Source organism: Amblyomma americanum, chromosome 7, assembly GCF_052857255.1.
Source record: "Amblyomma americanum isolate KBUSLIRL-KWMA chromosome 7, ASM5285725v1, whole genome shotgun sequence".
In the NCBI taxonomy this organism is placed as follows: Eukaryota; Metazoa; Arthropoda; class Arachnida; order Ixodida; family Ixodidae; genus Amblyomma; species Amblyomma americanum.
In genome coordinates, this window is record NC_135503.1 from 79,501,301 (window position 1) to 79,562,248 (window position 60,948).

Below are 60,948 nucleotides of genomic sequence, written 5' to 3' on the forward strand. Positions count from 1 at the left end.
TCTCGATAACATATATTCGCTTCTTTAAAAACAACAAAAACTGATGTTCAAGTTGGTTAGTCGTGCCAAGACGCAACAGCGCGCTAGCACAAGAACGAGGGAAGAACAGGCAAGATTTTTCACTGAATTAAAACCGATATAACTTTCCAGAATGCCAGCGTTAAAGTGTACTTCGGCATCACCAAAAAATATAACAACGAATGCGAACAGCCCTGGTACAAGAAGGCAAAGCATACTGCGCATTTAGTGATTAACGCAATCAGAATATGGGGTTAATAAAAAGCTAAATATTCATGCTCTTAATTGAGACAGCAACGAACCTCGCACCAATCTGATATTCTCATAGGCCTCAATAATGCCCCTTGCAAGGGTATCGTTGTTGTTGGCCATAACACAGCCGTTTTCAAAGAATGAATGGCACGAGCAGTCACGGCAGTGAATTCGTGTTCCGGGTGGCGTTCGTGACAATACTATACTGTTGCCCAAGACTGTCGTAAAGACGGCTAGGTTCTGACTGCACGAAGTCTTAAAAAAGGTCTTTGCGCAGCTTGTGTTATTGCACCGAAAACCCACCAGCACCGTTATATAGATAAATGTCAGCAGATTAACCAACTTACTCCTTTGCTTTGTTAAGGAGTGGCAGTTCCGGTGCCGCCGCGGTGGCTCACAGGTTACGGCACTCGGCTGCTGACCCGAAAGACGTGGGTCCGATACCGGCCCCGGGGGGGATATAATTTCTATGGAGGCAAAATGCTAGATGCCCGTGTACAGTGCGATGTCAATGCACGTTAAAGAGCCCCAGGTGGTCGAAATTTCCGCAGCCCTTCACTACAGCGTTCCTCATAGCCAGAGTCTGTTTGGGGCGTTATACCGCCAGAGACATTAAATCAAACCAGTTCTTTGAGGTTGCCGACAGCGAAGATTCGGGCATTCGACAGGCTTGAAGTTGTTGCATCCGTGCATATTTATTATAGATTGCGTTTGATCGCACCGCTAATCATTACTAAACATCAGCATTGCGTCATTGAAGAAGACGGTGTTTTCTTTGCTTCTGAACCTTACTGCTGGGATCATGTCTGCCTCTCGTCGTTGATGCCTAGTAGCTCGACATCGACGCAATAAACAGCTACAGGGAAAGGAAAGTTAAACGAAAGACGAAGCTAGTCCTACCGTGACGCTGTCTTAGCTTTTAAAGTGCGCTGTTAACTTTTTTATTTATGTAGGTTTCAGTTACTGAACATCTGGAAGCACGAAAGTAAAGAAATGTATATTTCCTTTATCTAGATGTGTTGGTTATGGTGTTCAACGAATCAATGGGTACCAATAGAGAAAATTTCGCATCTGGATACGAGACGATGATCTAACCAATAACGCCGCAGATTCCCAAGCTATAGTACCTTTAAGCGACAAAAATATAAAGGCGAAGAAATGGCTGTAGTAATGCGGTATTTGCATTTCTCAATACTCCTTCGCGCATAAACTGCAGACTAAATCCAGTCACAAGCGAAAGAAACTAGCTACTAGTTAAAGGGACTAGCGGAGTCTTAGGGGTAATTCTGCGCTGTAGACAAGTAACGCTCTTCTACAATGTCATGGGCGCACCTCCTTATATCTCCCTTCTTTTCACAAACTTCATCGTTCCGCGTAGTGAGTCGACGAGCATACACCACGACTCCCGTTCGCTACACGGCAGTCTGAAGGAGGTCGCCTCTGGCATGACATCCATGTCCAGCCCGTACACCGCGAGGCCGATTGGCCTATCTGCATCGAGAAATTTTTGCATCATGGAGATCGTCTTCGAGTCAACCTGGTACACGCTCTCGAACGTGACAAAGCCCCCGGGGACGTCACCGTAGGCGGCCCGTACCCCGAACTCCACTCGGACGCGGCTCTCGTTGCACAGCGTGTTGAGATCCGTGAAGTGCCACGAACCGCACTTGTCACCAGGCCGAAGTAGCTGTTGGGACGACGTGTTGTCCGCACGGAAGACAATCGCTCCAGCGAACACCGAGAAGCAGCGAGTGAGGCGGCCCGCTTGCACCAGCGTGAACGCGCGGTGAGAGAGCAACGACGAGGCGCCATGAAGTGTGAGCCGTGGAACTTCGTCGTATGGCTCCATGGGTGTCACGTATCCAGTTACACAGATGCTTCCTGGGGTCGGGATGTGCGTCTCAAGTACGAAGAGTCTCAGCGGAGTGACCATGGCGTCCAGCGTCTCCGCAGGAATCAATGTCGCGGAATTGATGTCAGTCATTCCTTCGAAGGAAGCGCCCAGGGCAAGGAACATGCCCGGGTTGACGCGATGCAGAAGGAAGAGCGCCGACGTCACAGCGTGGAGGCCGTCTACCTGAAGACGCACGCCGAGCAGCGCCAATCCCAGCATGTTGGCCTGCACTAGAGTGGCGTTGACCTCGCGGGCTCGACGTGCGGTCAGGGTGGACAGGAAAGGTCTCCACTCAAAGGAAGGCATGAAGAAGGTGTCGTTGTACAGGAGCGCACGCCTCTGGAAGATCCGCCAACTCTTCTTCGCAGTGGTGCCGCTTACGGCTGGAACGATGGAGCTTGCCACATGGTCGTAGTGCACGTGGGTGAAGACTATCACGCTGCACACGCCGTCAGCCGGGTAGGCTTGCCGCTGCAGCGCGTAAGGCCCGATCGTGCACACGAGCGTTCGTTCTGGTGCAACGCCAAAGTGGCTCTTGCGGCGCTGCTGGGGGCACTCGCTAGCGTTGAGGTGGCACCGGTGAGACAGTTCCCAGTACGGGTCGCGATGCATGGCGAAGTGGACGGAAAGGCACGCGAAGAAAAATGTGAGGAACGCCGCTGCCGCCATGGTTCCCATGGCGAAGCAACTGTACGCGATTGCCAAAACGAAGGACTTGCCATTGTTTCCGGGAAGCCCTGCCTCGACGCTTGAAGGGTCGTCTCCGTTCACTGAAGGGCTTTCTGTGCGATGCTCGCACAAACTCATCGATATTTCTACAGATCGGCCTACGGGAGCGGGTTGGGCAGTGGCTTCCTGTGCTGTTGTTTCTTCTTCTTCTGCTGCAAAGACATTCTTGGCAGCTGGCGATGATTGTAGCAACAGTTATCGACACGAGGCGCAAAAACATATTGTGGCGTTGTTAAAGCGGCGGAGGCGAAAGAGAAGTACCAATTTATTGTGCGGAATATCAAAAAAGAAACGGAAGGAAACGGATGATTCACGATAATAAGACACACTTACATTGATTAGATTGGGCGAATAATGAATCAATAAATAATCATAACCATATATGGAAGTAACGAGGCCCAAAGGGATGCCCCCGCGATTAAGTGATTGGTGGCTGATACCTATGCGTAGAGAATACGTTGTGGACAGAATAGAAAACTTTTGTAAGGCGATGACTAACCAGCGTAGATAAACCACAACTGAATACATGTGCAGGTTGTGCTACCGCTGCTGCCAATGAGTCGCAGTCGTGAGGGTCAGTGACTTAATAATGAAGCTCAGAGATGGTGGTGGCGGCTAGCTGTGGAAATCTTTGGTCCCGGGGTCTAAAGATACGGTCGAAAAATCGCCACGTGCAGATGACACGCGGCTTGATGCAGCCTGGTAAATAGACGATCCGCTTCAGGTTACCGCAAAGAAGAGAGCGGCCGACGAGAATTCTGCGTATGTAGACGACAACTGAATAGATGTGCCAGTTGTGCTACCGCTGCTGTCAATGTCAGTTTGTATAAGTCCTGGTGTCTGTACTAAAATCCAAGCAGCGTTGTGGTTTAAGCTGGGAATACGTAGAACTAGACTATGAATTTGCGGTTAAAGCCATGCATTGCCTCCTCTTCAAACCCAATAGAACATACTCTCAAGTGCCATGCTCGGAAACAGTCCTAATTAAAGGCCGGCCTTCTTGATTTGTTTTTGGTAAAGTGACTAAATTAAATGAAGTTTTCTTTACCCTTCTCCCAGTACGAGCAAGGCAAATAATATTCATTTTGTTAACTGAGAAGAATGGTCTAACTTTCAGATTAGTATTAAAACAGGTGCATAAGTGCGTCACACCGTTGCCTTCTTATTACTTTCCGCAAACCAATATAAAATACGACACTCTTGGTTGACCACAACACATGTAGAGAATTTCAACCAAATTAAGAAAATGCGCGTGCTTATGGGGCAAAGTGGTTGTTTTTTAACTGGCAATTATTCTTTTGGAAAGGACCCCTGATGTGCTCCAGACATCAGTGCAAAAATATTTACGGAAATGCGATATTGGAAACGTAAGTTTGCCCATTTAATAAGTCAAAAGTAATATGCCGGACGGGATCAGATTTCGCGCGCCCATATCACTCGCCTTGTGCTGAGACTGGCCGATAACAATAAAATACCCGACTTGCACACACGTGGGAGAAGCCTGTAAGCAATAGAGTTGCTTCTATTAGTGTGCTCCTCTAGCGGCCACAAGTCTCAATCAAAGGTTTTCCTGGCGAGTGCCTGTACAAAGGGCACCTGGGTTTAATTTAGGGCCAAGTTAGGAACAGTGGCCATTTTTTTCCCAGAGCAGGTGTGCATGACCAATTCCTTGACACGCATTGGGAGCAGTAAGTTCTGAGTGCTGCAATTTAGCAAATCAATATCTTACTCAAGGTCCGTTGGGAACCAAGCGGCGTGTTTTTCCCGGCAGTCCTTGCATGCGAGGGCGACGCGCGCATCCTCGAGTGCGTTGAAGAGCCGAGGACTGTAGCTAATTATTGCCTTGCTTGTCTTCGCGTCGTTGGCACAGGAGAAACTTTTTTTGTAAAATAACGCTGGCGTAACGAAATCGTCAGCCATTTGGGAGAGCGTTCCCTGAAATAACGATGGCGAGGAGCTTATGCGCGTGTGCCCAGGACACTACTGGAAAAATGGCCCATTGGTGCCATGCCGGGGCATCCCGTAGACGGGCTTATCCGAAGTCTTTATTTGGCAGGGGTCAGTTTTCGTCATTTAACACGTGGAGATAGTGGACACCAGCTTGTAATCGTTTTTGAAGTGTGGAGGGTTGGTTCGTGCCCCCCCCCCCCGCTTTGCCCTCAAGGGTCCTGTTCCTGTCTCTTCACATACTAGACCAAGGTAGACCATTTTTCTTGATACTAATTTTGTTTCCTGCGTGATAAACTTACAGTTATCAGACGCATTATGTTCTGTATCGATTTCACATGAGGCTATTGTTTTTGGGAACCAATGTCTATAGGTGTTGTTCCATATGCTTCACAGAAGTACCTGGCAAAATATCACCTGCTAGGCTTATGAATAAATGGGAACTGGCAAGAAATCTTTAACTGGATGTTTGAAATTGCCCCAGAAACATATATCAATAAGGTATAATCGGTGTGCTAGCAATCCGTAATGACGTCATCTGATAGAAAGTTTTGGTGTGCTATCGATGCGTGATGAAAAAACTGGATTGAGTGTTTTGTGTCGAGGGTAAGCGCCGCGTAATGTTCGAGTGCACTCGCATAGAATAAAAGAACATCTGCTCATTTGTGTCGGATCCAATGCGGTCGCGGGGTCATTGTTCCTGGGTTGGCTGCTAGAGAGAGGTGATCAGGAAGCGTGCAGCATTCTTGTTTTATGTTCCCGATGGAGCCAACGAAACGCATAACGAGGAAGAGCAATGGAAGTGAGAACTTGGCAGCCATGAATTCGTCTGTAATAGGCTGCAAGCACTTCACGCGTGAGAGCTAAAAAGGGGACAGGAGCCTGTACTGTTAGTTCGACATCCCTATTAAAAAGACAGATTTGAACCGACGCGCCTCCTATTGGGATGGCACATCGACTGATTCTGCATGTGACGCGTCGCAGCAGTTTCAAAACACGTCAAAGGATAGAGTCAAGCGCCCTTTTTTCATCGAGAGCGATGTAATTTTTCACTGTGTAGCCACTTCCAATTCATTTTATATAAATTCCGCTTGATAAAGGACTGCACTGCCTCGCGTCTGCTCCGAAGAATAAACATCAGTAGGAATTACAGTGGCCGGTACAGTGGCCGGTTTATTGGTAACTAGGGTGCCTCGATCCAGCTTCGCAACCATACCTCAAGCGCCATCTCACGAACATCCAGCAAATCACACGGAACAGCCGGAACTTTGAGCCAATAACTTATATTACAATTTGTGTGAATGAACTCTGGTACAAGATCTAACGCTGACGCATTACCATTGAGTAATGGTAATTAAGTCATGTTGAAATGCTTGGGCCAACTTTATCGAAAATCACGGAACAGTTACCAATAAAGTGCGCCTATGTCAGCAGTTATTGGCCTACACGTACCTGAAACTGTGTTGAGCATGCGATGCACTAGAAGGCTTTAAATTTTCCAGGAAACGGCATGTATGAAATTGATCGCAAGTCACAAGACGTATATAGCCATCTCTATCGAGATGATATCCGCAATGGAGAATAAATCTCAAGTGGTATAAATTGTGCTGGAATAAATACTCAGCATTTAAAGTCTTCATTTATAGGGTCGTCCCCAGTATTAAAAACTTCTCCTAAGCTGTTCGCAACTGCTAATGTTTACGCACCCTGAACTTAGGCGACCAAAGCTTCTTCCGCCAAAGCCAATGTCACTGTGAAAAAATCGGATAAAAATTTAAAGTAAGACTTAAATACGTCAGGTGTTGGCCATGCGTGACCGTCAGCATCAGTTTCCGCATTCACAGCAAGAAATGCTACTTCAAATCTGCTGCCGTCACTTCCCTCAAGTCAGTGGGAAAAATCCCGTCTTGTGACATGACTTCCCTTCAAATGAATTGGTTTTCAAGAAAATGACGCAGTATCTGTCTCACATCTCGGCGGACATCTGAACCGCGCCGTAAAGGAAGGCAAAAAGGAAGGAGCGAAATAAGAAAGGACGAGATGCCCTAGTGGAGGTCTCCAGAATAATTTCGACCGCCTGGGGATCTCTAACGTGCATTGATATGGCAGAATAATGATCCCCGGTGGTCCAGGTTATTCCGGAGACCTCCACTTAAGCCAATTGGCGAATTTTTTGACCGACGACTCATCTTGGCCCCATGAGGCTTTATTGTGTTTTCCGGTGCTTGGGCACACATCGCGGTGAAGATATCTGACACACAGTGCGAAAGCGATTGAGAGTTTAAGACGTAAAAATTCACTGTTATAACGCCCAACATCTCCAAGGTTACATTTAGTCTAGAGAAAGCGTTTTATGGAGTGTAGATATCACCTGAATACTGAAAGCACTGGAATCTGCAGATATTCTAGGAAACGGGCATTGTGAGGATGATGCCAGCCTTATCTTATATTTTCAAAATCGTTCTGACGGGGCTGTGCCATTGTTATACTTACTTGGGAAATAATTGAAGTTCTAAATATTCGCCTCCCTCTCTCTCTGCTTATTTTTGTACATCCATCCGCCCTCTCCCGTAGAAAACTCTATCAATAAATAACATGTTCGAAAGGCAAAAGTGTGTGTAGGATGAGAACCGTGCGGTTCAAAGAAGCGCAACCGAAACCATGCTTTGCTGATGCCCCTCACTGCTCAGCTACCACGGCTAAGCTCTCGCTGATGTTTCTAGTTTGTTTACACTTACTTACGTCTGCTCAACTGCACACGTTCTACATGCAATTAAGAACAGCCCATCATTCTAATTATAATGCCGGCCCCTTGAACACGTTTTTAGATATAACAAGAAGCGTTCGTTCCACATAATCTAAGAGCTTTAAGCATCTGTTACTAGACGGTATGGCTCTAAGCTTAATAGCGACTTTACGTCACCACTGTAAAAAGAAGAGAACAGTCGAAAACGCAAACAAGACAAACGACATATATGAGCGCTGGCTGTCACCTAAGTTTTCAATCCCCATTAGTGTCTGTTCTTTTCCTTCTCGGCGTCGCTTCGATATTTTTCAGTTGTAAGCGCGCACGACGATAAGAAACGCGAAGTGTGGGTTGGTAAGTTTGGAGGTGCAGTTTAACACCCCAGACGTGCTGAAGGGCTGGGAAGAATAATTTCGGTCATCTGGAGTTCATTAATACCGCGGAATATATTGGCGTGTTTAAATTGAACTTTTTCAAAAAAACAACCACCATAAATTAGGGGGAGGGGGGGGGGGGGGGTCTACCTATGCGTGTTTACGGTAGTTTCGAATGAACGGTAGGTAGTACACACTAAACAGGAACATGCCGAAAATATGCACAGACGGCCACAAATTAACTTGCCCCTGGCGCATTCCCAGATGGGAAAGCGCTTTATTTTATCAAAAGAGAATAAAGAATTTATTCCCGACCTGTGAAGTTTTCAGGAAAGCATGCTGCCGGCCTAGATGCTTACACGGAGGTTTTAAAGGTAGAACTTCGGAATTATTTTCCCATTATTTAACTCTTATGGAGTAAAATAAAAATGTTTGTTACTTTTTCAGAAGGTATATTTCTCGGTCGTCTGATCTTGGACCTTTTCGTTAATCTGCTGCAGTCTGGGAGCCTTTGAGGAAGAGCCAAATTGTTAATATGCTAATATTTTATTACAGCATGATGCATTGTACAGTAGCTACATGACACACCACAGTAATATAGAACCGTAATACAGTTCAGGCGGTCAGGTGTTGAGGCTGGAGGATGAATTACTTATTCTGCTTTATAATTACCTATCTTTTAGCAATAAGATGTGCTGTTATCATCCCATTGATTAAGCGTCAAAATATAAAATAAGAGAAAACATTCCCCTATGTTTCTTGGTTTCGGTGGCATCTTTCAGACAGGTTACTTTGATAACGGTCTCAAACAGCGCATGCTTATATGTAGAAACAAAGTGCTGGCTATGATTTTAAGAATGGCTGAGGTAATGTCGTTTTTCAAAAGATATGTATAACTTCACTGAGGCATTTCATACCTTGAATATATCGCATGGTATGGCTTGGTTGACGGGGGTTTAACGTCCCAAAGCCACTCAGGCTATGAGGGACGCCGTAGTGAACAGCTCCGCAAATTTCGACCACCTGGGGCTCTTTACGTGCACTGACATCGCGCAGTACACGGACCGCTACAATTTCGCTTTCATTGAAATTCGATCTCCGCGGCCAGGATCGACCTTGCGTCTTTCAGGTCAGCAGCCGAGCGTCATAACCACTGAGCTACCACGGCGGTTCTAATATATCGCATGTTTTACCACTAATGGAAAAAGCAATTAACCTATATGATACGCACCGCTAGATAACCTAGGGCACGTGTACAGTCGGGCTCAAACTACAACACTATCATTATGTACACGTAGATAAATTCAAAGTACATAACTAATTGAGGGCAAATTGGCACTAAAAGAACAAGCGCGAAAAGAGAGGACAGAGACGGACAAAATTGTGGGCACAAGGAACGATCGCTAAAAGAAACGACACAACGAGAACAACTTAGAGGTTCCGGAAAAACTCCCAACCTGGCAGTTCTCAACTGAGAGCCGAGTTCGCCTTCCTGCCTCCTAATTCATGTTTTTACTGTGCACGCAGAATGGGAAACATCCAGAGAAATAGGAAAGAGTTTAGTATACTTTAAATCGTTCGAAGCTCAATTTATACGGTAATTGAACCGACAAACTAGCACTCAACAGAGAGAAGCCATAGCCACTGCTGCATCATGGGTGCTAGAAAAGAGAAAGTACATAGGCACATGCCGCACACATCGCTTGTTCTATGCTAAAGTTGTTGCGAACACGAAACATTTGCGGACATACATATTTATTTTTGTCTCTCATGTTCATTTGGTATTAACAAAGCTGTCTCACCTGAGGGGCCAGTTATTGCTTGCAACGATCGTCTGCAAGGCAAGTAGAAGCGATTCCTCCTCATGTACAAGACCGTCCTAAAAAGCGACCACAAGATCGTGAGTGCAGCGTATTCCCATGTATTAGTGCATACTTCTAGCAGCTCTTTCGCAGCACGAACGCTGTCCGTGCTCCCAGAAACAAGGACGGCCGCAGCGCATGAACGTGGCTCCAAACACTCTAAAGTAGTCAGTGTCTGTTTTGTACATGCTTTGCCTGGCTCATCATTGGGCGCATGGTAGATATTCCCCGGTGCAAATAGCGCTCACCAGTAGAGTGTGGCTGCTCAGGTTGGGCACGGAGGCACGTACATTCTCTTATGCGGTGATGCTTACGCCCAAAATTAACACTCCCACAATCCAGGCGGGGCAAGCAGACAAGGAATACAATCGTAGTGGGCCGAATGACCTTCCCAGCATCGTGGACACCAGGGACACTGCAAGTCAGGAGAGAACAAATGGGCGTGTCGAGCGATAAAGGTGGCTGTGGGTGAGACCAAAGAGAAGAATCCACTGCAAGAGTCGTGAGTCTAGGATGGAGGGTTGTACAAGGCCTTGCCGTTGGATCATGAAACACACGGGACAGGACGGCAACGGCGCGTCCCTATAAATTAGAGTATAACGAAGAAGAATGTCTGGAAGAGTCAGCAGCATGCGAAAATCGATGACTTTGTTGTAGAGCTGATTTTCCGTCCACCCGTCACCCGACTGAAGCTGATCGAGCGTGTTCAGATTTTCGCAGGAATCGAACAAACTTCAATCTCAGGGTACCAATCATTGGTCAGGAATTCGTCGTTGCTCTCTGCCTCGGGTAAAAACAGCGAACTAAGTCGTCTTGCAAGAGGGCGTCCGATGTGGTGTTTGTTCGTGTGCTGCAAGAGTAATATTTTTCCTGAAGTGCGTTCTCAGTGATGTAAAGGTAGCCACTGAGCATAAAGCTTTTGAACGAGTGCGGCGCAGAACGTCGCCATGTGCCTTTACGGGGAACAACCAAAGCACAGTTTGACGAACCACTCAAGACTCTTTCAAGAATGACTTGACGGGATCCACATCAGCTGCAGCACAGTGATTGCAATCTTTCTTCCAATCAGTATGCATCCTGTAGCGTTCAAGAATGTATCGCCATTCAAAAAAGTTTACAAAGCTATGGGCACGGACATATTAGATAAGTGTGGCCCGATTTCAATGAATTCATTAGGCGTGACTTAGAATGGAGTGAATGTCCTGTTCTTTTTTTAAGAGCTTTTATTGTGTTGAGAATTAAGGGCGCCACAGAGGGACATAACGTCCTATACGGAAAGGAAACTAGGCTCTAATGCGACGAAAAATGACCGAACCATGCCGGCTTCTCCGGCAGTTGAGTCGCGCTTAGCACAAACGTTCTAACCGAGTTTAAGGTTCTTCAGTCACAAGCGGCCAAAAAGTAAATGAGCAACGCCGGGGTGAATCTCAGCCTACAGTTTCATGATAAGGTTTCTCGGCAAAACCAGATGAATACCAAAAACCAAGTTCACGGGTAGAGGCTGTTGACTGGTGGAACTCACGTCATAGCTCTCAATCTGTGTCATAGCACGTCTTTTCAGTCTATTGATCGAAAAAAAGGGCGCTTTTTGCGGTCGATGCTGCGGCACAGCGCAAGAGCACTTTGGGGGCGCCGCAGCATGAGATGAGAACACGCCTTGGAAAAGAGGCCTCTGGATGTCTTTAATATAGACGCGAAGCTTTGTACGATTGTTTATTTGTTCCCAAGGCCGCCAGCATGCAGCCGTATAACTGCGCTTATGACGGGAGAAGAGGGAAGGTTTTTCTGGAATGATAGAAGCCACGCGCAACTCCTTCCACGGTAGTCAATATTTCTATAGTCGCTTTTAGTGCCATAGCTCGAAGGCTGTTGGTCAGTTGAAATTGAGAGCGACCGAGGAAAGCAGCGATTTTGTTCTTGAACCACCACGGAGCACGATTTTTGCTCTCCAGATTAGCAAGAGATTTGTGGTTTTAAGTAACTGTTTTTATGTGCGTTTGAATGTTTTCGTTATTAATGAAAAGTAGACAGTAAGTAGACAACTAGATTCGGTCTGATTTCGCAAATGTTTCTACGCGTTGTGCACCGACAACTACAGTTAACCTGCTGCAGTGAAATAGCTTTTGAATTTACCTCGTGCTGGAGGCTAATCGTGCTGAAGTGATGCTGTATTCACCGTCATTTTAAATAGGGCTAATGGGCTGACCATTACACTTCACAAATAGGGCTGACCATTACACTTCACACAAAATTCATAAACCTCCGGCATGCGCCTTTGGATTGTGCAACGTCTCTATAGCCTCCGCCACTCTCACACCACCTTGACAGGAGGCTTAGCACACCATATTCTAACACGGGAACTTCCTTCCTCTTTTAAGCCAACATTTGATGTTCGTAATAATACCTAAGCAATTGGTAACACAACACCGAAAACTTCTGTAACCAAGCCGCCAAGGTGGCTCGGTGGTTGTGGTGACGAACATGCTTTTCCGCCTACTAGTGGCGCCTTACGAGCCCCATTTTTGACAGCAAGTGTATGGCGGAGCGTCAGTTTGATCGCCGAGTTTTTGTCCACTGACTCACCGTTCTTCCAAAATCTTTTGTCCAAGCAACACTTGAGAATTTTCTATAGTTTAGTTCTGGTTTGGTCCTAAAGCGACCAAGGTTATGAGGGACGCCGAGGTGGACAGCTCCAGATAACTTTGTACACGTGCGGTTCTTTAACGTGCGCTGACATCGTACAATACATGGGCCTCTAGTATTTCGCCTTCATCGAAATGCGACCGCCGTCGTCGGGATCGAACCTGCATCGAAGAATGTTTTTTTAGATGAGATAATTCAAAAGTAATCAGACGAACCAAGAAAGATTTCTGGGGTGTGATTGGCGCAGACATATATTACAGCGCGACCTTTTTATATAGTATACTCCATGCGATTTCTTACATTGTCCGTGCTTGCTAAAAGGTTTGTTTTAGTTCTGGGTGCAAACTTAAGAAACATCCGTAAAGGTGTTTGGACCACGAAATTGCACATATCTCATAACAACAGCGACGCCTGTAGTGTGTTATATTGGAATGACGGTTCGGTCACATTCAGTGATGCAAGCAAGCCCTTAGTCAATGTTATGTTGCATTACCAGTGATATTTCAAGGCAGCAGGGATATCATGCGACTGCTACGTCGCTATACGGTGAGCTTAGGTTGACAGTTGTCGAAAGCACTTTACTGGGGGACGCAATAAAGATCACACACGAGGCTTCAGAATCGGAGGAGAAGGAAGGAAGCGTAAACTTGACACCTTTTCTCACTCTATGGCAAGGGTTATTTGAAAGTTGTTTTAATGCATGTTGTTCCTGGCAAGAATTTGAAGTATAAGAGATTTATGTGCTTGGCAAGAAATATCGTAAGAACCTTATATATTTCGTTTTCCCCACTGTTACAAAACAAACGATAGAAGCATGACATTTTTTTTATTAATCTATACCGAGATTTATATCTGTGGAACAAAACTTTTCTAAATATTGACAGTAAGTCGTTTTGCAGGACCATTGTAAGATACGAAAAGAGCAAAAAAAGTAGTGTTCGCGACAAAAATATCAAAACCGAAAGAGAGAGAGAGAGAGAGAGGGGGGGGGGTTTATAGAAGGAAAGGCAGATAGGTTGGCCGGGAAAATAAATATCTGGCCTGCTACTCTGCACTGGAGGAAGAGAAGCGAGTGAGTGAAAAACTTTTATTGAACATTTGCGTAGTTCGGCGGCAGCAGGATCCGCGTCGTCTTCATATCAGGCGATCCCGGATCCCGTCTTCAGAAAAAAGCGGGTCACGATGAGGGAAGATGACGATGGGAGGAGGCAGAAAAAAGAAGAGAAAAAAAAACAAGGCACATTTTCTAACATCGCAAACGCGAGGCAAGGCCAGTGTCGCTTAAAAAGCGTAAGAGCTCTCGCGTTGCCTGTACAGTTTTCGCACTATCTGGCCAAACGCCGACGATGAAATCCTCCAAGAGGGCCCTGGTGTCAAAAGATTTCAGGGCAGATGCTAGCATGAGTCTTTCTCGTGCATATGGTGGGCACGCCACTAAAACAAGGTCTGCAGTTTCTAGCACGCCACATGTGGTACAGTTAGGGGGGTCCGCTTGTCCAATTAAGTTCAAGTACTTGCACGTGAAGGCGACGTCTAAACGTAACCTATCGAATATGCATGCAATAGGGCATGGTATTCCGCGAGGAACCGAATATGTCATCGCCTTATCTAGCAGTTTAAGGTGGTTGTGTCAAGTGTCTGGCAATCAAAACCGAAGCTTCCGGAGAAATCAATGTTTCTATTTATCTAGAATATGAGAGAACAGGGAACAGAGGAACTACTCCAAAATAAGCTTTTCGCAATGTTAGCTGTGCAAACAGCTCTTAAATATGCATCGAACAACGTAGCAAGCACACGGAATATTTTGTGGTTATAAATAAGTAGTCCCTCAGCGCTAGACTCTCGCCCAATCTCTGTAAACGCGGTGAAACAGCAAGAAATCTACAGCGCATTAGCGGAGGAGCATTGGCTCTTTGTAGCGCAAACGTTCTTGGTGGGAAGATGTAGGCAACGTGCTATTCATGCTTTCGTCTCCTGACAAGGGCAGCGCCACTCCGCGCGAAAAAGATCAATACTGAAGCTTGGCGCTGTCTGCGATGAAGGAGGAACTATGATTGATCATATAGACAGAGCAAGGCTTTGCTTAAAAAGCAAGACTAACAGACCATACAAAAACGTCCTAAGGGAGTCTGTGGAAAAAGCTATGTCCGTCTATGGCCTTTTATGAACGTCTATGCGCACCCATAGAGGTGGTTATTGCCAGGTATTGAAAACTCTATGCAACTAAAGCTATAGCTTTGGATCCATACAACTGTCTTAAGCTCTCTATAGAAAAATATATCAGCCTGTATATACAGCTATAGACCGAAATAGGAAAGGTCTATAGCTATTTGGACCAAAATTCTATAGCCGGCCATAGGAAATTTTTGTATGAGAGACTGTAGTTGCGCATGGTCACTTTTGTACATCTCTGGAAAATTCATCACAATGTTGGCCACTGAGCGAAATAACCTTACTGATAGCTCTCATAACACAATTTTTAACTTCAGAGTGTTTAAACTGCGTGCCACACCGAATAATAAGACGCGCAAATCGAGCAGATATCTTAATATACTGGAGTCGCATTACGTGCAAAAGGTAGCTTCATAGAGTGATGCGAGCTCAACGCATGGCTATTTAATTTTGTCCATCACATAAGAGAGAGGCGTAGGTTTAATTCTCACCGTTTGTTTTACACGTACGTACGGGTAAATTGGAACACTCATAATAGCGAAGAGCGCTATTATGAGTGCTCAAGAGAAGAAAAGAGATACAGGTCGAGCGCTGCCAGAAAGAAGAGTCTAAACATGAACTCTGTAAAATAAAATCCCTAAAGGGAAGGAACTCAAAATAAAATGCCGACGGCGAATCAAACCCCCAAACCAACAGTAGTGCGTACGTGTAAAAAAAATTGCTGCGTAAACCGCAGCAATTTTTTAGAGCAATTTAGAGAGCAAAAAACTCGTAGAAAAAAACTCGTATTAACTTTGAGACAGGAAGAAACGTGCACCCTTTAATCCACCCTCTATCTCTGTGAGCTGTGACAGAAGGGGAGAATCAATACGGCACGATGTTTCAATTTACCAGAATCTCTATCGCATGACCTCAGGGAGTATTTTTTGAAACCTTTTGAAGAGATTTCCTTGCGTCGTGTCGAATCATTTCTGTTTTTTTTTCAGGCAGGGTGATCAGCTTCAGTTGTAAAGACCATCTCACCAGGTGAATTATGATATCATTGTAGCATCCATATCAACAACGGTATCTGCATAAGCCGCCCCCTACTGTATTATCAACAAAAAACGCAAGCTACAATTATTAGATACTACCTTTCACGGCTCTCAAAATTACGAGTCACGCACTCTCGCTAGGCTATTCAGATACTGTTTCCTTTTAGCGGCTCTTTGAGGTTTTATCTTTCTGTGCTCCTACCTAGCTTAGCGTAGAAAAATAGTATATTCGTACAAAAACTACCTCAGTGGCGTTTCGAAGGCGAACAATTAGGCAAGAATAATGCGCTTTTTTATTCTTGCTAATCAATTCATTAGTGGGAATAATACATGTGGGAGCGCGAGACAAATGAATTAAAGATGGTTGTTTTGAGGCAATGCTGTTCACATGTGCGGAACAGGTTCACGGTAGCAGCCGCTTCATCAATAAAATAGGCGTAACATGACACAGGTATAACCCCTCAGCCGCGAGCATATTATATCACGTCTTTCAGCGAAGCCAGGCAGTTATTTTTAGAAACTGCGTTATTGATCAGGTAAAGGGAATGTTTTTACGGCATAGTAACACTAGTGTTGGCGGATATTGGTATACGGGCCCATTATGTTAACTCCTGATAGTTCTCATAGTTATCTCTTTAGCTAGTACCGTTAGGCGCCTGATTTGAATGAGAGATTTGTAGACATCAGTTAGTAGTAGCAATATAAGTTTTTACGATTTCAACCCTTGCCGCTGTGGCTGAGCAAACCTGAGTATTTCTCGCGCCTTTCGAAAATTGCCTGACCGTGGAGTGTGCAAAGCGACGTCCATTAAATACCTTCACTCCGCGGCGTACATAACACGTGACAACCTCTGCCCCGCCAGCGCTGAAGAAGCGAAGTGACCAGGACGGGAAGCACCGCAGCGCGGGTGAGCCACAGATTGTGACATGGTGTGTGCCAATTACTATTTAGATTAACGTCCACAGACATCATAACATATATGTAACCGTGAAACACGATCTTCGCCTATACCACAAAATTATTAAGCGCGCAGAAAAGAGCCCGGGTGCCCTATTCAATAAGGATCCATTTTCCGTTCGGTCCTCTGTCAGTGATCAGTCAGTTATACCCGCGACTTTCAAACGTCCCTCATTTGTTTGGTTTATTGAACTTTTATCTTTAGCAGCATCCACTGGCAGACCAGGGTAATATCACGAGATTGAAACGTCATCTTAGCTTAGAATAAGTGGCCTTCGTTAAAGTCTTTCCTTGAAGTCTCTTATAGTCAAAAGTGCCTTATTTTCTCCGTCTTCCTCTTTCCGCTCTAGGTGCATTGTACTTATGCCTCATTACTGCACCGTCATTTAGCTCCCATAGTGGCAACCATTCCGGGTCAGAGGTTGCGGACGCTTTCAAGTAAATAAGCTCTTTTTGTCGTTGTGCCCTTTTAATAGGTTCCAAGACGGTAACAACGAGCTGATAAGGATTAGATTAGAATCAAGATAAATAGCAGACTCAGGCAAATATTCCTTGACACGAAAACAGGCCTGCGCGAATAAACGAATTCGTTCCTCCAATGCCTCTCTAAAATGCACAAACTCTCATGGTTACAGTGCTTTCAATATCCATGGATCGAGCTTCATAATATGCTCTTTAAACGCCACCTCATTTGAAATAACGGTACAGTGCGCAAATTTCTGGTGAGTCAGTACTAGAAGTATATTGTTACGTGGTCCAAGATGGGAACGACGCAAGAAAGCCCGGGCACAGCAGACAGGTCAAGAGCACAGGGCCCGCACAGAGCACAGCACAGAGCAGCCAAGCCCGGAGCACGCGCACCTCCTAGACACTTCGTTCACCTCGTCTTCACCAAGAATATCCATTCTACGGCGCCGGTCGCAAAAACTCCGTCTCGGTGTAGAATAGGGCCAGGTAAGGGATGACGAGAGGTAGGGCTTGAGGCGAGAGACGTGGACAGCGTCACGCTGGGGTGCACCTACGGCATACTCTATAATTTCTACGATTAATTCAATCAGCGATCAAAATTGTTGCGTCCAAGGACGACATCTCGGCAAAACTTTGAAGAAGGATTGACATTTATTGTTTCGCGGTAGCATTACTACTCTCGACAAAACACATCTGAATACGAAGGTTGCTACAGTTCGGAATGCAGGGTAGTGCTGCCTGGCACCAGTTAAGCTGACGTCAAGACGATTGTTTGGTGAATCATAGTTCTTGAACCGAGGCGCCTCATACGCCCGGCTTGCAGCAGCTTTGGTGCCCTATTTCCAAAAGCTAAAAAAACTTAGAGGAGGCATTTAAGCTTCGCCTTAAGGGTAGGGCGCGTTAGCGTTAGTTGGTTAATGCCCATATATGCGGAATTGGTCATTCTCGACTTTACCTTCATAGGTCGCTGGGAGTCCTCATACGCCTCCTGGCACAGTGGTGCAGCGGTTAAGCGATGCGCAACTGTTCTGAGATGGCAGGTACTGCTACCGGTAGGGCTTGTGAGACCCAGGTTGCTCTTTCTGAGCAACCTCTCGCGAGCAACCATCAATTTAACTGGCACTTACCATGGTGGTCCATTCGCTCACAATCTGGTGGGCTGGTTTTGATGACGCCACAAAGTCACGTGACCTCGGCGGCCCACCCAGTTGCTCCGGTCTATCCGACTGCGAGGCTTCGGATGGGTGCCAACGCCGACGCGGGACAAATTTTTTCCGACATGGAGGTGCCAGTGCGGTCGCTTTAAAATCCACGCTTACACTGTCACTCCACTGGCATACGGGCGGAGCAGCAGTGTTTGTTAGGTCGGTAATGGGCTTTGCGGCGGCCATATGCGCATATAACTAGCAGTCACAGTGCAGCCGCAATTTAGAGGTTAGTTCTTCGTTTTTCATGTTTGGTATACCACGTAGGGCCGTTCATCACGTGAGCTGTTTGAGATTACTAAGCGACGATGATACCGGCTTGTAGGGGAAGACAATTTGAAAAGAGTACCGCATCGAATCATTGTAAAAACTATAAACGTGACCATTGTAGCTCAAAGAAACAAGCTAAAATATGCCTAAATACAATCGGGAACTCAGACAAATGGCTGGCGGAAGTAGCAATGGTGACAGAACAGTGAGTAGCAGAGCTCATAGAGAAAAACCCGTGGTGAGAAGACAAAGCACCTGACCGGAATTAGGTACTTCTTTCAGAGCATCCGACAAAACATCAGCTGCTCCCCACCGCAACCGCCCGTGAAGATAAATGAATATCTGCGCATGGAGTCTCCATCTCTTTCTTTAAGGCATGCTGAACTACAGAAGCTGTATACCTCCTTGGATTAGCGTGTCATTAAGTATGACGTAGATCTGCTCAAGCTACTCCTGCCTAACAAATGCTGCGAGTATTCTTTCACTTAGTTCTGTTTTAGACGTACCGCCGCGGACAGAACAATATGGACCACGCTTCCACGCTCGAACTCTTGTGCCCTGTTGCAGAACGGAAATTGAAATGCTTGCTGCGTTTATGTGCAAGGACAAAAGTAAATTCCATTTCCATATGCATGAAACCTATGGTAATTTCCACTAGGTAACGCGTCAGAAGCATTTATCGCCGAAACATGGCCCATATTCTTTTGTCCGCGACTGTACCTAGAATTATTCAGGGCAGCTTTGATTCAACTTCACGATATTCCTGTGGTGCATACTGGCGGGATGGCGATGCGCTGGAAATCGTCTGTGGCGAACTCTTTAACACCTGGCAGTAAATTGAGGCAGTCGTCATTTTTTTTCTGACGTATCTAAGTCGCAACAAAACACCTTAAAGCTTAATCAGAATTTTATTTCACGGCTTCCAGGGACGAATGACGAGAGCATTACCCTTGTACAAACAACTTCGGCTTTGTGAGAATGTCAGACTTTTCCCGTCAGTACACGATGCTCGTATCTCGTGATTTTCAGTTCACTGTACCATGCACATTTCTAAGGCTGAACTCTGGAGATGTAGAAGCTATTGTGTCTTTGAATCACCTGCTGTGTGTAAGTAAATCATAAATTTTAATGTACACGCTCCTTGAAACCCATTTGCTTTGCTCTATCTAGGTACACAATTTTGGCATTTCAAGTAGTCAAAAAAATAATATCAATATACCGCTTTTCAATCTTGTATATTTAAATTACACCAATCTATCACCCCTTCAAAATCTGCCTAGTTTAAGGTGGTGTATGTTTGCTCCCCAATGGTGCTATTTTGTTTTTATATTTTTAATTACAGAAAATTGCAGTTGAAACCGTTTCCCACTTGAACTTCGGCTCTAGCCAAGTCTCAAAAAATGATGAGAAGTCCTCCTACAAAAGCGTGTCTCTGAGAAGCCCAAAGTACAAGGCAAGTATCTTGTGTGTACATTTATCTGGCGTGTTGTCTTCCAGTCGTGGTGTTTTCCACAGCCCCTTGGCAAATGCAATCCGGCAATTCCCAAGCAGCACAAGTAATTGGCCCAACATTGGAACTGTATTTGCAAAGCTGGCCCTACCAAGGACCAGGATGGGACCATCCTGTTGCAATATTGGGCCGATGACCTGTGCTGCATAGGAAATCCATGTTTCTGCCTCTAGAGAGACACGGTGGTGTGAGATTGTCGCTATTAAATCAGCATGTAAAAATGTTCACTGTGGCCACTAAATCGTGAGAATGTGATTAGTATTAAGCTAGATGGATACTGCCGGTGGACACTGCATCGACATGCGTATGCTTCCGTTGGGCTGGCTTCTGCTGTAAACAGTGATTTGTCTTAATTGATACACAGGTATAACAGCAGGACTCATATTTTCTTTTACCCATTGGTAACGCAGCGACAAAACTGCGCAAACCGCATTCTCTATTTGTATCTCGAACAGCGTACGCTTCATCACAAATTACACCTTTTAGCATTCCAGTTAAGCCATGCCCCTAACAACTGTCTAACTGTTCTTTTTCTACGCCCAAAGGGTTGGTTCTCTTAGTCATTGCGGAGTTCTAGGTGTTCGTTTCGGCTACTGCATAGAAAAGCACATTTCGTTACTGCACGTGATGTTGACTATGAAAAGAAACATCCAACGCTAAAATACCTACACAACATTTACAAGAGCACTGGCGATCGTTATAATTTACTCCGCAGCCGCTCTCGCTAAGGGAAAAATATTATCATTTCCATTCTGGCCAGTATATTCACCATCAGGGTACAGACACATGCACAAGCCACCCCAAGAAAAGGTTATTACCAAAGAAAAGGTTTGCTGTTTTTCACAATGTACTGCGCAAACCTTTCCGTAAATTGACGGCGGGCCATTTGTCTGTTCTCATTCTACGCACAGCCACAAACAGATGACTCTTGGCCTACGCTCTTCCTTTGTGCCAGGCATTGCGAATCATGCATTTTCCTTCTTCATATGACAAGGCTGAACAAATGCACACTTGCACAACATTTTTTCAGTAAAACGGCCGATTGTTTTTAAAATAATAAAAAATTGTTTTCTAAAACAGACCACCTCCGGTCTAATGCTGTAAAAGAGAAATTGTACATCTATTTTTATCAACAGAGCTTTCGGATTGTCTGTCAACAAAAACTAAACAAGGCTGACACAACTGAAAAACATCACTTCTATCCGATGTTTCAACTTCAAATTCCCATAGCCGTATGTTATTTATTGGTACAAGAAATGAAATGCTGTAATTCAGACACTTTGTCACATGTACAATAAAAACTTGAATGAGCGGAGGGAGGATATAAAAATACAAATTACAAAAGAAAGCAGAACAAGGAACAGCCGCTTCAATTCAAAAACATCATGCACGATAAATTGCAATAATAAATCGTATGCTACGAGCAGATGTCCTTTAACATGTTGAATGCATGCGCTGAAAGGATTTTTTAGCTGTAAGTGTAAAAGTTTGAGCGTATTTTAGTTTTTGTGGAAGAGTATTTCATATCTTAACACCAATGAAAAAGATCCGTCGGTCTCCATATACGTTGTGCGTGGGCGGTAGATTAAAGTTGCCTAATGCTATACATTTCTGTTAGTACGCGATGATGTATGGAAGAAGGACATATGGAAGGGGTGGATGTTTCTTACGATACTGTTTATGACAGTTGCTGTTTTTAGGAGGCGTAGTGAATCGAAAGGTAATATGTGTAGGTTGTGTAATAATGGGCTACTGGGGCGATCCTGCTTAGAATGCGTCATGATTCGTAATGATCGTTTCTGAAATTTCCTGATTGGCTAGAGATATTTTTGTACGTCAACCCCCATGATTTCAGACAGTGTGAGAGATGACTGTAGATAAAGAAGAAATATGAAATACGTAATCAATTTGTGTAAGAGAAGTCACGTGCTTGTAGCAGTTTATAGCACCCGGATGCCACCTTCGCCCCCCTTCCCCCTGCTAGTAAATGGTTTTGGCAGTGCAGGTGTCTATAAAGATTACGCTAAAATATTTCAAACAAGGAGTATATTCTAGTAGGGAGTTTCCAATACTAATGTTTACAGTGTTAGCATCTACTTGTTTTCTACCAGAGTGAAATATAGTATATTTGGTTTTCTTGACATTTCGGGTAAGTTTGTTAGCTGAAAGCCATTTAGAGAAGGTAGCCAAATCTACGTTTGCTTTGGACTGTATTTACTCTATACAATTGCCTGTAATTATTATAGTGGTGTCGTCTGCATACATAAGCACTTCTCCGAATTTTAAGGCATGTGGAAAGTCGGAAACATATATAGAAAAAAGCATGGGTTCCAAAACAGACCCTTGGGGCACACCTGTATGAAAACGTTGTGGTAACGATGAGACAATATTCATGCAACTATCTGATGACGTTCATTGAAGTAACTAGAAAACAACTCTGAAATCCATTGCCTAAAACCGTAGTGCTTTTTTTAAATCGAGAAAGACTACAGCCACAAGTTTGTTGTCATTTAAAGCAGAGTTTATAATTTGTGCTAATTACTGCACAGCTGATGAGGTTGAATGGTTTGACCGAAATCCATGTTGCTGTCGGCAAATTATGTCGTATTTTTATGTAAACCTATAGATTCGATTCGCAAGGATTTTCGCGAAAAATATAATAATGGCACTTAGCACGAATATTGGCCGAAAACTATAAGGGCTTGAGCATCACCGTCCTTGGATATTGGGACAATTCGGGCTGTTTTTAGCGACGGTGGCTACTTGGCGGTTTGAAGTCAGTGATTGAAGACATGGCATAATATTGGACCCAGAATATCAATATTTTTTGTTAACATACGTAATGTGATTTCAAGTATACCTGCAGCTTTATTACTATTAGTAATTGCTAATGTTGAGTGTATTTCGTCAAGTTCAATGCTATCCACACGAAAGGAGTTTGAGAGTGAGCTGGAAGCTAAAAAGAAAATTACTTTTTGGAGCTGTTTGTGCGCCTCTGCACAAAGCAGCATTTTCAGAGATTAAGCGAAGAAATACGTGTTTGCGAAATTTTCTCCTAATTCATAGCCGACTGAAGAACAAACCTCACAGCATGATAAGAGATAGAGAGGGGTTCCGAGAATATTAACGCATAGGGTTTTCAGAGCTGTAATCACAACCATGTGCGGCCTACGACCTCCCGATGCCGCAGTTGGACGCCCTCTAAAAATTATTAAAATTTCTGGAAATCCTAAAAAAGGCCCTTAGTTCTACAACTACTGCAACCCACCCTTTCGGAGAAACACAAGCAAATACTGCAACAAGAAAAAACCCACTGGAAAGTCAACACCACGGAGTCTTCGCGACCAAGCATAACATCAAACACTCATTAAGCGAAACGCTCTGACGCAAAATCACAAGTCAGTCTCTCAAAGCTCGATACCTTACGAATCATACAAATAAACTTAGCGAGAGTGTTAATGGCCAACGAAGCATTACAGTAGCTACAAGGAAAGAGCCGACAGAATATTGGAGAGAAAACAATCATAGTTACAAGAATTTTGTAGGGCGGTAGAAACATAGTATTACTCAAATGATATTATTACGAGGGCAGCAAAAAACGGAGGAATGTCGATATCAGCGGCGACAAGAATTGACAGGTTGGGTAGGTACGTCACACAAGGGGCGTCACACCGTCACCGCTGTCACCGCCTCGGAGATCAGAGCAACAATTTTGCTTGCTTTTGGATCGCAATTACAAACATTTTATGCCCTACGAAAGTATCTGTCTGTGACTGCCTAAGAACTTTGTCCGCTTATAGTCAGCGATCTACGATAGGAGCTCTTACTAGAAGTACGTTGGTTTGGGCTAGTTTGTACATAGCTTCTAGATGATGTCAGGACGGCGCGAAAAGAACAAAGACAAAAGAGGCACAAGTCCTGGCGCCTGTCCTCTGGTGTTCTTGTGCCCCTTTTGTCTGTTCTTTTCGCGCCGTCCTGACATCATCTAGAAGGTTTTACTAGAGTAGAACAAGTTGATAATAGTTAGTCCGTTCCTTTTTAGTTACATCACTGTCAGAGCTCCCCACTGCTCAATTGAGTCATGTACTATTTTACAATGGTTGGCCGATACCTACTTCGTAGCACGCAGTTCCGCATTACGAGCACGTCTCGCACTCTGTGGGAATTGCTTCTGGACAGCGCAAAGGCCTTTTCCCCGCAGTTAATCAATCCAAGGTCGATAATCTTGTCGTAGCGTTGGATTCGGCATTCTTAATCAATGAATATTCTTCGGGCAAAGTTATGAAAGCTACTGAATGCAAGTGAAAAGTTTTGAATGACTTTTCAGGCGGTTGGTAGCTAAACCTGTAAGAAAGGGTCTGGGCTGGATGAACACAGAAGTTTCTTCCGCAATTTCACCTAAGATACTTTGTGGAAGCGTTGCGAAACAACTCCGAGGAAACGAGCGCTTGAATTGGAATACGTCCACAAGAAATAGGATTGTAGCTCTTCAGCGAGGTGTCAAATGCTGTTGGCTTTTCATTATTTGCTGCAGTCATCAATTAATGTAGCTGAGCCTGGTCTATAGTAAATCATCTCAGAAGGGTTAGTTACAGTAACCGTTCTGTTTTCGTTTCTTTTCACCGGTTTCTGCCACTAGTGGCAGATGCTTTCAATGAGCACTTTGTAAGAGTGTTTAGAAAGGCTGTTTCTTTATTCGCAAACACTGGGTAGTGAAAGCAATTCATAGCTTCATTGTTTTTTCTTCCTTGAATTTCGAAGCGCGAACTGGAAATAATTCTCAGTTTACGTTCAAACAATCCCTCTGGATAAGACGGAATGTCATCACACATACTTCAAAAGAGTTTTAACACTCTTTGAGATATCAGCCTTTGCACACTGAACGATATTTTGCAGGGTGACCAAATTCCTGAATGCCTGTAGCCTGCTGTCCTTTTACCGCTACACAAGTAAGGGAAGAAATATAACAATTAGATGTACAGGCTAGCCTCTATTTTACTAACAGAGGTCTTTCTGGTGACTTAAAAAATCAGGACACGTTTCAGTCGACGCAGACGTTGATCACAAGGTTAAAAGAAAAATTTATTCCAACGCTTTGACACATCTGAAGCGAGGACTGCTCGAGAGATTTAGAAAACCTTAGAATTCCCGTATAAAGTCTTGAGTTTATGCTTTACAACTTTTCCGTTCGTGTTTCTAGGCAGGCGGTCCACAAATATAATCCCGCCGTTAAGGTGCTTGAATGACTCGGTGTTGTCTGAAAAAACAAAATGAAAAAAAAATGCACTCATATCGGAACACTTTTCTTTTAATAGTATAATTTTCCAATATTATTTCCAATGAAGGAGCACACACCACTAAAAGCTGGCGCTCTTGTTAACCTCGATAAATATTTAACCCTCTTTAGTGCAATGGGACATACGTGACCCACTTCCTTCAAACCCAGCAATTCTGGACAAAAACATTTTTGAGCGGGACACCATTTATGAGCGCCGTTTTTTATATAATGTTAAATTTCACTATAACAATCAATATATCTGCATATCAACCGACGGCAGTCTTGTAGTTTTTTCTCTTGAGGTTTTTGCTTTCGTCAAAAACCGTTCCCTATTGGCTTCCTATGGCAGTCTTAAGTGTTCGATGCTATTGCTGGAAACACTTCAAAAGAAAGATGTTGCTATATATCAGATTGATGAATCATTACTTTCAGTATTTCCAAAAGAGTGTCTTACAATTGTCTAATTTTCAAATTTTCGACAGAGGAAGCTGGACTTGGAAATTGTTGGCAAACAGATAACCGGAGTACTTCTGTCATTTGCACGTGTGCACAAGAGATTAGGGTACGCTAGGAAACGTGTGTAGTAAGGCAGCGGAACAGATTTCAAAAGTAGCGAAGAACAGAGGAAGCCCACCTGCCACTATTGCTTTCAGCTGGGCGGCCAGCTCAGGCGACGCTGCCGACTTGTCTCGAAGGACGACGAAAGCAGTAGCCGCGTCCCCGTACCGTGTGTCAGGGAGCCCCACGACAGCGACGTCTGCCACGCTTGCGTGAGTTTGTAGCAAGGACTCAAGTTCGGTGGTGGAAACTTGCTGGTCCAGGCACTTCATGATGTCCTTGACGCGGTCCACGAAATACACGCGGCCGTCTCCGTCGTAGTACATGACATCTCCTGTGTATGAACAGGACACTGCTTGTTGCATTGCTGATAAAAAAAATCGCTTGTACTGTGGTGGCATCTAATCTTAGCCTTAAACTTTGCCTTGAAATGGAGAGGTCAGCGATAGGTATTTTCTCCTGTCTGAATTTTTCGCATTCGATATAGATTTTTCTAAACACGAGGGTTCATTTCTTGTTTGCACAGAAAAAAATGAAAACTCCTCGCCCGTCATTTGAGAAACCACTTGCGTACTCTTTAACTTGTTTGTTAAGACATCGTTAAACGAAAGTTCATTTTACCCCTCCTCCCCTTACATCTTTTCGAGTCCCTTGATGTCAATGTCTTCGTGATGGAGATTTGTATTATGCAGATTATCTTACAAGGTGAAGCTCATGTTTTTTATCTCCTGTTTTGCTGCGAGCATCCTTATGATGACGATTTTCAGTAACATGATAATGATAATGATGAATTTTTATGGCGCAAGGGCATCTGAGGCCAAAGAGCGCCATGGCACAAGGTATTTTCAATTCCTCAAGGTGGGGTCAAAGACCCATTTTCCAAGCATTTCACCCTAAATAAGCCAAGCACCAGACCAGGGGAAAGCTTGTACCCATTGTATCACCGGTGGGTACCCGGCGGCACTGGGGATCGAACCCCGCACCTCCCGCATGCGAGGCGTATGCTCAACCACTCGGCCACCGCTGCGGTGAATTGCACTAACTGGGCACCTGTGCGACTCATTTGTTTCTGTGAAAAGAAAATAATTGCCGACGTTCTCCTATTTTCTCCCACCTACTCCTCTTTCCTCCAGTGTACTGCGACAAATTTTTTGGTGGACGGTACGTGTGGTGGTATGGCGTGTAAATTATGGCAGAGTGAAACCTGCACACGCTTTCCTTATTGGTTGGGGAACACTTGCTCAACAACAACCCAGTCGTCTCACCACCCCACAACCTCAACATACACTGGATTCAAAATACAATGCAATTCTGGCGACAAGTGCAGACAAACTGCTGCCTCTCAGCCGACCTCCTTTATCGCTACCGCACTATCTTGACCCTCCCACTCATCTGAACATGTGGGCAGTCAAGGCCGCCCTCATCCACTTGTTGATTACATGGCGTTTAGCGTTCCAAAGCGACTCAGGCTATGAGAGACGCTGTGGCTGAGGGCTCCAGAAAATTTCGACTATCTGGAGATATTTAACGTGCGCTGACATCGCACAGTACACGGGCCTCTAGTATTTCGCCTCCATCGAAATGGCACCGCCGCGGCCAGGATAGAACACGCCTCTTCCTGGTCAACGGCCAAGCACCATAACCACTGAGCCACCGCGGGGGCTCATACACTACCTTTGGGGATGCCCCCTGAACATGGCAGCCCCTCCAAACCACCCATTCCCCCTCCTCGTGGGAGGCCGCTCTTCCAATTGCTCAACCAGCTGTCCAATCATGGCTAGTGGGCAGAGCTCTCCGTGAAGACCAGTCCCGTATACTCTAGGGCAAGTAGGAGCACACCTTTGAGGACGTTTTGCTCTTTTATTAAAACAAAGTAGTTACCTTTACCTCCTTATGAAACCGGTGACATTATCTGTAGGGTAATGACCTCTGCCACTGGCCTCCAAACATCCCTCTTCTGCACTGCTAGAGGCCGCCATGACGAGAATAGTTCCTAATTTTTACTTCTGATTCCTTGCCGCTCCCCTTGATATCTACTGTGCCCCCTAGCTTGTAGACAATCCGCCGTATGATTTCCGCAGCAATTATCACCCCATCTTCCTGCTTCAGCAAGAATGCTATTTTATCTGTGTTCGCCGATCTGTGCTTACGTATTTCTGGCTCAACTGTGTTTTTCCAGTTATTTTATTGTCGTAGGCTCCTTGGGAAGTGGCTAATCAAGAATAAAACTTTTGCGTACAAGCCGAGAAAAACTTACGACTTGCGTTTTATTGCAATTACTCTAAAATAAACTACCACACTAAGCCACCGACATAAATAGGGGGGTTGCATCTAAGATCTGTAATAAAAAAAGTTTTATTTACAAGAGTGCTTATTGGGGTATGATGTTGGGAGCGGTTTTGACCATCAGAATTGAGCTAAAAGGCGTTAACTAGCAGACTGGTTAATTACTGCTAGCAACAAACGTTTTAGTTGTTTAAGCAAGGCGCTTATATATTTAGTGGCTTCAAACTGAAAGTAAATATTATTTAACCGTTTTTACACATTGGAAATTGCGATTTTCTTCGCCATTCACAGCTTTGCATCCAATTTTGTGCCCGAAAAAAGGTGAGACGTACACACGGTAAATAGCGCATGCGGTTGCGCCTAAATGGCAACTCGTTTCGGTGGCAACCCGTTTCGGTGTACCGAGGTGGGAACTACGAGTTGGCTGAGAGCACGGGGCACATTCGTCGCTGTGCTCCCTGTGCTCGCAGGCATGCTGAGTGTGCCATCCAGCCGTTCGAGTTTTACCATTGTGCGGGCCCAATGTCGCGACGAGTATTGCATTCTCAAAAGTATGAAATCTAATCAAAAACATTGATAGCGATGAGCTACGAAACTGTAAGTTAGTCAGGTGCTAAACTTTTATAGTTAAAAGAAATTATGAAATATTAGTTAATCACCCTGGTAGTTAACACGTGTTACCTGTATTTTGATACGCAAAACTGAAAACAACACCGTACCAAAGAAAACGCTCTTTAAGAAAAACTGGGAGACGCCTAACCTCCGCCGTAAGCGTAATGGACTAATTCCCGTATATGAAGAAGGTCATTCTCTACTTTACAATCACAAATACCTGGGAGTGCTCATACCCCTCCTGGCACAGTGGTGCAGCGGCGCTGTGGTGCAGAGGTGTAGCACCTGCCATCGCCACTGCCCTGCGGTGATAGGTGCTGCCAGCGGTGGTTCTTGTGTCCCGGGTGGCTCTTCCCGAGCGACCAATCGTTAATTGAACTGCCACCTGCCACGGGCGGCAGTTTGCTCACTATCCAGTGGGCAGGTTGTGATAAATAAGTAAGGTCACGTGGCGTAGGTTACCTGCATACCTCCTAGGCTGCCCTCTCGAGACCACCTTCCAATGTCATGCCAGTTAATTTTCGCTCACAGCGCCGATGCCCATTTTTCAGGTCAACAGGGCCCTTAATGCTCTCTAACAAAAATGCTGCTTTTGTCAGTGCACGTTAAACATCCCCAGGTGGTTGAAATTATTCCGGAGCCCTCCACTACGGCACCTAATTATTCCTTTCTTCTTTCACTCCCTCCTTTATCCCTTCCCTTACGGCGTGGTTCAGGTGTCCAGCGATATATGAGACAGATACTGCGCCATTTCCTTTCCCTAAAAAAAACAATTATTATTATTAGAAAATTACTTCGAAATATAAGGAGAAATTACCTGTGTATAAAATCGGAAAGTGTTATCAAGTTTCTCAGTTAAATACTCTCAAACAGATTTTATAAGTGCTCAGAGTTTAGTTTCTTCTAAAATGGCGGGGAGTTTCTTGCTGCTTCGCGAAGGGTTTCCGTCAGGGCTGTGGCAGTTGCTTCAAGCTACCGCCCCCCCCCCCCCCGCCCTTCATTCTTTCCGTTATTCAGATATTTATACCGCAATCCATGCAGACTACTAAGCATTGCGCGTGCACTCTACAATCCGGAGTTATTTCGTCCTCAATCACTAACTAGAAGTTTTCTGCAGTAAAAAAAAAGTCAAAATTGAAGCGAAATTGTCAATGGAGATGGCAGTGGCCCTCAAGTGCTGCAAAAAGCATCTTGAAATATATTTATTTCCAAAGCTTCATGCAGAGAACTTATTTATACCGAACACATAAGCTCGGCAGGTTGATAATGTTTCTGCTAAGTGTCGATCACTTTGTGCGTTACAGAGAGGATTCGTAGGATGCCTAGAAGTTATCGTTAGCGACTTCTGGCATCAACGAAACACGCAACTGAAACATGAATGCTAATTGTTCTACTTTTCTTCCTTGCCACAGGTTTTGCAGCCTCCGTTTAACTGAATACCATAAACCATTACTGTATCGAAGTTCTTATTACTGTTGACACCTTTTATGACTGCTTTCTATTCTTTAGAACCTTTCCACTGGTTCAAAAAGGATGAATGAAAAATAGGAGCTCATTTTTTCAAATTATAACTGCGCACCTCAGCTCCACATTTCAGTAGAACGAAGAGAACAAAGGCAAATATAGAAAGATTGTCTCCTCGGGGTTTCATAAATTACTTGCGTTGTCGTCAGCCTGTCTTAATTTTCTTTCAGTTAAGTCGAAAGGCAATGAGCGCATTAATGTCTGGGCTTACCTGATCGACACCAACCGTCTTCATCCATAAACTCTCTCGCCAGCTCCGGATTCTTGTAATACCCTGTCATTACGCTGGGGATCCTGAAGTAAACTTCACCATTTTCACCCGGTCCCACCTTCTCACCCGAGTCTAAGTCGAGGAACTGCGTCAGAACCGAAAGGTGGCCACGTTACCGAAAACACTCTGGTCTCGTAGCAGGCACCGCAGTTTCCTTTTGGCAACTATGGCGCGTCGCACTGAAATGTTTTGTCTTTATCGCCTTATCCGCTTGAAAACTGAGCTCCAGCTAAACAAAAGAAAATATTCGGAAACATCTAAAAACGCCAGAAAGAGCACTGCCACTCCGAATTCACATTAAAAACAACTGGAAAGACAATCTACTGGTACTGGTACAAAATAATATGATGGGAACGGCAGAGATCAAAATTGGCAGTGGCTTAGCTCGGCTATGCCAAGATATACGGAGCGGTAAGGCATAGCTTGGTTCGATTTGGGTAATCTTGATTGCAAGTCCAGGCTAGTCTGGTTGTCTGGCTAGTTGTGGTCACGTGGTTTGTCACGCAGTTGGTCACGTGACCAGTCACGTGGTTGGTCACGTAGTGCAGTGCGACCAAGGTGGGAATGCGAGCACGGTGAAACTGCGAGTTCGTGGCCTATGTAGCTTTCACTACAAAAGCTCCTATACTGCGACTGGAGGCATGTGTGCTCATGTTAAAGTTGAGTTGAGTTGAGTGGTTGTAAACTACCGGAGGGATTAGCCTTGCAGTTGCTGCCGGCAATTGCTCCACCGTAGCGACACTTAAATAGATATCACAGAAACACTGTCCGCAAAAACCCAAATAGACACTCCTGAGGTCACCATGTGGAGGCCAAATCCGTGTCCTGCAGGTAAAGTAGAAGATGGCGAGAAGCATCCCTTCTACTCGACTGCCTCCCGCGCGGGAAAACAATGTCCTGAAGAGAATTGTGAGGAACTCCTGCTTTCTTGAGCGATCCGAATAACACAGCCCGTTCCGCGTTGTACAAAGTACAGCACAAGAGGTAATGTTCTATGTCACCACACACACCACACGTTGAACACAATGGTGACAACGCTAGGCCAGTCTTATACATCCACGCCGGCGTACGAGCACAATCCGTGCGAACGCGGTGCAGCAAGGTGGCTTGGTACCTTTTGAGACCCTTGGTCACACATGGCTGATGAGGAGAGCTCCACAAAGAACTGAAGTGGCACAACACCGCATCTCTGAACATTTGCTTGACTTCATGAGGGACTCCATGAACTGGAATCCCGGAGAGAGCTGTATGGGCGAGGTTGTCTGCTATCTCGTTGCCTAAGACACCTATGTGCTTTTGGACTTTCAACACTAGCTTTTTTCCTAGACGTATCAAAGGCTTATGATAGCGTCCTCCAGAGCTCAATGCTGAATAGTCTGCAGGTCATAGGCGTACAGGGCTGTCTTCTGCGATTCATTCACTCATTTCTCAGTGATCGTAAATTTCGAGTGCGGTTAGGCAGTACAATGAGCTCCGAAAGGGCGGTATCGCGAGGGGTACCTCAGGGTAGTGTCCTGTCCCCAACGCTCTTTAATGTTTTCATGGCTGGTCTTCCCGCAAAAGTGCAAAAACATTGTAGGCATGTCCATATGTCGATATATGCAGACGACATTTGTCTTTGGTTAACCGGATATCAACACAAACGCTTAGCTCTATTAGCGCGACAGGCCGTGCTTTCAGTTAAAAGTTACCTTCAAGGTGTTGGGTTGACTCTTTCGGTGGAAAAATCTGGCTTCGTCCTGTTTCCAGGTAGGGGACGACGGTATGCGCGGCTGAGCATAGACCTTGATCAGTCTTGCCTTCGTCAGGTTAACCACATATGTTTTTTGGGCGTCACTATTGACTCACGTCTACAGTGGCGACGAGCTGTGGACTCGATTGTGGCTTCACTATCTTCGCGTCTCAATGTGCTTCGTAGAGTTGCTAGTGAGCAATGGGGAAACCATCCTGCTTCAATGATCAGGCTTCACGATGCCCTGGTGACAAGTCGCATAATGTACCAGCTCCCTTTAATTTCCCCCTCGGTATCGCAGCTGGAACGCCTTGAGGTTTTGCACAGAATGGGACTAAGGAGCACTCTCGGCGTTCCGCAGGCTGCTCCCAACAATGCAGTACTGTATGAGTCTCAATCGAAACCTCTTCGGCTAGCCGCTTCACAAAGACTTTTGCTGCAAATTGGCCGCCTCAGAGAGACTGTTGCTGGGAGAGCGCTTCTACAGCGCCTTCGAAAGAGATCTGAGTCCCGGGCGTACTTGGCTTTAAATACTCTTCGTTCTCTGGGTCTCGACCTTCGAGATCGACCTAAGACGTTGAAGCCACCTTGGTCCTTTCCTAGCCTCAATTGTTCCTTGACAATTCCCCACGTTCGCGCTAAGCGGAATTCTCCTTTAGCGGCAATGCGTTCGCTCGTACTGGAACATCTTGAGACCGAATATGCCAGTCATCTTCAAATTTTTACCGACGGCTCTGTGGACAAGGTCAGAGGATCTAGAGCAGCTGCTTTTCATATTCCGTCTTTGAAGTATGATTGGTCTGTTCGTTTTACTGATGTCTTGTCCCCCACAATGGCCGAAAGCGTTGCCATTGAGGCAGCCCTAAAGAAGCTACGGTGTTGTACGCCTCAACCTACTGTCATAATTACGGATTCAAAATCTGCCCTTCAAAGGTTAGAGTACGGGTTCCCCACTGATGCCTTGAGTCTTAGATCCCTACGTTTGGTGCAGAATCTACATAGCAAAGGCTTGCTCATGTTAAAGAGCAGCGTTCATTATCAAACTCCCTGAACAGAGTCTTCCCTTCTATGGCTGGACCCTTCCGGCTTAAAATATAAAGAATAATCTTAGTGCGTTAGCCCGCACTCACCGATGTCGCCTTCGCCTAAAGCCGCTCGGAGGTGGCCCTTCTCTCTGAGTGGGCCGGTGGCAACCTGCCAACCGTGTGGTGGGTAACCTCCCGGTAGGCTTTAGAGCCAACTATAAAATGTTCATTAGCACTTAAGTGATTAGCACTTGAGCTCGCACTCAGCAATTTCGATGATCTTAGTCTAAAGCCTGCTTGAAATCAAAGCAACTTAGGTCGGCCACCTAGGTCACATTACCTTATGACGTCATCTCAACCTGCACACCAGATTGTGGGCAAACCGCACACGGGGCTGGTGCCAGTTAAATTAATGACTGGGCGTGATAGGCTGTAACCGGTACCGAAGTGCTAATGCATTTAATTCATAACCGTGTCCTAGCCAGGCTAAATCATCCTTCATTTTACAGTTGTAGCTCTTAAGCGCCCGTTCCTGAGTGCCGCGCCATGGTAGCGGCAGCATGTCGTATTGGTCGGCCTATACGGTTGTTGCGTTGTCATGGGAAAGACTTGGAGGGTGACTGCTATGCAAGGAGAAAAGTGTGACTTCAAGGACGAATGCTTAACTGGTGGTTGGTTAGTACAGGAGCCATGTGGAGGATGTTCACCGTCGAAAGAGTAGGGTATTAAGAAGGAATAGCTCCCAGCCGGAGGGTAGTTACCCTGGAAGGAAGAAGGTACGTCGAGAGAGTAAGAACGCGCCATATAACTGTGGTTGACACGGAAACCACTCCGAGAATAGTTATTTTGGAAGGACGAAGAAGGTTACCATAGAAGGATGCTTTGTAGCTAGAGCTTAGGAAGGCATAACCAAAGGATGGTTACAACGATAAATGTCCATAAGGTCATGACCGTCCAAGGAGGAGAGGATGGCGAAAGCGTAGGAAGACGTGCTACAGTAGTCCGGAGAGTGATTACCGTGGAGGGAGGAGGTAGGGTATGGCGAGAGCGGAGGAATGTATCACGATAAATCTCCGGCAGCTGCTGCGAAACCCGCCGGCCGAGAACAGTGATCATCGGCGGCGCTGCGTTTCTGCAGCGGCGGATTGGAATAGAGACCTAAATGAAGAACGCCTGTGTGTGGAAAACTAAACATGTGGTACGGTTTTAACCTAACTAGACCTTGCAGATCTGCGAACGCATGTGTTTAGCCTGGTTGGCTGATTGTTTTGCTTTGCTGGGTCGTCGGCACATCTGGCGACGATATCAGACTCAGGTTAAGCTCTGATCGATGTTAAGCTGGTATGACCTGTTCGCGCCGCACATTAATGTTGATGAAGACGAAGACGTGCAATGCACAGGGCGAGAGTGTGTTGCAGCTTAACGCGAGGCTTGATCGGCGGCGGCGATAGCATCCATGCTCTCGTGTAGTGGCCAGTGAAGCTGCCCTGTTCGCTCTGCCGCCGTGGGTTCGAAACCTAGTCGCGCAAAATATCTATTTTTGTATAGGCTGTTGGTGTGCTAGGTTGTGCAAAGGTCAGCTTAAAGGTCAAGCTCCACAAAAATTCGGTTAGCCGATTAGACCTTGTGAACCAGTGCTTTCGCACAAAAAGCGCGATCTATGACGATACAGATCTCCGGTGACTCTCACATTCTCTACCGCAACATATCGTAAAGAACAAATATCTTAAGAGGGGTTGCTGAATATCGCGTTTACTAATTCTAACCGTCCTGTCAATTTTTATTGTTAAACTAGACCTGAACCCTTATAGGGCGAGGAACCTAACTGTAAAATAACAAATGCCATCCGGTAGAAGGAGAACTGGCGTGACCATGAGATGTTACGCTCACCTTCAGTTCCACCATGGGTGCGGGAAAACCGACGTTTCCAGGGGATATATCTCCTTTAGGTGGCGTGCATATGACGCCACAAGACTCCGACATGCCGTAAACGTTCCGTAGAGACTGCAGGCCGTCAAACGCCACCATGATCATCTTGGCGAATTCTTGTGTCAGGACTGTGCCACCTACGTTAATGTATTTTACTGATGGCAGCTTTGTTCCCGTTTTGAGCATAGCGGCTACGTAGTAATGCAGACGCGATGGGCCAGCCGCAAATGTCGTCACCTGGTGAGAAAACATCAGGTAATTCTAGGTGATGCGTTACGTGTGAAAAAAAGAATCGATTGTGCTGCAGAGGTAACGGTGCTGTATAACTTTAGATGATATTTTTTTTCAAAATGTGCATGCAGAATAATTTTTGTCGAACCCCCGAGAACATACATATGAGGCTCTTAGTTCCTCTACCTTATTAAGGTTGCGGCTGAAACACTTGTCATAAAACAGCCTTCGTTTGCTTGTTTTCTGTTTTAGTATCGAAAAAAGATGCCTTCAATCAGAACCTTGAAAAACAGTACAGATTAGGCGGGCTAGCGCAAGCCAAAGAGACTTGTCTGGCTGCACCCGGCAGTCGTGACTGATGAGAAAACAGAAATCAAACGCACCGAAAAATCCCCGCCGCGGTGGTTCAGTGGTTAGAGCGCTCGGCTACTGATCCAGAGTTCCCAGGTTCGAAGCCGACGCGGCGGCTGCGTTTTTATGGAGGAAAAACGCTAAGGCGTCCCTGTGCTGTGCGATGTAAGTGCACGTTAAAGATCCCCAAGTGGTCGAAATTATTCCAGAGCCCCCCCTACGAAATCTCTTCCTTCCTTTCTTCTTTCACTCCATAATTTATTCCTTTCCTTACAGCGCGGTTCAGGTGTCCGCCGATATATGATGCTGATACTGCGTCAATTCCTTTCCCCAAAAACCAATTATTATTAGCACCAAAAGAAAATGCCACCGCCTTTGATGAAAGATTAATTAGTTGTGTGGAATTTCACTGGAAAATAATTTTACAGCGAAAGCTGCATACCTCTACCGTCCAAGGAAATTATTGTGTCGTCGTCGGAATGGAAAAGTACCCAGCAGCATAGAAATCGTGTATTATACTGATCATAAAGGAGTTGTACTACAAAATATTTAAAGTTTGGAGAAAAAAGTAAAACAAAACATTATATGAAAATGAAATAAATAAAAAAATAAAAATCTATAAACATAAAAATAAAAACAATAAAAAACAACGATTCAGCTCCACCTTTAAGAGCGGGACGTAAGAGCCTGTTGCAGCTTTGCCAAGGAGTCTACCGTTCGGTGCGACGCCTAGCTCATTGAAAGAATTTAAGGAAAGGAAATGACGCCTGTCGCACATATCTTGGCATACACCTGAACCACGCCGTAATGCAAGGAAAATGGAAAGAAAATTGGTTTTTAGGAAAGGAAATGACGCCTGTGTCGCATACCTTGGTGGAAACTCAAACAGCACCGTAACAGAACGAATATTTCCGACGCCGGGTGCCGGCAATTACAACTACGCGTTCTGGTAAACATAAGGTTTGTAGCTGCTTCGAACAGGGTTGACTTCATTCGATGCCCTCGTGTGAAGTGCAAACCACATAATGTATAATAACGGCGTTATAATAATAATTAATAATTGGTTTTTGGGGAAAGGAGATGGCACAGTTATCTGTCTCATATATCTTTGGACACCTGAACCGCGCCGTAAGGGAAGGGATAAAGGAGGGAGCGAAAGAAAGGAAGAATAGGTGCCGTAGTGGAGGGCTCCGGAATAATTTCGACCACCTGGGGATCTTTAACGTGCACTGACATCGCACAGCACACGGGCGCCTTAGCGTTTTTCCTCCATAAAAGCGCAGCCGCCGCGGTCGGGTTCGAACCCGGGAATTCCGGGTCAGTAGTCGAGCGCCCTAACCACTGAGCCACCGCGGCGGGGCAATAACGGCGCCTGCAAACAGATATTAAGTTGGGGCAACCTAAAAAGAATGAAAAATAACAAGCCCCTGGCTGCACCACTGACGCATAAGACTTAACCCAATCTTAAAAGAAATGAAAAAGCCCGAAGGCAATGGTGTACTTTTGCCACCCGTAGGTGGAGAAAATGAAAAACAAAGAGGGGGGGGGGGGCGGTAAAAAGCTACTCATCGACCCACAGCCGGGGGAACGGGCCCGGGGAGACTTCCCTGATATCCCGTGGGACGTAGCGGAAGGGGTTGGACGAATGGGTGATGGGAATTTGGATGGGAATGTGGACAGCGAGTTTTTCCTCTGGTTTTTCATTTGTCTCGACTCCAGTAATGGTCTGTCTGGCCAAAACAGAGAGAGCGTCGAGATTGTCGAATGGTGCGGCCCCACTCACGAGATGCCCGACCACCTACACACTAACGGGCTCCGACCGCCGGAGACAGGAAAACCTAGCCCGGGGTCAGACACCTCGGGCCCCTCCACGACTTTCAGGGTTTGTTTAGGACCTGGCAGCTACTAGCCGTCGAGTGCTTTGCGTGGTTTTTCAGACTCCGGAATTATGTATGGTGTGATCCGGCTAGTAGAGGCTTAGGTCGTCAGCCTATCGGCCCACCGGCTCTCGGCACCATGACCTAACACCTCCGGGAGGGCCCGCCTGTGCTTCCAACCAACCAACCATGCACTTGTTTCCTCCCCTAGCTTGTTACACGCCTCCTGAGGAGGGAGTGTTCAAGGCTGGGCTGACCGGGCCACAAACCTAGAACATGGTTTAGGGTGATATGACCCTGGCCCACTCCGCCGGTACTCCACAACATCGACGGTTTTTGCACTCGTCGTACTACGCCCCCCTAACTCGGCGTGCCGCAATGGCTATCACAGCCACGCGGTCAGCCGTGACGCTGCTTCCCCGTGGCATCGATTCCGAGGAGCCTGGCTGCTGTAAACCACCGCGCGGACCAAGCCTTTCCGCAGCCAGAAACCGGCGCGTCGGCCGCCAACCGCGCACGCCGCCGCGTGCAGAACTAATGCGAAGCACGTTTTTCTCTCGGCATGTGTTTCCTCTTAAAGATTAATAGTAATAATTGGTTTTTGGGGAAAGTAAATGGCGCAGTATCTGGCTCAAATATCGTTGGACACCTGGTAACGATTTCGGTTGCGTTTTCGTGTCGATGTTGTAAGCGAAAAACGCCAAGCTAAAAATTGAATTCAAACAGCATAGCTTCTCAGTCCAACTGCCTTCATTGCGTGGATTGGAGCCACAATTTTTTAATGCGTGTATGGTTACCTCGAGGAGGCATCATCAGGAAAGAGAGTAAAAACATTGGGAATGAATAAATTCCTCAGAAAACAGTCATAACGAGTGTAACGTCAGGCAGTTCGAAATCTCAGGTCATACCTGATGAACGGTCTGGAGTATGAGGAACCAAAATATCAAATAATCAGAAATGATCACGGACAACTAATTTATAAAAGAGGGCACCAAATTTTGTAACTTAAGGAAGGTAAAACAGTTTTATCTTTTAGGGTTTTTACAATGTAGTTCAGAGATTCTAGGATTGGCTCTAAAACAAAATTTACTTTTGGACGGCACGTAAAGGAATTGCCGTGAAATAAAGTAATCAATGCAATAATGAAAGGTGCCGTGAACTAGAAGAGTAGTAATTACCTTCCGGACAAAAATTGCAAACAGAAACCAAGGATAATAAGTGTACAAGGCATACCACGAAATTTATTACCAAGGAAACATAAATGGCCATTCCAAATCCCCCCCCTCCCATTTCACTGTCAATGTTTACTCCAAAAATACGTATTTCACACTAACCGAGAGCGGCACAGAAGCACATCCGATAATGCGACGTGTGGAGAAAATAGAGGTCACATTTTTTTTAAGAACTGGAAGCGTACTCGTTTTGCTTCTTGTTTGCTGGGGGAAACGAAATTTTTTAGGTGCAAAGACGTAAAAAAGAAGCATGAGATCAGAGAGATCTTAATGTTCCCGTAAAATAATGCAGAAAATTCCAGGCGACTCTCAACAGCCCTCAGTTTGTTTCACTGAGCAAAGACAATCCGTCTTTTTTAAAAACTTGTTTACCCTTAGCTAAGAAGTTTGGTATTTATCTAGATTCACCAAGGTATGTATTCACATTTATTGAAATCTGTGCCGCTGAGTTGGCTCAGTGCTTATGGCGCTCGGCTGCTGACCCTTTAGACGTGGGTTTGAATCCCGGCCGCGGCGGTCGAGTTTCGATGGAGGTGAAATTCAAGAGGCCCGTGTAGTGTGCGATATCAGTGCACCTTAAAGAACCCTAGGTGGTCGAAATTTCCGGAGCCCTTCACTACGGCGTCCGTCCTAGCCTGAGCCGCTTTGGGACGTTAAACCCCATAAAAGAGAAAAGGTAGATATTCACATGTATTGTAAGCAATCTCTGAGCCTCAACCGCTGTTTCCTACTTACTACTCACTTTTGAGCTTGGCGCATGATGGCCTTCGCTGCCTATGCGCCATAAAACACAACACAAAACACAACACATACTCACTTTGTACTTGTTCACATAGTAGACGAACTCGTCGAACGATAGATTAGGGTTCACTACGAGGCAAGTGGACCCCACACAGGCAGCTACAGGAGTGAACATGAAGCCAGAGGCGTAGGTGATGGGGTACCAGGCCAGGAGGACGTCTCCAGGCTCGTAGCTCACAAGCGACCTGAAAAACAAAAAACAAAAAGAAAATGTTGGCTTGGTTAATAGCCGGCCTTGACAATATTGAAACTTGCTAGCAGGTGATGTGGCTGGCAATGGCATATTGGTTCACAATACAGGTGCCCAAAACAGTATTTAGAACACCGTAATTAGCTGAATGATTAATTTTTACCCAGCCTAAGCATGCAGCCGCGAATTGATGAATGTACTCCGTATTTTCCTACATGACGTGAACAACGCACTTTTCAAAGCCTGGCGGTGTCTCTGCGTAGAAATAAAATTAAGCTTTTTCGTGATATCGGCGTACCGAGAACTTCTGTACAAAGCGCCTTCGAATACCAGTGCAGTTAGTGCACGAAATTACGTGCGATGAGGAACCTTGTTCCTCTTTTCGGCGTGGGGTTCAATGGCATAATTTGTCATAAGCTGTTCAGTTCGACTCGATGAGGTATCGCAGAATCAAATTTTTTTTTGTAGCTAGTCTCTTTGCTCGCTCTCACGCGCTTCAACTCTCCCGCTCCTCGGGAGCGGCTCTTCATCTCATCCAGAGAAAATGTTTTAGCATCATGTTCTGAGGCACAATGTATACGTGCTGATACAAAGTACAGCATGGCCCACGTGCCAATACGTCTTATTTTCAGTGAAATACGGACGTCTGAAGCCGATAAACATGTTACTTCTTTGAGGTTTGAGCATTAATTGTAAAGGGCACGAAATACTAAAGCTCATTCATTTACTTTTTCAGAAAAAGCGTTGACTCTGCGAACAAAATCCGAGTCTTCCTATCCGAGCCGGAGGCCTCCTGGAGCCACAATCTAGAGTGTCCATTTTGCCATGGTTCCTTTCAATAGGCTTAACGTCATTCTTATGGCAGCATCAGACGAATGAAACGAGCGACCAGTTAAAGAAATCACAACACAGTGGCCCCAAGTAAATGACTGCGAAGGAGTTAATCAAAAACAAATGAATAATGAAATTAGATGAAAAATAAAGGGAGAAGCAGTAAAGTAAGAATTAAAAAATAAAACTAAGAAATAAAATGCAAAAGTGAAATAAAATGAAGAAAGTAAAACAAAGAAACAAATTCGCCACCTTTGGTTGCCATTGGCTGAGTATGCAACAAGTAATCGCGTCTGGTCACCACCCAGCCAATGAGATCTCCTGTTGCTTCCCACATACACCTGAAAGCCAGGGCTATATTTCCAAAGAGGATTGACCACTGCGAGAGGACCAAATGAAAAAATGGACAAATTAACCCTTACGTAGGTGCGTAGTGGTAGTTGATTTCACGAAATCTATTTGATGCGAATTGGGTCATAAAAGTTATTTATGAAGTATTTTTTTTCTTTAAAGCCCAGAACCTCCTCTTGTGGCGTGAGGAAGACGTTATTGAGCGTTGGCAACGGCCAACCTTTAGTAGAATTTAAAGTCGAAGTCACAGGACAAGCGCAAAAAAGATCAATTGCAGCATATAAAACAAAATCTTCCTAATTGGCTGCTCAATTTGTAAATTCTGACGTTGGTATGGTGAGAATGTGGGACACTGAGCACTGAGTCCACCGTGAATGAAGCAAATGATTTTCCACCCATGCAGCCAGCGTTAACAAAGACCTCAGAGGGGCCTTTCATCGGCGTTGAAGTCCTACATACAGTTATTTATTCATGTACAGATAGGTGCACTCAATTTGTTGCAAAAAAGCAAGCTATTTATCCGTTGCAGTTCAGTAAATTTAACACTCCGGAGTTCAGCCACTGCGAATTGGTGCAAATAAGTTTAAGCTGTCTTTTCTCTTACACTTTTGCAAAGCCCAACCCAAATCTATCGTTCGCATTTCTCACTCTGCCCCTAGTACACATTTCTCATTCGTCTTCACTGACAATATCCGTATTACACTAACTAAGCCTGGAAACGATTCACTTGCAGCCAGAGTAGTTAAAGGTTGTGTCAACTAGGCTGATGTCTGAACCAGGTCCACTGGAGAATGTCAAGTAATCATCCAATGAAATTATGGAGGCATCTATTGCGCATTACATGTCGGCAAAACTGTGAAGCTGAATATATCTTAGACTTTTATCGACCTGGCTTCGATTAACGCGGATTTCCAGTGAGGCAAATTCCTTAAAAACCAGAATTAAACAGGGTATTTACAAAACGTGCGTGCTTTGAGTGCCTGGTTTCAGAACAGACAATAGTCAAAACTGCGTATAGTGAAAGCATCTTTTCATGCATCAAACCTACCCTTATATTTTTGGGATAAATTAGCACAAAGCGAATAAAGACCAGAGCCCCTCCACTTCATTTCAGCGATCTTATCGCGACGGACCTCGGCATTTATGCTGAAAAATCCGTCTCCCGGAAATATATCAACCTAGAGACATTTCTGCTACTTTCTTTTCTCCTTCAGTTTCTCCCCGTGCACGGTAGCAAACCGATTATTCTTCTTTTTACCCTCCCTGCCTTTTCTCTTTTTCCTCCTCCTCCTCCTCCCCCTCCTCCTCCCCCAAGTCAGTACAGTGCACATTTAGTCCTTCGTAAATTACGGCAGTGGAGATTCGCAGAGTAACAATGGCATTATCTTTAACCCTGGCGCTTTTTAACCTGGCGTCTTTTCCATCATTACAGCGCCAACTTAGGAGACTTGCTAGAAAGGTACCATGCAGTAATATACTGGTGGAGCAGTGCAGATGCTGTCAAAATGTTTGGGCACGTCTGTCATAAAAAATCAGCAATAAAATAAGTAAAGTTGGTAGCTGTAGCTCAGCAAACAGTTAATGTGTGCAGAAAGGAGAATTATAAATGCATGACCCTTATAAAGGCCCTATGCTATACTTTTTGTCTTGATGTGCATTCCCAATTAATTGATCTTTAATGCGACCACTGTTTTTTTTTTTTGTAATTATAGTCAAGACCTGCCCAGCTGATGTAGCAACTGCTTAGGGCACATTTAACGAGCAGCGTCTGGCTTGTCAGTTCATTACACTGAGTACTACAGCGCAGTAGCAACACGGACAATAAACGGACTCTTAACACAGGCGCTGACATGCAACAATCTTGTTAAACGGAAAGAGACCACTTGCATGACCACGACGACGCAACCCAACGTTGCGTCGCTGGCTGTGCCTTCGAGCGATCATATGTCAGGGTAGGGGCACATATGTGCGTGTAGGGCAGTGCAATCTTGACACGAGTCATCTTTCGACGAAGTAGTGCAAAGACCCAGCTTGGTCGTTGCGGACTGCTCATGCACCACAGTCGGCATACTTGGGCAGGCACTATATAAGCTTCCTTAATAAAACATGAATAAGGTTTGAGGGAAATTGTTTTAGCTTAATGATCAAAAGCACTTACTTTGTCAGATGCAGGTTAGCCACAATGCTGTAGTGCGAAATCTCCATTCCCTTGGCGTGTCCCGTTGTGCCTGAAGAGTAGAAGAGAGCTACGGTGGTCTTCTTGGGGTCCTCAATCCGCACCTCCTTGAAGTCGTCCTCGTTTTTATTCACGAAGTCCGACACGGACGTGAAGCCGGGTGCAGAGTCGCCCACCATAAAAAGACCCTACGTTAAAACATCAAAATAGAAGTTGTAGTATATTTTGAGGCATGTGAAAAATTTAAGTTACACCCTCCTCCAAATCTTCTGGACTGCTGAGCTTGGTCGCTATTGTCGAGAAGACCGCATCAATGTGAGGTCCTGTCAGAAAGCATATAAGGCTGAGCCATTTCAACGAGAATTATTAATTCATCAGTGTTTTATCTTCAATACCGCATGCCTGTTGCTTTTAACGCTTCTTGCCCACATGCGAACGTTATTCCGTGTCTGTTCACGTGATTGGGCTAAGCTTCTAGAAAGAGGCGCATTTTGGAAAAGGAATTATCGCGCCTTTCCAGGAATGCTCGCCGTGATGCACATGGGTGATCCTGAAACTTGCATGTCTGCATAAGCAGAGGGCTTTCGAGAGGTTTTGGATTATAGATCAACGAGTGTCGATAGCGTGCATCTTCCTATATTAGCGAGGTAGAATGTACCTCTTGTCCGCGCACTTTGGTTGTACAGGCTGGGTATGTCCTGTTTTCTGACTGAAGACAACGTGATGTCTTCTGTAGCTTGGAGCTATGGTTAGGCGGTGTATAATAAGCACTCCACATGGCTGCCATTAAACGAGCCTCACCTGGCATCTAGTAGTAGATACCAAAGAAGTGCTCCGAAAGCCACTAGGAATTTCTTCCAGGACATCCAGTATTGGTATTAGCTTTTGTACTGCAGAAGATCAGAATATTGCGAAAATGAGCACTTTCCTTCCATTAATCGCGTGTTTTAAATTGTTGCGAGCGTTCTGGAGTTTGCAACGCATGGTAACCGTATTATCAGTTGCCGAAGCGGTATTGGGGGACGTAGAGTGGCGTGCAGATAGTTCCATGAGCTTTCAGAATCACCGATTGAAAAAATAGACGGGACACTTGAGCTCTGCCTCAAGGGTATGATGCAATAGGTTTATTGATTAATATTTATCTATAGGGAATTGATAACTGTCTACTTAACGTTCACAGATAGCTGGGAACCTCAAACCACTCCTGGTGAATGGTGCAGCGTTTGAGGGATGCACCACTGGCAGGTGCTGGCTCCGCGGGGAGCCTTGTGCGACTCAAGTTGCCCTTTCTGAGCAACCTCTCGAAGCAATCAATAATTTAACTGCCACAGCGGGCAGTTTTCTCTCAGTCCGGTGGCAAAGTTGTGATGACGCGTCAAAGTCACGTTGCCTAAGTGGCCCACCTGGTCCCTGTTGCTTATCTGGGAATTTTTCGTGGATTTTTCGCTCACTGTCAACGACGCCGACGCCGATGATGATTCCGGCTTTTCAGCAACACAAGTTACTTAAAGCTATCACGTTAATATAATCACCATTATAATCAGCGAAGCTTCGTGAAATGGCGAAGAAAGGCTTCCTTCATTGATCAGTAAATAAATCTGCTGTGCCCTAACTGTAGCGACCCCTTCCCTCTATCTCCGCAGATCTCCTAATCTCATCCTTCCACCTGGCTCTGTTGCCTTTTACGTTTCCCTTCCGTTGGAATAAACTCATTTATCCTAGGAGGCAATATATTCTCTGCTGTCCGCAGTTATAAAATCATTCATTCGCATCAGTTTCGTTACCAACTATGTGCCTTTTATATGTGTTTGCTTTTCTATAATTTTTCTTTACATACGCTGTTAAGAGGCGCAAGAACCTATTATGTAAGAAACAAGCTTTCTGCACAGCGCTCCGCACGTGAACTATTATTTTCACCAGGGTGCTTCATGAAAAGCAAGTTGTTAATTTTCTTATCCTCAGCCACGTCTGGTTGCTGTATTGTGGTTAATACGCAAGGCATGCAGACAAGGAAAAGGGTTGAAGAATTCGTTGCTACGGTTCATTTCGGAAGAGACAAATGTAGATGTAGCTCCCAATTATTTCTAAGTTTATTCATACCTTGTATTGTACATTATTGTAAATCGTAATCATTGTAATACTGTGTTGTAAAATTGTAATATGGTAAATTGTAAATTTTTTTTTACCATATATGAAGCAGGAAGCTACGCATATAAAGCAGAATGAAGAAAAGCATACGTTTTGCGTAAGAGACTGAAGCGTAATCCGTACTGACGGAAGCATAGGTTAAGCCGATTATTAAACTTAGTTCTATTAGGGTAGGAGCCAGTGGTTAGTTCATCTAAGCATTCATAGCAATGGAACACGCGCACCAAATAGAGAAAAAACGCTCACGTATAGTGTTTTCCTCTGGCGTTCAGCGTGCCTTAGCGCCATGAACGTTAGCGTCTTTACCAGAAATATCAGCGTCGCATTCGTTGAGTTACATTCTGAACGTTTTAGACCACTTTGTTCTGGCGTACAGGTGTTTCCAATCCTCTAGTGAGTGAAAAACAGACACTGCTAGCGGTACCTGTATGGCCATAAAGCCCGGCAAACGGAACCTCTGCGATCTCAGAATGGAATCATGGCCACGCATACTAAAACATCAACCTCCCATCGCGCTTTAAGAGCCGTGGCTGACTCAGTTTACTTTTCTACAAGCAAGCTGCTACGACGTCAATAACCTCATCATGAGCTCTATTTTACGCACATGAAGTAGTGCGGGCAGATAAAAAAGAAGAAATGAACCTAATGTTGCCCAGCCTGCACCGCTGTTAGGCACAAAGCGGGATTAAGCATTTTTACAAAGTTTATGGCTGAGGAAACAGCCACGTTTTATTGCATTCACACATGAGTAATAGATTTTGTAGCATGCTAATAGCGTAAGCAATATCATCCCTTGTTATAGGGTTTCATGAACGCAACACAAACGCTAGCGGACGGAGACTTACCTCTAATTTCACCTTTTCTTTAAGGGCTAGGACCTTCGTTGAATAGCGTGGAATGGTCAAGATGTGTGTTGCGTCGCCGTGCTCGATTTGAAATTGAAGCTCACCTGCGAATAATTTATCACGACTGTCGAAAGCGTGGCGAATAAGGAAAGATACAACTTAGTGTCTACGGAATTTATAAGGCAGCCCACTTTAGGGAGAGCCGTACTTTTATAATAATAAAGTTCTAAAAAACAATTTTTTTATTCAGATACAGACACCGTGTTTTATTTAAAGCTACACACGCCTGGTAACGGTAAGTTACCAGGTGTCACAAAATTCGGCGCATTTTCGAAAAAAACCGGCGCTGCGCCTAAGAAATCGCACCCGCGCGCCGTAAAATAAAACATACACAGCGGGGAAGGACCCCTGAGAGTGCGTAGCTTTGCGCACTGCTGCAACTCAGCTCGCCGGTGCGGCGCCGCGGGGGGCATGGCCGCGCGCGGCGTCGATTTTTCTCGAATGTCGGAGAAGGTTTTGCTTGTTGTCGACGGAAAGAGGGTAACCTTGTGCGCACCAAAGTGATACCCTCCCCCCTTCGCTCCGGAGCCGATGACTCAGCGTGCTGAAAACGACCAAGATTGTTCTAGAAGGTGGTTTCCGCGCTCGACCAATGGGGTCGCGCGCCCGGCGAAAGAAGGAGAAGGAGTTTGTGCAGTTGAAGCTGCGTGTATGTGCGCGCCTGCCTTGGCGCGAAGAACAAACAGACGCTGTCTGCGCCTATAAATGAGGGGCTGCAACCGCTGTCTGTTAGCCCGAGCCGCCGTTTAAGCTTCCGAGAAGCGCGCCCGCTCGACTCCAGGGAGAACACCAGTCGCCCAGCCAGAACCATCGAGGCAACGTGCGCCAACCTGCAGGACGGCCCCGTCGAGCTCGTCAGGTCGTCGGACTGTCGCAGTGCCCGGTGAACAAATCGTGTTTTAGTTGTTTGTCTCTCTATGTGTTAGGGCACTTTAGGTGCAAAGGTTCTGCTAAATTGTAGTCTCTCTCGATTGTTACTTTGCATGGGTTGCATTGTATTTGGAAATCACTTTGTGCTCGTGCGAGTGATTGTGAAAACCTGTGTACTGTATCTTTGCTGCATAAACTTTGTTTTGTTTTGTGAACCTTTCGCTCCGACCCATTCTCTGGCTTGCGACCGGCGAAGGCTGGGCACCAAACGACCAACCCCCTTGCCACTTGGTAGCTGCTCTCCGGCTGAGCTTGCCACGCTGAGTCGAGGGCATCTCCTAAGTGACCGAGACCGCTGATCCCACACGCTCTCAGGGTGTCTGGGAGCGCACGCAAAGTGCGCGAAGTGGTGACACCAGGCTATCGAGGGTTGGCTGCAAACATGCTGGATGAAAGGCCAAGAATCGCGTAGCAGTCTTCCAACACGACATAATGCACCCCCTCCCCTCCCTGAGCCTTTTTTTAACACAACACGTTTTTAGGAGGAAGGTGGAGCGCTTCATCGCATTGTCAAAGACGAATCGAGAGCTTGACAAGTACCCCTTACTTTCATTCAGCACGGGGTTGGAGAGCAGCACCGATGCTCCCGTGAAAGTGAGGCTGAAGAGCACCACCATGTTGTCCACGCTGTTATCCAAATGAACACAGACGCAGTGTCCCGGCCCGACGCCGTGCGCCTGGAAGCCAGCCGCGAAGCGGCAAAGACGAGTGAAGAACTCGCCTCTTGTCAGCTGCGTTTTGTCGTCCACCTGCGTGCCGTGAAGGCTGCTTATAGGCGATGTAGATGTGGAACAAATTAAAGGAGTTGAGTGGCTGTTTTGGAATCGACTTTAAGACCGAAATGGCTGTGATTTTTATAAACTACGGTGCATGTTCCGGCGCCAGAGCTTGCTTAAACATCTTCTGAAGTTGTGTTTAAGAGGACCTCAGTTTCTATAGTGGGATACAACTCAAGAACGCTGCAGCTTTTCCCTTTAAATGTTTCCTTTCCAGTCAGTGGCGTCGGCTGATTCTCATGACTCTGCTTGTCTGATTCTCATGGCAATGGAGAGAAAGGTCTTTCCTCGACCACAGAGGGAAGGAATCATCTCGTTTCATCTACCACTCTCTGCTTTGTCACACCAGCAAGGTCATGAGAATCGGCCGACGCCATTGGCTGGAAGGGGGATCTTTGTCGGGAAAAAGTCGCTGCGTTCTTGAGTTGTATCCGACTATAAGCAGTAGCATTACAGTCCCTATTCCGCGGTGTGAGTCACGAAGTTTGCTAATTATTTAATACAAGTCCTGTGAATTTGTAACGTCATCGCAATACCAGCCCACGGAAGAAAAAAAACAAGGGAAGCAAGAAGAAATGGCCAAAAATTCTTGTTAGAACCAGTTCTTGACACAGTCCAAAACCAAAACTGACACGCAAACACTAAATTAGGAATAATGGGAACTGTAATGCTAACCCATTTCACTCTTACGGTGCGTTAAGTGTTCCCCAACTTTATAACGATACTGCCACGATTTTCTGGCATACATAGCGCGACAAAAAAAAAACACTATTGTACGCTCACTTCATTGCCTGTGACCAAACAACATTTTCAGAAACTCTTGAGATTATTTGTATTCACGGGAGAAGTGTCTCTCGGAAAAAACGTATCAGTGAACTCAGCTTCGGCAAGCGCTGCTTAATGGATACTAGAGACGTTTTTTAGCTTTGGTACATCGCTGCGAGATAACTAATGATATCGTCAGGGCGCCGCACATGGCGAGTATGATTTTTAATCTTCCTCAGCCAGAATATCAGGGAAGCGGCGGGGGTGTTCGCGCTCGATCGAAACTTGAAACTGGCCGGTCACCAAATGACCACTTGAGGCCACCACACATACCTTTGCTCAAAAATTCGGTGATATACTAAGACAGAAGAACCGAAAGAAATATTTTAACCGGGCGGGAATGCCAGTTACCTCACATCTGAATAGGTACATAAAATTACACTCGAGGAATTCCCCATAAAAATGCTCTCTTACCGAGGAGTCCCGCTATTAATTGCGCATGGAGAAAGCCCACACGAAAGCACGTTTCCTCACTGTTTGGCTGCGCTTACGCGAAGGTCGCGTGACTTTCATCGTCAATTCTTTACTCCGGACGAAACTGGTTCGCAACTACACACCCTAGCAGAAGCAGCGGTTCTAGGAGTGGAAAAGTCCTCGTTGTTGCAAATGGGTTGCAAGCCCCAAGGGTAGCGTTGGCCTGGCGGCCTGGGGCACGGCTGGAAACATCCGAAGGTCCTGGCAAAGGATGAGTCGACTGCCAACAGAACAACTTGTTTATTCTAGCATCGCAAAAGAGCAGCCGGTCAGGGCGACCACGTTACTCGACAGAAGAAATCGAAGCCTCTCTTTGGCGTCCGGGGCAGCTGCCTTTATACCCTCGGAGTCGAGGGCAAGAAGGAACGGCTCGGGATGAGGCGCACGAGACGGCGACGCACGGACATGTTGAGACGTGACGTGACGCGTCCGCCGGGCCGGCGCCGGTCAGACCTCCTCGCCTCCCAGTTGGGGAGCTCCTCTCCCCGGCTGCCGCGCTTTGACAAGCGTGGGTACCAAAATGCACACACACACGCACACACGAAGACACGTGGCATTGAAACCTGCCTGGACGCGCTTGGCGGGAGGCGTTGCGGCAGCGCTGAATGGGCCAAAATGACCGCCACTTTGAACAAAGCCCCGGCGTCCGTTGCATCCGCGCCGGCTATACCGCGCGTCGTAGGTGAAACGTAACAGACCACCCCGCCGGGAGAAGGAGATCCCGATGGTCAGGGGACTGCATCCGCTGTCTGGAGGGATGTCTCTCGATGATGCTCGTAATCGAAATCGGTCGTCCCTCGGCGTTGCTTGAGCGCAGCGCACAGAGAAGGCCTCGTTCTCAGGTTCAGGTTCACACAGGACACTGCAAAGTGACTTCGGGAGAGTTGCCATTTTTGTTCTCGTTCCCAGCAAGCGTTAGAAGTACGCCGAAACGCAACCGCTCAGTCAGCAAGCACGACACAACCTTCACTAAGCTCTGCCAGGCTCTTTCCCCTTTTATACTACTGCCTAGTTCCTTACAGTAGTCAAGCAGCACTCAGAACGCGTCCACAAATGGGAAAATTGCACTAGAAAGCACGTCATCACTTTGAAACACTAAACAAAAGCAATATGTTAAAAATCTTGCCTCAGGAAGAAAACATCAGAAACAAACAACTTTGAGGCGGATTCCTGCGTTAGGGGCCTCGACTTAAGCCATCGACGTTACCGTTGAGACTCCCCTTTTTGTAACGCACCTCAAAGGAATATTGTTGCAAAGCGAGGCTCCAGCGCAGGAGGCGGCCATTTTTGGGAGAGATGGTCTGCAGCCATTGGAGAGGGCAGTGATCCGTCTCAATGATAAACCTCGAGCCGGCTAGGTAGCATGACAATTTCTGAACGGCCCACACGAGACACGCACACTCTTTCTCGGTGGCGCTGTACGCCTGCTCACGACAGGTCAGCTTACGACTAGCATACAGGACGGAGTGTTCCACTTCTCCATTTTCCCGTTGGCACAGTACAACGCCCATGCCTCGCTCACTAGCATCGCACTGAACAACGAACCCTTTTGTGTAGTCTGGCGATCGTAGCACAGGCTGGCTTGTTAGGGCGCTCTTTAGGGCGCTAAAAGCTCTTTCCTTTGTCTCGCCCCAGACGACTGTTTGGGGCTCTGTTTTTCTTAGAGCATCCGTCAGGGGAGCCGCGATATCGGAGTACCTGGGGATGTACCTCTGATAGTAGCCGGCGACACCTAAGAACGACCGAATATCGGTCTTCGTGCGCGGTTGCGGGAAGTCTCGCACAGCGGCCACCTTTATTTCAGAGGGGCGGCGACGACCCTGTCCAATCACGTGACCGAGGTAGACAACCTCGGCCTGTGCTAATTGGCACTTGGGAGCCTTGACTGTCAAGCCCGCTTCGCGCAGGCGGGTTAGCACTGCCCGCAAGTGTGCCAGATGCTCAGACCAGGATGCGGAGAATATCGCGACGTCGTCTAAATACGGTAAAGCGAATTCTTCCTGTCCCCGCAACACTTTGTCCATGAGGCTTGAAAAACAGTATGACGCATTCTTCAAACCAAAACTCAAACTTTAGGACGGAATGTTCCCATTGGTGAAATGAACGCCGCATACCTACTAGCCTCTTCTGTAAGTGGAACCTGCCAATAACCCCTGACAAGATCTAGGGTGGAAATAAACTGAGGGCTACTAACTTTCTCAAGGCGCTCCTCGATGTTAGGGATCGGATAAATTTGATCCTTAATGATGGAATTAAGCCTGCGGTAGTCGACGCAAGGACGAGGTTCCTTGCCCGGTACCTCAAATAAAATCAAAGGGGAGGTATAATCACTCTCACCCGCCTCAATAACACCGAGCTGTAGCATTGTCTTTACCTCAGCCTCCATAATATCGCGCTGGCGGGGTGACACTCGGTACGCCTTGGATCGTACTGGCTCTGGGGAGGTAAGTTCTATTTCATGAGTAAGGACAGAAGTCCTACCAGGCCTCTCAGAGAACTGACCTTGAAACTCTTGTAAGAGTTGGTGTTGTTCGGTTTTCTGCTCAGGCGACAGCGGTGCTTTACCGATTAAGTCACTAATGACCTGATCGGTGTTTTCCCTGTTCGTCACTGAGCTTAGTCCCGGAAGCTCGACCGGAAGCTCTTCGGGAACGTTTACCATCATACACACCACTGCTTCCCGTTGTTTATAGGGTTTGAGCAGATTACACTGGTAAACTTGCTGTGCTTTCCGTTTCCGGTTTCCTGGCAGACTCACCACGCAGTTAACGTCCGACAGTTTTTGAACAATCCGTGCTGGGCCCTCCCACTGCACGTCGAGTTTGTTTTTTAGTGATGTGCGCAACATCATTACCTCATCGCCCACCTCAAAACGACGGGCCCTGGCTGTCCGATCATAATAAACCTTGGCCATCTGCTGGGCCTTTGCCATTGCTTCACCTGACAACTCCTGTACCCTTCTTAAGCGTTCGAGGAGCCTAAGCACGTACTCGACCACGACTGGGTCGTCGCCCCTGCCTTCCCACGAGTCTCGAAGCATGCGAAGCGGAGACCGCAGCGAGCGACCGTACACCAGCTCAGCTGGCGAAAACCCCGTAGCCGCATTCGGCGCGGTCCTTAATGCAAACATCACCCCAGGCAGACACAGCTCCCAATCATTTTGTTGTTCAAAACACAATGCTCTGAACACGCGCTTCATGACGGAGTGGAGCTTCTCAACGGAATTTGACTGTGGTTGGTACACTGAGCTGTATAACAGCTTTGCCCCACACCTTTCGAGAAAGGCTGTCGTCAAAGCGCTAGTAAACACTGTGCCCTGATCTGACTAGATTTCCGCAAGAAAACCAACTCGCGCAAATATGGACAGTAATGCATGGACTATCTCAACTGAGCTGAGTTCTTTAAGCGGCACTGCTTCAGGGAACTTTGTCGCTGGGCAGATCACAGTCAAAATGTGTCTGTACCCCATGGCTGTTACCGGCAGAGGTCCCACTGTATCCATAACGAGCCGTCTAAAAGGCTCCTAATGATAGGTACCAACTTCAACGGCGCCCTCGATTTGTCCCCTGGTTTGCCAACCCGCTGACAGGTGTGACATGTCCTCACAAAGTGTTCTGCGTCACGAAAGCACCCTGGCCAATAGTACTCTTGCAAGAGACGGTCCTTAGTCTTCTTAGCTCCTAGGTGTCCGGACCACGAACCGCCATGCGACAAGCGCAACAGATCCTGACGGTAGCACTGAGGCACGATCAGCTGATCGAACTCCACTCCCCTGCGGTCTAGATACTTCCGGTACAGGACCCCACCTCTTTCCACAAATCGAGCATTTTTCTTGGCGATACCTTCCTTGACATTGCAGCGCATGTTTTCTAGGCTGCCATCCTTTTTTTGCTCGGCTATCAAAGCCGACCGGCTGACTTTTAGCAACCCATTAAGTCCATCTGACGTAGGCGCTATGAGCAAATCTGCAGATAGCTCTTCTAACTTTCCCGTGTCGGGCATTTCCTCTGCAGTACCTGGTGCCTTCAACGCTACAGGCTCAATTTTATTCAGTTCGGACGTGCTCTGCATATCAGCTTGCTGCGCCTCCGACCCTTTCTCATTGTTCGACAACGTCGGCCCCGCAACTACCGCCTTTGCAGCGAGCTCCCGAACTCTCGATCTGGTTAAGGCCTGAACACTAGCCTCACCAAACAAAAGCCCCTTCTCGCGCAGGAGGTGATCGGACCTGTTCGAAAATAGGTACGGGTACTGGGGGGGCAGCATAGATGACACTGCGGCCTCCGTCTCAATTGCTCCGAAAGGTCCTTCAATAAGCACTTTTGCTACGGGCAGACACACGCTATGAGCTTCCACGGCTTGCTTGATCCATGCCCACTCGCCCGTCAACATATCGGGTTCTACGTAAGAGGGGTGAACTACATCCATTGTAGCTGCGGAATCACGAAGCACTCGGCACTCTTTCCCGTTCACGAGGAAGTCTCGCATGTAAGGCTCGAGAGGCTTCATGTTCTCGTTAGTGCTACATAATGACAAAAACACGACTTTTGTTTTTGTTTCTGGACACTGCGCCGAAAAGTGACCCGGCTTCTGGCACGTATGACACACGCGCGCTTGCCTCGTCTCGAACCGCTTTCTGCGTTCGGCTTCGGCTGCCGCCGTCTCCTTACGTTCGGTCGGACTGCTTTCAGTCGCATCCGCACTACGTGTGTTCCCCCTTGCTCTCATGGGTGTGAACTTCGGCCTCTCAGACTTGGAGCCAAATTCACCCTTTTGACCGTCCTTAGCTCCGCGAGCCCAACGCGTCACAAACTCCTCGGCTAGCTCGGCGGCTTTAGCCACTGTACTAACGTCTGGCCTATCCAAGACCCAGTACCGCACGTTCTCAGGTAACCGACTATAAAACTGTTCCAGCCCGAAACACTGCAGAATTTTCTCGTGGTCACCAAACGCTTTCTCTTCTTTGAGCCACTCCTGCATGTTTGACATAAGCCTGTAGGCAAACTCTGTATATGACTCACTTCTGCCTTTTTTCATTTTCCCGAAACTTCCGACGGAACGCCTCCGCTGACAGCCTGTACTTTTTTGGCAGACTCGATTTCACTTGGTCGAAATCCTCTGCCTCCTCTCTCTTCAAGCGAGCGATTACGTCGGCCGCCTCGCCGGGTAACAAAGTGAGCAAGCGCTGTGGCCACGTTTCCCGAGAGAACCCCTGCTTCTCGCACGTTCGCTCAAAGTTAACCAGGAACAAACCAATGTCCTCTCCAAGCTTAATCGGCCGCATCAGGTCAGTCATTTTGAACGATACTCGTTCTCCTGCACCGTGTGCCTGACTTCCATTACGACCGCGTTCCATCTCCACCTCGAGACGCTTCATTTCCAAAGCGAGTTGACGGTCGCGCTCTTCTTTCTCTTTATCTTTTTGTTCTTTACGATCGCTCTCGTCGTTCTCTTTTTGCTCTTTACGTTCGCGCTCGTCTTTCTCTTTTTGCTCTTTACGTTCGCGCTCGTCTTTCTCAGCCTCCAACTCAAGAATAGCCCTTAGCAGTTCTGGTTTTCTGAGTTTGTCTGAGACATCCAAACCCAACTCTCTTGCAAGCTCCAGCAATTTCGGTTTGCGCAACGACTTCAAATCCATGGCTGCTCCGAATGCTGCTTTCTCTACTGCCTACTATTGTCTTGCCGCAAACTAACCCGGCAGCAACGACAACCACAATTACCAGCTCTGTATCTGACACTAACAAAAGCCTGGCAAAACTCAGAAGAAGAAAGTCCCGCACTCACCAAACCTCGTAGCCAAAAATTCAGCGCAGTCGTTCCGCTGCAGGCAACCAGTCATCACACAGGGCTCGTTGCACTGCTGCCGGATGGTCGTTGTGCTGCTCAGCATACAGTTGACCGCATATCTTCGCTGCTGGCCTCCGTTGCCGCGATCTCACCGCTGGCAACCAGTTGCAAATGGGTTGCAAGCCCCAAGGGTAGCGTTGGCCTGGCGGCCTGGGGCACAGCTGGAAACAACCGAAGGTCCTGGCAAAGGATGAGTCGACTGCCAACAGAACAACTTGTTTATTCTAGCATCGCAAAAGGGCAGCCGGTCAGGGCGACCACGTTACTCGACGGAAGAAATCGAAGCCTATCTTTGGCGTCCGGGGCAGCTGCCTTTATACCCTCGGAGTCGAGGGCAAGAAGGAACGGCTCGGGATGAGGCGCACGAGACGGCGACGCACGGACATGTTGAGACGTGACGTGACGCGTCCGCCGGGCCGGCGCCGGTCAGACCTCCTCGCCTCCCAGTTGGGGAGCTCCTCTCCCCGGCTGCCGCGCTTTGACAAGCGTGGGTACCAACATGCACACACACACACACACGCACACACGAAGACACGTGGCATTGAAACCTGCCTGGATGCGCTTGGCGGGAGGCGTTGCGGCAGCGCTGAACGGGCCAAAATAACCGCCACTTTGAACGAAGCCCCGGCGTCCGTTGCATCCGCGCCGGCTTACCGCGCGTCGTAGGCGAAACGTAACATCGTGAAAAGGCTTCGTGAGAAAGCAAAAAAAAAAACAATTTATCTGCTTTGAAGGTCAATGTCTGTTGGAGCAGTAAAGCAGTAACGGTTTGCAGCTGCTTCCAGGAAGGAAATTATTAAATATTAGACTCTGTCCTTAGCCCACTTGAAGGAAGTCTTGAAGAGTGCAAGTCTGCATGACTCATACGAAAGTGTTCTTCTCAGAGCCACTAGTCTACTGACACCAATATGTACTATCGCCCACTAATCCTACTCCAACTATTCTTATGAGGCAGTACCAAGGTTTGAGGAAGTAGATATCGACTATAATAGTCAATTTTTTGCTGCACTTTCCGGATTTGCCCGCCCCCTTATCTATTCTGTTCTGCAAACTTGAAGCATCGCTTGCGGTGCGCCTTTTCTTATTACTCTTTGGACGGTATAAAAGACCATACGACTTGGTGGAACAAGTAGTATGTAGCTCCGAATAAACAATCTGTTAGAATCAACACGGGTATCTAAATTGTATGGTGGTTAACGCGTTCCTCTCGCGTTAATCAAACCATTCTCAGAGCTGCCCCTCCGCGGTAGCGGATAATTGTTTAATATGCTGCATGTCAGGAAAGCCAGAGTTTTTTCTTAAGGATAAGCACATTAAGCGCATAGCAGCTGCCAGGTAGGGCACGTTGCATGTAAGCTCTCAACATCTCGATACATCTGTACAGCCGGAGCACAATGGTGTCTTACCAGTGCCAACTTGTCAGGAGACTTTGTCAGAAATTCTTTCATGGCGTTGTACACCGAGCAGGTTGGGATGTCCACTTTGGGATACGGCGAGTAGACGACCCCGTCCTTGATAGTCGCCTTCATCTCGACTTGATTTTGTGATTTTTTTTTTCACTTAGCACGAAGAAGTAACCCCGGTTCTGATTCTTTCAGATGGACTTCTGTATTCTGAAAAAGTAAAAATAGGCGAGAGAGATTATGCACTTTTTATCTTGACTAGGAACAATCAAATATCACGCACCATCTTTATTGATGTGATGTTTACACAGTTAACACCAAAGGGTTGGACGCATGTGAGCTCACTGAAAAACAACGCTGAATCTCGCGTGAATAATAGGTATCCACTAGACATGCATTAAGGACAGCATTGGGCATTACAAATGATCCAAGACTTAATTTACCAACGATAAAACACAAATTTTTGTTTTAGAGTAAACCTCCTACTAGCTCTCCACCTGTGGGCGGAGTGGCTACGTTGGAGTTGTTGGTGACGTAAACGGATCACGTGACCGGAGATGAAGACGGAGATGGTTGCTGCAGACACCTACCAATGCCTTTGGTTGTGGAGAAGACAACGACGAAAAACGCCCTCCCGCATCTGACCATTTTCCAACTAATGTGCCATTAAGCCTGAGGACAACATTATCATCATCATCATCATCACCATTATCACCATCATAATAATCATCATCATCATCATCATTTTGCAACGCACTCCGGCCGTCCAAATGGTGGTGGTCTGTGTGCCTGGTCCTTTCGGAACGCTGACCTTGCGCAAAAATTACAATAAATTAGAACGCCTGCGCCACCGAAATCCTGCCTCGAAAGCCGTTCGGACAGATATTGAGCGCCGCTGCGGTCAAGGCACCGCTGCTCAAGCCGTCGAAGTTGAATCTCAACGCCGGTGTCAGGACGATCGAAGAAATGTAAAACCAATTAAAATAAAGAGTTATGAGAACATCTCAGCTTAACTACGCTTGACAGCAGATCATAATCATGTTCTGAGTTTTCTCCCCCTAAACTGATGCCTAATACTCGTCTCTCATTTGGAAACTTTCACGAAATTACAAAACCCTTCTAGGTCGCCAATTCGAAGAAGGAGTCGTGCATTTTCGCCACAGGGGGCATGCGGCACCGAAAAAATACATGCCAGGTTCTTCCTAGAAGTCGCTGTGTGAATCCAACAAGCCACAAACCTCAAAGTTAATCTTTCTAGTGAGGCTTTAGTTCATAGCTTTCCGCTGTTAAGCAGGGCCTGGAACAACTACATGCTTCTAAGTGTTTTGCTAGGGCTGAACACACAGCATCAAGGTTATTCTTTTGCAGTCAAAAGGTTTTCCTGCCCCTGCCACCAGAGCATTTGTCGTAGCTAGAATTTCGGACTTGGAAGTCGTACCATTGCGACATAATTACTGACCCTAAACGTGTTTGAACGTTAATTCGTTCTAATGTGTTATTACGTAATAAACAGTACCATCATTGAGCCGCCGCGGTGGCTGAGTGGTTATGGCGCTCGGCTGCCGGCCCGGAAGACGCGGGTTCGATCCCGACCGCGGCGGTCGAATTTCGATGGAGGCGAAATTCTAGCGGCCCGTGGGCTGTGCGATGTCAGTGCACGTAAAAGAACCCCAGGTGGTCGAAATTTCCGGAGCTCTTCCCTACGGCGTCCCTCATAGCGTGAGTCGCTTTGGGACGTAAAATCCCCCACAAACCATAAACCATCATTTGCGCTAAGGTGCTTCCCGCGACGCTGTGTACACCGCCTGTGCCAGGCTTGAAAGCCGAATTGGCCGAAAAGTGCTAGGTAACTTATTACATAAATTTATGATCTTGGTCGTCCTAATGTAACCATTACTTTCCGGTCGGCCTCATATAACTCTGCTTCCACTGGTTCGGCTGACCGTTGCGCCGATGCTGTCGCCCATCGCTCGGTTGAACTGATCGCAGTGAGCTGCGATGAAAGTTTAAAGCGGACCGATGAAACAAGGATAGAAATAGGAATGTCTCCGCAATGGAAGCAAAAACGCACGTTGCCACTTGTTAAAAGGCTGAATAGACATCATAAAAGCTCTTCAGATGCGCAATATGAAGGATAATGCTTCAGTTTTACCTGTGATGTAGCACAGGCCTTTCGTTGCTTCTTGCAGACTCCGCTCAAATGTCTACCTGCGTGGATCAGCGCGAATATTTGCGGTCTCTGCTGCTGATACACCAATGAACTGCAAAGGCAGCTGCCACGTGGGCGTTCCGACAGGTCACTGTGCTTTTATTTCACCGACACTTGCAGCTATTACAAGCTAGCGCACACAATTCATGTGCTACATGCGCCAGACTTTGCCCGTTAATGATTGCTTCCGCTCATTGTGGAGCGTTAAGGCAAACTGCACACAAACGAAAGAAACAGGATGGACGAGCACTCAGCTCTTTCATTGTGATACCCGCCACAGCATCGAACCGGAACGAACTAAAAAGAGACATCCACTGGTGGCGACGTTGAAAGCACTTTGAAGCAGGCCTTTAAGAGCTTCCCGTTCGATGAAAGAATAGCGGAAAAGGATGTGAAATTTGGTTTTCTGGTGAAACACATAAATATACGACTGATCATTCAGATGCAGGTGGCGCGGTAGTACGCCGGATGTATTTTTTTTTCAGTACTGTGTCAGTAGCCTCGTTTTCAGCATTTATATTCCCCGGCAAAGCTCAAAGGTCTTCACTTCTCACGTTATTGTAAGATAGGAATGGGCTGTTGAGACTCCTAATTATAATTTTCAGGAAGGTAGACATTATTTTAAGGCTGTGGCGCCGTATAGTAAAGAGGGTGACAGAATTTAGGCGCTGTGGTTCGCCAATTTTAGTACGAAGCTTTAGCACAGGTTAATTTCTTGAACACTTCAATATCTTTTTATGAATACTTTCAATACCTCAATATTTTTAATTTTATTATGAATGTGTTTTCACAGCTTTAAAGTCTCGCATATTGGTACATGTGCCGATTAGAACGCTAATTTAATTTTCAGATAAAATTGAAAACTAACGTCTCAAAATGCAAATCAAGATTTAACGTTGAAATCATCTGCATACGTTTTATATCAAATAAATCTATAAGCCCGGATAGCAAGGCTGAGCACAAAGGATAGACGCATAAATACTGGTGTCTGTTTAAAATGCTGTGTGCAATACCCCTGTTCAAAATTCAATAGTTCTGTTCCAGGGACAAGCAAAAATTTTCCTCAGAACGTAGTCTTGTTTAATATTAAAATTAAAACCTTTACAAATTTTTTGCACCTAAAATCAGTTGCTTAACGCAAAGCTACAAGTGGATATCAACTTGGAAAAAAAACATTGCACATAAGTTATCTGCTGTGCTCCTGCCGAACACGATTTCATGAAGCACTGCAAAAATATTTATGTAAATGTAAGGTTTTCGACATTGCTCCAATTTCTTAAAGTTAATCCTCGCTCTTACGAAACCCTTTATGACGAAATACTGACTATAACAAGGTAACCGCTGCAGTTGACACCTCCCAAAGAACACCATGTTATTGGGGCCTTGTTTGACGGACTAAAGGTTTCCTGCTACGGGCATAACACACTAAGTGAACTTCACAGACCATTTGGTACTGAGTGCGTCGCTTTGGTGCGTTAATATAGGAATTGGGGGACAAGTGCTACACCAGTGTTGCCAAGTGCTGATTTTGTGAGGGAATGCGTTGTCGGCTCTTGTCACCGGGTTCAAGCCTCACCGCAGGCCACGTTGTTAAATTACACACGTAATTCATCTTGCTCTCTCGAGAATACTGCGGCGCCAGGTTCTGAATAGTATTCTTGCTACCTCATCGCCACCACTTGGAGCGGTGCTGTTCGGCGAGCTAAAAGATGATAAAGGGGATGCCACAGGGCTTAGGGAAATTATGAGAACTGATGAAGCATAAACAATCTCAAAGGGTGGGCACGTCCTATACTATAGCAGTAAAACGGACAGACGAGAACCGGATGGGCGATTGTTGACCAATAGGGATACACCTGACAAAATGAAATATAGACATGGTAGCGCTTATTTAACTTAACCTGAAAGGGACAATGTAGTTAGTAGGATAGAAACTTGGGGGAGTTAGTACAGATGCACACCGGGTGGAACAGTGCAAACGGGCGAAAGACAGACAGAAAGAAACAGCACAGATGGCACTAATGGGAACATAAATTAAGGGTAGGCAGATAGTTTAGCATGACGTGATGGCAAATGCGTCATGTTTAAAGAAGAC

General features: G+C 46.2%; 1 protein-coding gene across 1 annotated transcript; it reads right to left on the bottom strand.

The window, feature by feature from the left end:
- Window positions 1–25,210: 25,210 nt before the first annotated feature.
- LOC144097271 (putative 4-coumarate--CoA ligase 2) lies at window positions 25,211–56,770 on the bottom strand. The gene is made up of 9 exons (XM_077630015.1): window positions 56,648–56,770; window positions 47,867–48,068; window positions 46,330–46,433; window positions 43,319–43,524; window positions 39,805–39,973; window positions 35,258–35,533; window positions 30,551–30,695; window positions 25,994–26,251; window positions 25,211–25,338 (listed from the first exon to the last, which is right to left on the bottom strand). The coding sequence occupies exons 1-9, from the start codon at window positions 56,768–56,770 to the stop codon at window positions 25,211–25,213; spliced, it is 1,611 nt and encodes a 536-aa protein (XP_077486141.1).
- Window positions 56,771–60,948: the final 4,178 nt, after the last annotated feature.

Excerpts from the sequence above, each read along its gene's own strand:
- LOC144097271 (XM_077630015.1), bottom strand. The coding sequence starts at position 56,770 with ATGAAGGCGACTATCAAGGACGGGGTCGTCTACTCGCCGTATCCCAAA. Across the intron at positions 48,069-56,647 it reads CTCCTGACAAGTTGGCACTG|GTGGACGACAAAACGCAGCT; the intron begins GTAAGACACCAT and ends CACGGCACGCAG. Across the intron at positions 39,974-43,318 it reads GCTAACCTGCATCTGACAAA|GTCGCTTGTGAGCTACGAGC; the intron begins GTAAGTGCTTTT and ends TTTGTTTTTCAG.